At 37.9% G+C, this 72,089-nt stretch overlaps 1 protein-coding gene and 3 non-coding genes across 4 annotated transcripts; 2 read left to right on the top strand and 2 right to left on the bottom strand.

Annotated features, from left to right (window-relative positions):
• The first annotated feature begins 15,102 nt into the window (after positions 1-15,102).
• On the top strand, positions 15,103-16,038 carry LOC148571909 (uncharacterized). The gene is made up of 2 exons (XM_088507343.1): positions 15,103-15,221; positions 15,336-16,038. Exons 1-2 carry the CDS (start codon positions 15,103-15,105, stop codon positions 16,036-16,038), a joined length of 822 nt encoding a protein of 273 aa, XP_088363469.1.
• Positions 16,039-36,629: 20,591 nt separating this feature from the next.
• On the bottom strand, positions 36,630-36,737 carry LOC148571908 (small nucleolar RNA R71). The gene has a single exon (XR_015908942.1). It is a non-coding gene; the product is annotated as a small nucleolar RNA R71 (small nucleolar RNA).
• Positions 36,738-44,868: 8,131 nt separating this feature from the next.
• On the bottom strand, positions 44,869-44,976 carry LOC148571907 (small nucleolar RNA R71). Its single transcript, XR_015880288.1, has one exon. It is a non-coding gene; the product is annotated as a small nucleolar RNA R71 (small nucleolar RNA).
• Positions 44,977-63,048: 18,072 nt separating this feature from the next.
• LOC148571906 (small nucleolar RNA R71) lies at positions 63,049-63,155 on the top strand. Its single transcript, XR_015908310.1, has one exon. It is a non-coding gene; the product is annotated as a small nucleolar RNA R71 (small nucleolar RNA).
• Positions 63,156-72,089: the final 8,934 nt, after the last annotated feature.

Genomic DNA, 72,089 nt, shown 5'->3' with positions numbered 1-72,089 from the left:
ACATAGTCAACTGCCACCAGAATATAAGTGTTTGAATATGATGGTGGAAAAGGTCCCATGAAGTCAATTCCCCATACGTCAAACAACTCAATTTCCAAGATTTCTTGTTGAGGCATGGCGTAACCATGAGGCAGATTACCAGCTCTTTGGCAACTGTCACAATTACGTACAAACTCTCGGGAATCTTTATAGAGTGTGGGCCAATAGAAGCCACATTGGAGGACCTTGGTGGCTGTTCGCTCACCTCCGAAATGGCCTCCATATTGAGATCCGTGGCAATGCCATAGGATTCTCTGTGCTTCCTCTCTGGGGACACACCTACGGATAATTCCGTCTGCACATCTCTTAAAGAGATAGGGTTCATCCCACAAGTAGTACTTTGCATCAGTAACTAATTTCTTCTTTTGTATTCTATTGTACTCCTTGGGTATGAACCTTGCGGCTTTATAGTTTGCAATATCGGCAAACCATGGTGCTTCCTGAATGGCAAATAGATGCTCATCAGGGAACGTCTCAGAGATCTCAAGAAAGGGGAGGGACGTCCCTTCCACTGGCTCTATCCGGGACAGATGATCAGCTACTTGGTTCTCTGTCCCTTTTCTGTCTCTTATTTCTATATCAAACTCTTGCAGAAGCAATACCCATCTGATGAGCCTGGGTTTTGAATCCTGCTTTGTGAGTAGATACTTAAGAGCAGCATGGTCAGTGTACACAATCACCTTTGATCCTACTAAGTAGGATCTGAACTTGTCAATGGCGTAAACCACTGCAAGTAATTCCTTTTCTGTGGTTGTGTAATTTTTCTGGGCATCATTTAAAATGCGACTAGCATAATGAATGACATGCAGAAGCTTGTCATGCCTCTGTCCCAATACTGCACCAATGGCATGATCACTGGCATCACACATTAGCTCAAATGGTAATGTCCAGTCTGGTGCAGAAATAACTGGTGCTGTGACCAGCTTAGCTTTCAGTGTTTCAAACGCCTGCAGGCATGCTGTGTCAAATACAAATGGCGTGTCAGCAGCTAGCAGATTGCTTAGAGGTTTTGCGATTTTTGAAAAATCCTTTATAAACCTCCTATAGAATCCTGCATGTCCTAGAAAGCTTCTGATTGCCTTAACATTGGCAGGTGGTGGTAATTTTTCAATTACCTCTATTTTTGCTTGATCCACCTCTATTCCCTTGTTTGAGATTTTATGCCCAAGAACAATTCCTTCAGTCACCATGAAGTGACACTTTTCCCAGTTTAAAACTAGGTTGGTCTCTTGGCATCTTTTTAGAACAAGTTTCAAGTGATCAAGACAGGAGCTGAATGAGTCTCCATATACTAAGAAGTCATCCATGAAGACTTCCAGAAATTTTTCCACCATGTCAGAGAAAATAGAGAGCATGCATCTCTGGAAGGTTGCAGGCGCATTACATAGCCCAAATGGCATCCTTCTATAAGCAAACACTCCAGATGGACATGTGAATGCTGTTTTATCTTGATCCTGGGGATCCACTGCAATCTGGTTGTAGCCTGAGTAGCCATCCAGAAAGCAGTAATAATCATGACCTGCTAGTCTTTCTAGCATCTGGTCTATGAATGGTAAAGGAAAATGATCCTTTCTGGTGGCTGTATTGAGCCTTCTGTAGTCAATACACATGCGCCACCCTGTAACTGTTCTTGTAGGAACCAGTTCATTTTTTTCATTATGAATCACTGTCATGCCTCCCTTTTTTGGGACGACTTGAACAGGGCTCACCCAGGGGCTATCAGAAATAGGATAAATAATCCCAGCCTCTAGTAACTTGGTGACCTCTTTCTGCACCACTTCCTTCATGGCTGGATTTAGCCGCCTCTGTGGTTGAACCACTGGTTTGGCATTGTCCTCCAATAGGATTTTGTGCATGCATCTAGCTGGGCTTATGCCCTTAAGGTCACCTATGGACCACCCAAGAGCTGTCTTGTGTGTCCTTAGCACTTGAATAAGTGCTTCCTCTTCCTGTGAATTTAAAGCAGAGCTTATGATCACTGGAAAAGTGTCATCTTCTCCCAGAAATGCATATTTCAAGGATGGTGGTAGTGGCTTGAGCTCGGGTTTAGGAGGTTTTTCCTCTTTCAGAAGAAAGTTCAGAGGCTCTTTCATGTCCTCTGAATCCTCCAAATCAGGCTGAACATCTTTAAAGATGTCTTCCAACTCTGATTCGAGACTCTCAGCCATGTTGATCTCTTCTACCAAAGAGTCAATGAGATCAACTTTCATGCAGTCTGTTGATGTGTCTGGATGCTGCATGGCTTTGACAGCGTTCAACTTAAACTCATCATCATTGACTCTCAGGGTTATTTCCCCCTGTTGGACGTCAATGAGGGATCGTCCAGTTGCTAGGAAGGGTCTTCCTAGAATGAGAGTAGCACTCTTGTGCTCCTCCATTTCCAGCACAACAAAGTCAGTGGGAAAGGCGAATGGCCCAACTCTGACAATCATGTCCTCAATCACGCCTGATGGGTATTTAGTGGAACCATCAGCAAGTTGGAGACATATCCGGGTTGGTTTAACTTCTTCAGTTAAGCCAAGCTTCCTGATAGTGGATGCAGGTATCAGGTTGATGCTTGCCCCAAGATCGCATAAAGCTGTCTTGGTGCAATCACCTTCTAATATGCATGGTATCAGAAAACTCCCAGGGTCTTTAAGCTTTTCAGGAAAGCTTTTCAGAATGACTGCACTGCATTCTTCAGTGAGGAGAACTCTTTCTGTTTCTCTCCACTCCTTTTTATGACTCAAGATCTCTTTCATGAACTTGGCATAAGAAGGTATTTGCTCAAGTGCCTCTGCAAATGGGATCTTTATTTCAAGAGTCCTTAGATAATATGCAAAGCGAGCAAATTGCTTATCCTGCTCCTCTTTCCGGAGTTTTTGAGGATAAGGTATCTTGGCTTTATATTCCTCAACCTTAGTGGTTAAAGAAGCCTTTTTAGAGAGGTTGTTATCAGCACTTGTGTGTGTCTGATCCCTCACTGGCAATTGAGTGCCAGAGTCAGAAGCTGGAGTGACGTTAGACGCCAGCTCACTGTCTGTTCCTGGCGCCTGAACGCCAGAAATGTGCCCATTTTGGGCGTTCAACGCTGGATTCTGCCCCATTTGGGCGTTCAATGCCAGATTCTTGCCCATTTCTGGCGTTGAACGCCAATTCTGCCTTGTTTCTGGCGCTGAACGCCAGTTTTGGGCATGGTCTGGGCGTTCAGCACCAGCCTTCCACCCATTTTCTGGCGTTTTAGTGCCAGAATTATTTTTCCCTGGGCTCTTACTGTCCTCAGGTGAATCTTTGGTGGGTCGCTCATTTCTTGAATTTTTGATGCCTTGAGGTGGGGTATTTAATGTTTTCCCACTTCTTAATTGAACTGCTTGGCATTCTTCTGCTATTTGCCTTGATAGCTGCTGCTTTGTTTGCTTAAACTGTTCTTCCATATGTATATTAGCCATCCTTGTCTCTTGTAATCTATCTTTGAATTCAGCTAGCTGCTTTGTTAGAAAATCCAATTGCTGATTGAATTCAGCAGCGTGTTTTACAGTACTGAATTCAGCAGTTACTGTTTTAACCTCTTCATTCATGGAAGGGTTGCTGCTTAGATACAGATGCTGATTCCTGGCAACTGTATCAATGAGCTCTTGAGCCTCTTCAATTGTCTTTCTCATATGGATAGATCCACCAGCTGAGTAATCTAGAGACATCTGAGCTCCTTCTACAAGCCCATAGTAGAAGATGTCTAACTGAACCCACTCTGAAAACATTTCAGAGGGGCATTTTCGTAGCATCTCTCTGTATCTCTCCCAGGCATCATAAAGAGATTCATTATCTCCTTGTTTAAAGCCTTGGATGTCCAGCCTTAGCTGTGTCATCCTTTTTGGAGGAAAATACTGATTCAGGAATTTTTCTGTCAGCTGTTTCCATGTTCTTATGCTGGCCTTAGGTTGGTTATTTAACCACCTCTTAGCTTGATCTTTTACAGCAAATGGAAACAGTAATAGTCTGTAGACATCCTGATCTATTTCCTTATCATGTACTGTGTCAGCAATTTGTAGAAATTGTGCCAGAAACTCTATAGGTTCTTCCTGTGGAAGACCGGAATACTGGCAACTTTGCTGCACCATGATAATGAGTTGAGGATTCAACTCAAAGCTACTAACTCCAATGGAGGGTATGCATATGCTACTCCCATATGAAGCAGTAGAGGGGTTAGAATATGACCCCAGAGTCCTCCTGGACTGTTCATTTTCACTTATGTCCATGATGGACAAAGGGATATAACTTGGATTGATTTACCTTTTTAATTATTTTATTTTATGGAATGAGGACAACTTAACCAAAAATAAAAATAACAAAAATGATGATTTTCAAAAAAGTGAGGAGAGAAAAAGTGGTTCGAAGGTTTTGAAAAAGATATGATTTGGAAAAGATTTTAAAATTTTTTTTTTTATAAAAAATAAAAATAATTAGTTAATAAAAAAGAAATTTTTGAAAAAGAGGGAAGATATTTTCGAAAATTAGAGAGAGAGAGAGTTAGTTAGGTAGTTTTGAAAAAGTTAAGAAACAAACAAAGAGTTAGTTAGTTAGTTGAAACAAATTTTGAAAAGATAAGAAGTTAGGAAGTTAGAAGAGATATTTTTAAAAGATATTTTTGAATTTAGTGAGGAGAGAGAAAAACAATAAGATAGTACAAGATTTAAAATTTTTAGATCTAATGCTCCTTGTTTTTGAAAATTTTGGAGGGAAAACACCAAGGAACACCAAACTTAAAAATTTTAAGATCAAGACACAAGGAAAAACTCAAGAACACTTTGAAGACTCACAAGAACACAAGAACATGAAGAAAGAACACCAAACTTAAAATTTTTAGAAAACCAAACCAAAATTTTCGAAAACCAAAGGGAAATCAACAAGAAAACACCAAACTTAAAGTTTGGCACAGGATTTAATAGAAAAATTATTTTTGAAAAAGGTTTTAAAAATATGATAGCCAATTACCATGAACATAAACACCACGTTCTAAATAACAGAGCTATAAGTTTAAAGTGTTTTAACAAGGGATAAATAATAAAAGACTCTAAACCAAAAAAAAAAAGAGAAATTTTTCCTAATCTAAGCAACAAAATAAACCGTTAGTTGTCCAAACACGAACAATCCCCGGCAACGGCGCCAAAAACTTGGTGCACGAATTGTGAATCACACTTTTCACAACGCGTACCACTAACCAGCAAGTGCACTGGGTCGTCCAAGTAATACCTTACGTGAGTAAGGGTCGAATCCCACGGAGATTGTTGGTTTGAAGCAATCTATAGTTATCTTGTAATTCTTAGTCAGGAAGTCAATTATGTTTATCAGTTGAATTGTGAATAACCGAGAGAGCATAAATTAAAGATTACTTGTTATGCAGTAATGGAGAATATGTTGGAGTTTTGGAGATGCTTTGTCTTCTGAATCTCTGCTTTCCTCTGTCTTTTGACTCACGCACACACGTCCTCCTATGGCAAGCTGTGTGTTGGTGGATCACCGTTGTCAATGGCTACCTTCCATCCTTCCAGTGAAAACTACGCTCACGCGCTCTGTCACAGCACGGCTAATCACCGGTTGGTTCTCGATCCGGTTGGAATAGGATTTACTATCCTTTTGCATCTGTCACTAACGCCCAGCCTTCAGGAGTTTGAAGCTCGTCACAGTCACTCAATCCTTGAATCCTACTCGGAATACCACAGACAAGGTTTAGACTTTCCGGATTCTCATGAATGCCGCCATCAGTTCTAGCTTATACCACGGAGATTCTGATTAAGAGATCTCAGAGATACTCATTCAATCGGATATAGAACGGAGGTGGTTGTCAGGCACACGTTCATGGTTTGAGGAAGGTGATGAATGTCACTGATCATCACCTTTATCACAGTTAAGCGCGAATGAACATCTTAGATAGGAACAAGCGTATTTGAATAGAAAACAGAAATACTTGCATTAATTCATCGAGACACAGCAGAGCTCCTCACCCCCAACAATGGGGTTTAGAGACTCATTCCGTCAGAGAATACAAAGTTTAGATCTGAAATGTCATGAGATACAAAATAAGTCTCTAAAAGTTGTTTAAATACTAAACTAGTAGCCTAGGGTTACAAAATATGAGTGGATTATGATGGATGATGCAGAGATCCACTTCTGGGGCCCACTTGGTGTGTGCTGGGGCTGAGATTTAAGTGAGTCACGTGCAGAGGCCATTTGTGGAGTTGAACGCCAGTTTTTGTGCCAGTTTGGGCGTTCAACTCCAGCTTTTGATCCTTTTCTGGCGCTGGACGCCAGAATTGGGCAGAGAACTGGCGTTGAACGCCAGTTTACGTCATCTTTCCTTGAGCAAAGTATAAACTATTATATATTTCTGGAAAGCCCTGGATGTCTACTTTTCAACGCAATTGAAAGCATGCCATTTCGAGTTCTGTAGCTCCAGAAAATCCACTTTGAGTGCAGGGAGGTCAGAATCCAACAGCATCAGCAGTCCTTTTTCAGCCTGAATCAGATTTTTGCTCAGCTCCTTCAATTTCAGCCAGAAAAATACCTGAAATTACAGAAAAACACATAACTCATAGTAAAGTCCAGAAATATGAATTTTTCCTAAAAACTAATGGAAATAAACTAAAAACTAACTAGAACATACTCAAAACCATATGAAATTAACCCCAAAAAGCGTATAAAATATCCGCTCATCAATCTCCTTGTCTATTTATTTATTTTTCTGTTTTTTGTTTACTATGCTTTATGTTTATTTATGTTTGTGTCTTTACTACATGATCATTAGTATCTAGTGTCTATGTCTTAAAGCTATGAATTTCCTATGAATCCATCACCTTTCTTAAATGAAAAATGTTTTAATTACAAAAGAACAAGAAGTACATGAATTTCGAATTCATCCTTGAAATTGGTTTAATTATTTTGATGTGGTGACAATACTTTTTGTTTTCTGAATGAATGCTTGAACAGTGCATATGTCTTTTGAATTTGTTGTTTATGAATGTTAAAATTGTTGGCTCTTAAAAGAATGATGAAAAAGGAGAAATGTTATTGATAATCTGAAAAATAAAAAAATTAATTCTTGAAGCAAGAAAAAGCAGTGAAAAACAAGGCTTGCGAAAAAAATGGCGAAAATAAAATAAAAAAAGAAAAAAGGAATAAAACCAAAAGGCAAGAGCAAAAAGCCAGTAACCCTTTAAACTAAAAGGCAAGGGTAAAAAGGATCCAAGGCTTTGAGCATTAATGGATAGGAGGGCCCAAAGGAATAAAACCCTGGCCTAAGCGGCTAAACCAAGCTGTCCCTAACTATGTGCTTGTGGCGTGAAGGTGTCAAGTGAAAAGCTTGAGACTGAGCAGTTAAAGTCGTGATCCAAAGCAAAAAGAGTGTGCTTAAGAACCCTGGACACCTCTAATTGGGGACTCTAGCAAAGCCGAGTCACAATCTGAAAAGGTTCACCCAGTTATGTGTCTGTGGCATTTATGTATCTGGTGGTAATACTGGAAAACAAAGTGCTTAGGGCCACGGCCAAGACTCATAAAGTAGCTGTGTTCAAGAATCAACATACTGAACTAGGAGAATCAATAACAATATCTGAATTCTGAGTTCCTATAGATGCCAATCATTCTGAACTTCAAAGGATAAAGTGAGATGCCAAAACTATTCAGAGGCAAAAAGCTACTAGTCCCGCTCATCTAATTGGAGCTAAGTCTCACTAATAATTTGGAATTTATAGTATACTAGTGGCTCAACAGGCACTACGTGCCTGTTCAGCCGCTTTTCTATTATTTTTAAGAAATTAATTTTATTTTATTTGTTAATATATTATTCCCTCTTTAAATTTATTAGATAAGTATTTTTTTATTTTAATATTCACGTGATCTTATGTATATCATATTTTATTAAATTAATATTACTATAAAAAATCTTTAAAATATTAAATTATAAAAGCTCGCAATAGAGAAATATATATATTATCAGAAAAAATATAATTTAAAAAATGATAATAACATTATCCTAATTCAAAAAGAGTATACATAAATTAAAATATATGTTAGTTATTTACAAAAAATAATTTTTACTTAAATGTCATGAATATTCATATTTGTCTTCATATATTTTAAGTGGTAGGTCAAAATATGAATCTGAATATGAAGAGGCCTTCATTTTTTTTATAAATTGTGAAAGATAGAAGAAATGTGAATGCTTATTTTTTTCGTTTTAAATATCAAACTGTAAGAATAATTAATAAAAAAATAGGAGAGTATAAAAACTGTGTATTTAGAAAAAATCATTCATAATTCATCATACATCTCCTTATCAATAACTTTTTGAGTTTTGAAAAACTGTTAGATTTATTGACCATAAAAATAATTATATAAACGCTTCAATATTATTCAATTAAAAATTATGTGTAACAAAATCAAAATATAAATTTAAAAATATTATTTACAAATTTAATATTTATAAACGTTATTAAGTTTAATTATTTATTTTTAATAGTATTTAATTTGAGACCGAGATAAAAATTTATATTCAAAAGACTCTTTATCTTCGTGCATAATTCCAATTGTTAAAAAATATTTTATTTTTTTAATTTTATATTTAATTTTTAATTTTTTTTAATCTCATTATTTTTTTAAAATTTTTAATTTATATTTTTATTATATCCCCTTACTATATTAAACACTATTCTTTCTCTTACTATCTTTCTCTAAACACATACTTGTCATTGTCTTATCGCCATTATTATATTTCCTTGTTTTCTTTTCTCATTTTTTCCTTCTCCTTCTACCTTCTCTTCACCCGACCGTAATTAATTATTACCAAGTATTATTATCGCAACTTTTAATCTTGTCTATCACTTCGATTTATAACCATCTATTATATATTAACTTTTATGAGTTGTTGAAGTTTCGTTAAAAAAAGTAAGACATAAAGCATTTAAAATTTTTATCCAAATTATCAAATTAACTTTTAGAACGTATAAAATTTATAAATTTAAATTAAATAAGATATTAAACAAATTTAGTATGTTGTTATTATAGGTAACAAAATCAAAATAAAAATTTAAAAGCATTATTTACAAATTAACTATTTATAAACGTTATTAAGTTTAATTATTTATTTTTAATAGTATTTAATTTGAAGTCGAAATAAAAATTTATATTTAAAATACTATTTATCTTCATGCATAATTCTAATTGATAAAAAATATTTTAATTTTCTTTTTAATTTTATATTTAATTTTTTTAAATTATCTTTAATTTTGTTATTTTTTTAAAATTATTAATTTATATTTTTATTATATCCCTTTACTATATCAAACACTTTTTTTCTTATTATTATTCTTTATACACATACTTGTCATGGTCTCATCGCCATTATTATATTACCTTGTTCTCCTTTCTCATTTTTTTTCTTCTCCTTTCAGCTTCTCTTCACCCGACTGTAATTAATTATCACCAAGTATTATTATTGCAACTTTCAATCTTGTCTATCACTTTGATTTATAACTATCTATTCTGTTAACTTTTATGAGTTGTTGAAGTTTTGTTAAAAGAAGTAAGACATAAAGTATTTAATTTTTTTTTTCAAATTATCAAAATTTGATGTCAATAATCCTAAAAATAATATCAAAATATATTACTTTTAACTAAAATAATAAAAAAATACATAATTGTAAGTTTTTAAACTAATAATTATAAATTTAAGTCGCAATTTAATATAGTACATTGGGACAAAAGGCAACCATTACTATTCATATTTGACTACTACTATCTAAGTTTTACATTTATTTTATTATGCACATTAATTTAAGTGTACTTTATTATTTTATTTTACATGTTTTGAAATAATTCCATTGTATTATAAGGATGAGATTAACTTTCATAATCTAATGCGAATCTTTTTATTATTTTGTTTGTTATTTGAATACTATCTATTTAAAATAGTTACTTAAAGTAAAACACTATATAAAAGAGATAGAAAACTTTTAGATTTATCGTTCTGGTTTGCTTCTTATTAATCCTCACTTAATATACTCAAATTTAATGGCTTTGATGGTGGTGAATTTTTGTAATTAGTTAAAAAATTTTAACTTTTTCTTTCTCTCTCTACGATTTTGAACAAACTCAATTTTATTATTAAATAGTTTTTTAAGTTCAGAATATTTTTAACCTTTTGTATAAAAATTAGACTTAATAAATTACCAAAATTTAAACCTATTCTCTTGAACTACTTTTTGATCGTATAATTGGAATTGTTTAAACGGAAGATCATTAGATCCCTAAAGTTTTTAAAGTAAAAGAAAAATACAATAAAATAAATTAATTAAAAAATCTATTAAAATAAAATAGTTTAAAAAATAGAATATATATATAGAAAAAATAATAAATTAAAACTTACATGGCTGATGAGTTAGAAAAATAAAGAGAAGAAAATAATTATAAAGGTTGAAACAATAAAAAATGTATAACATATTTTTTATTTTGACACATTTAAACGGTATATGTAAATCTAATAATTAATAAAAAATAATATTATCTAATGTAAAATAGATTAAAAATAAAAAAGAGATTAACAAAATCAATTAACAAAATTCTTATCTTAAGTCACCAGATCATTTAAAAAATCAATTAACAAAGTTCTTATATTGCTACATTTGTTGTGTTATATGTCGAACTAATAATTAATAAAAATAATATTATCCAATGTAAAATAAATTACAAATAAAAAAAGAAGTTAACAAAATATGTGTGAGAATTTTTCATTCTATTGATAGGTGTAGGCTTTTTTTTTATCTTTTATATGTTAATTATGTGACAAATAAATAATATAAAATTAACTAATTTTTTTGCAATACAATTTAGAAAATTAATAAATGTCAACCATAGTACTCTATATAATTAAATATCAAATCCAGTACTCTATATAATTAATAGCTTAGATAGTTTAGGAAATTAACATATTAATGTTTTTAACGAATCTTTGATGGGTAAGAATTTTCTTGCGTCCTATATATATGCAAATCAAATAACTTAGCCAATATGCAAAATAAATAATATTGTGATAGATAAAATTAATAATTTAATTTATTTTCAAAGTAAATATTTATGTATTCAAATTTTGAACATAATACTCTACATAATCAATATTTTAAAAAATTAAGAAAAATATTATTACAAAGTAATTTAAAAAAAATAAGTTAACAAAATATTTATGGAACTCTTTCATTCAATTAGTGATAGGTAAGGACAAATAAAAAATATAAAACACATATCAAATAAAAAAAAATTGTTTTCTTTCTGTATCAAATTGATAAGACAAAAAAAATTTTCTTTCTACATTAAATTGATAAAAAAAAAGATATAGTAGTATTTTCATACGAATAAATTAAAAAGGCATAGGAATGAATGAAAATATAGATTAGATAAGTAAACTAAAGAGAAGAAAAGACATAAGTGGATGTTATATGTGAAAGTAGTAACTGCTGTAAATCTGAATGAAATTAACAACTGCAGATGAAGGCAATGGAAGAAGACGAAGGGGAGAGTGTTGAAGAAAGGAGAATAACAGAACAGCAAGAAAAATACAGAAAAGTAAAAACTAAACTACTGAAAGGATAACGTACTCAAAACAAAAGGATATAAATTAAAATTAATATAAAATTAAACAAAATATGAACATGATAAAGAATGCGAAGACATTGATAGAACAAACGATATAAACTAAAACTAACATAGAATTAAACAAAGCATGAATATATTGATAGAACAAACGATATAAACTAAAACTAACATATAATTAAATAAAGCATGAAGATGATGAAGAATGTGAAGATATTGATATTCAAACCAGTCCATTTTCTTTTTATTTATTAGCAATTTGCAGACTGTCTTACATTTTTTAAAATTGTCATTTTAGTGGGAAGTTATTGTATTTTTCAAAACAAATTTTATGTCTATTTTGTTCTTATAATTTAGTTTCCAAAATAGTTTATTGTAGGATTAATATAGTCCAAAAAATTGGACACCAAAATCATAGTCAACTCTCTGTATTGGCTCTATATATTGTTATTAGATGTATAATATATATAATACATATATATATATATATATATATATATATATATATATATATATATATATATATAAGAAAAATAATAAATTAAAACTTACATGGCTCATGAGATAGAAAAATAAAGAGAAGAAAATAATCATAAAGGTTGAAATAATAAAAAATGTATAACATAATTCTTATCTTGCCACATTTAAATGTTATATGTCAATCTAATAATTAATAAAAAATAATATTATCTAATGTAAAATAGATTAAAAATAAAAAAGAAATTAATAAAATCAATTAACAAAATTCTTATCTTAGGTTGCCAAATTATTTGAAAAATCAATTAACAAAGTTCTTATATTGCTACATTTATTGTGTTATCTGTCGAACTAATAATCAATAAAAAATAATATTGTGGTAGACAAAATTAATAATTTAATTTAGTTTCAAAGTAAATATTTATGTATTCAAATTTCGAACATAATACTCTACATAATCAATATTTTAGAAAATTAAAAAAAAATTATTGCAAAGCATTTAAAAAAATTAATAAAATATTTATGAAACTTTTCATTCAATGATTTCAATCATTGATAGTCAAAGACATATAAAAAAATAAAAACAGATATCAAATAAAAAGAAACTATTTTCTTTCTGCATCAAATTGATAAGACAAAAAAAATTATTACTGTTTTCATACGTCAAAAGTTGGGAATAAATTAAAAAAGCAGAGAAATGATTGAAAATATAGATTAGATAAGTAAACTAAAGAGAAGAAGAGATATAAGTGAATGTTATGCGTAAAAGTAGTAACTGAATGAAATTTGCAACTGCAGTGGATGAATGCAATGGAAGAGGATGGAGGAGAGAGTGTTGAAGAAAGGAGAAGAACAGAACAGCAAGAAAAATATAGAAAAGTAAAATCCAAACTGCAGTGGATGAAGGCAATGGAAGATGTGTTGTTATAGTTATAGAAGTAACAAAACTGTTTTCATTTTAGTGGGAAGTTAATAGAACTAACAAAACTGTTTTCATTTTAGTGGGAAGTTATTATATTTTTCAAAACAAATTTTATGTCTATTTTGTCCTTATAATTTGCTTTATTAAATAGTTTATTGTAGGGTTAATATAGTCCAAAAAAATTGGACACCAAAGTCATGGTCAACTCATTGTATTGGCTTTATATATTGTTATAGATTCTATTCTTTTTATCCTATTTGATTTTCAGTTGCTTAGGGATAAGCAACAATTTAAGTTTGGTGTTGTGATGAGCGGATAATTTATACGCTTTTTGGCATTATTTTTAGGTAGTTTTTAGTATAATTTAGTTAGTTTTTACTATGTTTTTATTAGTTTTCAAGAAAAATTCATATTTCTGGACTTTACTATGAGTTTCTATGTTTTTCTGTGATTTCAGGCATTTTCTGGCTGAAATTGAGGGACCTGAGCATAAATCTGATTCAGAGGCTGAAAAAGGACTGCAGAAGCTGTTGGATTCTGACCTCCCTGCACTCGAAGTGGATTTTCTGGAGCTACAGAAACCCAATTGGTGCGCTCTCAATTGCGTTGAAAATTAGACATCTAGGGATTTCCAGCAATATATAATAGTTCATACTTTGCCCGGGTTTTGACGACGCAAACTGGCATTCAAACGCCAACTTCCTGCCCTATTCTGAAGTTAAACGCCAGAAACAGGTTATAAACCAGAGTTAAACGCCACAAACAGGCTGCAACCTGGCGTTTAACTCCAAGAGAAGTCTCTACACGTGTAAAGCTCAATGCTCAGCCCAAGCACACACCAAGTGGGCCCGGAAGTGGATTTCTGCATCATTTACTCATTTTCTATAACCCTAGTTACTAGTTTAGTATAAAAACTACTTTTAGTGATTTATTTTACATCTTTGGACGTTTAGTCCTCAGACCTAGGTCTTGGTCATTCTGGTTGCCCCTCTGGGACCGAAGCCAATTAACACTATTATCACTTATGTATTTTCAACGGTGGAGTTTCTACACCCCATAGATTAAGGTGTGGAGCTCTGCTGTTCTTCATGAATTAATACAAAGTACTATTGTTTTTCTATTCAATTAAAGCTTCTTCTTATTCTAAGATATTCATTCGCACCCAAAAACATGATGAATGTGATGATTATATGACACTCATCACCATTCTCACCCATGAACGCGTGCCTGACAACCACTTCCATTCTACATGAAAACAAGCTTGAATATGTATCTCTTAGCCTCCATTCCGAAAGATCGGAGTCTTCATGGTATAGGCTAGAATTAATGGCGGCCATTCCTGAGATCCAGAAAGTCTAATCCTTGTCTGTGGTATTCCGAGTAGGATCTGGGTAGGGATGACTGTGACGAGCGTCAAACTCGCGAGTGTTGGGCGTAGTGATAGACGCAAAAGGATCAATGGATCCTATTCCAACATGATCGAGAACCGACAGATGATTAACCGTGCGGTGACAGTGCATTTGGACCATTTTCACTGAGAGGACGGACGGTAGCCATTGACAACGGTGATCCCCCAACATACAGCTTGCCATGGAAAGGAGTATGAATGATTGAATGAAGACAGTAGGAAAGCAGAGATTCAGAAGCAACAAGCATCTCCATACGCTTATCTGAAATTCTCACCAATGAATTACATAAGTATCTCGATCTTATTTTATATTTTAATTATATTTTAATTATCAAAACCTCATAACCATTTGAATCCACCTAACTGAGATTTACAAGATGACCATAGCTTGCTTCAAGCCGACAATCTCCGTGGGATCGACCCTTACTCACGTAAGGTTTATTACTTGGACGACCCAGTGCACTTGCTGGTTAGTTGTGCAGAGTTATGACAAAGAGTTCAGATTATATTCGTGCGTACCAAGTTGTTGGCACCATTTTAGAGATCACAGTTTTGTGCACCAAGCCCAACCAACGATAAAAGTGTATTGCAAAGTAAAGAAATTGTAGAAAAATGTGACATTGCCATTACAAAGTAAATGGTTGATGCTTCTGTGCCATTTAATGCAGTTAATTCAGCATATTACCAACCAATGATTGATGTTATTGCAAACATGGGTGCAGGATATAAAGGTCCAAACTTTGGTAGAGTTCGTGGGTATTTGTTGAGTAAGTTGGTGGAGGATGTGAAAAAGATGATTGAACAGTATCGTGAAATTTAGAAGCGAACTGGATGTAGTATCATGGCTGATGGATGTACTGATCATTGTAGGCGCACTTTACTTAACTTCTTGGTTTATTGTCCTAAAGGAACTATCTTCCTAAAGTCTGTTGATGCTTCTCATGCCTCCAAGACTGCTGAATTATTGTTTAAGCTTTTTAAGGATGTTGTCAACTTTGTCGGTCCTGAAAATGTTGTTCATATAGTGACGGACAATGCTACAAATTATGTTGCTGTTGGAAGGTTGTTGGAAGCTAAATTCCCTAAGTTGTATTGGTCTCCTTGTGCTGCGCATTGTATTAATTTGATGTTGCAAGATATTGGAAAGTTGAATGAATTCAGTGAGATAGTTTCACATGCTTCAAAGATTACTAAATACATATATAATCTTTGTCATCCACTGTATCTTATGAGGAAGTTTACCGGTGGACGAGAAATACTTCGTCCAGCTCCAACTCGCTTTGCTACCAATTTCATAGCTTTACAGAGTATTCTGGCTCAAAAAAATGCATTAAGAGCTATGGTAACTTCTAAAGAATGGACAATCTCAGCCTACTCCAAAGAAGCTAAAGCTAAAACATTTGTGGATCAAGTTTTAGACTCTAAGTTTTGGAATCAATGTACAGATGTTGTCAAGCTTACTGAGCCACTTGTTCGTGTGCTTTGTATTGTGAATAGTGAAGATAAAACTGCAATGGGTTTTATTTATCAAGCTTTTAATATGGCTAGAGAAGAGATGGTGAAGAGGTTTTGACGAAGAAAGAAGATTATGGAGCCTTACTTGAAGATTCTGGATACTCGTTGGGATTCACAACTTAAAAAAATCTCCATGCTGCTGGATATTGGTTAAACCCTGCTTTCGATTCAATGCTGTTGAATTTGAAAAAACATAAGCAAACCACTTCTGGCCTACTAGATGTAATTGAGAAATATTCATATGATGATCCAGAATTGAATACTAAGTTAACAAGTGAGAAGAGAATATATTCTAATGCTGAAGATGATTTTAGAAGACAATCTGCACTGCGTAAACGAAGCACAGTGATGCCAGGTAAATATTTTATTTAGTTTTATCTTTCTTTATTCGTTTATTTACTTAAAAAAGCTAATTGTAATTCATTGCCTCTTTTGGTTTTAAGACCAATGGTGGGAATCTTATGGAACTGGAGCACCAAATTTACAAAAGTTAGCCATTCGTGTTTTAAGTCAAACTTGTAATTCTTCTGGTTGTGAGCGAAATTGGAGTATTTTTGAACACATCCACACAAAGAAGAGGAATCGGTTAGAACATCAAAAGCTTAATGATCTTGTTTTCGTTCATTATAACTTGAGGCTACAACAAATGTATCTTCTATAATTATTTATCTAATTTTAAAAAGTATTGTTCATTAAAATTTAATCTTTAGTTTAGTAATTACATAACTTGATAACATAGGAATCTAATGAGAAAGCAAAGCTATGATCCAATTTGTCTTGATACATTTGATGACCATTCAGATTGGATATTGGAAGATTCACTGCCGTTTTTAACTCCTGAAGAGGTTGATGCTCTACGAAATGATTTGGCAAATATGTCCATTCAACCAACTTTGGATGATCTTGGTAAATTCTTCAATTGCTTGAATATTTTAATTGTCAGTTGCTATTACGAATTATTCTTGATATTGATTTGTCAAAAATACACAAATGTAGATCAATTAAATTTGGAAGATGACTAAGATAATGATGGACCAAGTAACAATGCTATGGAAGATATGGATACAAATCAAAATGAGGGAAATGTTGATCAAGCTCCTAATTTTCTCTATGAAGATGTTGATGCCGACTTTGAACTCACCCCTTGGACTTGATTTAATGATTGTGTTATCTTTAACTTGCTCTTGTTGATTTAAATTGAGAACATATTTTATACTAGAAACTAGTTTATTAACTCTTCTTTTAGATTATTAGTTATGTTTAAGACTTGATATTTGATTATTAATGTTTGTAAGACTCGCATTTTAAGTTTTAAGACTTTATTTCAATTTTATTAATATAATTTTATATTTTTTTAGTTATGACCAGGCTAACCGGGTGAATTAGTGACCCACCAGTTGAACCAGTGACCCGATCATATGACCGGGTTAATTACCGGTTCGGTTCTGATAACTATGCTTCTAATTCTCTTTCCTTGCTAAGAGATTTCTTAGTTATTAATTTATTTTCTTGCCATTTTACTTTCTTGTTCCTTATTTCAAAAAACCTAAAAATATACTTTCCCATAACCAATAATAAACTACACTTCCCTGCAATTCCTTGAGAGACGACCCGAGGTTTGAATACTTCGGTTAATTTTATTGGGTTTGTATTTGTGACAAACAATTTAAACATTGACCGAGGATAATTTGTTGGTTTAGAACTATACTTGCAACGCGACATTTTTGTGAAAATCTTTACCGAAAATTTCCTCCGTCACCCACGCGTACGCGTGAAGAGGAATTTTGCCAGTGACGCGTATGCGTGACCCAGGCGTACGTGTGACAAGCGGCTTGTGACCTCACTAAAGGCAATACGCTGGGGGCGATTTCTGAGCTCAAGGAGGCCCAAATCCAACTCATCTCTGATGCTTTTGAACCCAAAGATTGCAAGGAAATGTGGGGGAGTAGTCATAGTATAGTTTTTCATCATGTTTTAGATTAGAATTCTAGAGAGAGAAGCTCTCCCTTCTCTCTAGAATTTAGGGTAGTTTAGGTTAAATTTTCTTAGATTCAACTTTTAATTTTTGTTTTATTTTAGTTTTCCTTTACTTTTATTTGTTCTAGCACCTTGGTTTATCTACTTCTCTTGTTAATCTCTTATTTTGCTCTCTTTTATTTTGATGAACCCTCATTAGATTTTAATTCCCTTTTAATGCAATTTTATGTTTCCATGTCTTTTTATGTTTATCTTCATTGCTATTGTTGATTTCTTGTTTGTGTTAGTTATGTGTTCCATTCATTCTTGCAATTTATGATGTTTACTTTTATTGTACTCTAGGTGTTTGATGAAATGCTTTCACTAGGTTTAGAGTAGTTTTCTTTACTCTTGGCTTAGGCTAAGGGAATTGGGTGACTTTGAGTCATTGGGTCTCATTGAATTAGTGATTTGAGAACCCTCAGTGGTCAATTTGATACCCATTAACGCTAGCCTGTTACTAAGTCAATTAGTAGCTAGGTTGGGACTTATAGGTTGATGTTGATCAAGCCTATTTGACATACTTCAAGCATGGAAGTAGACTTGATGGGTTGGTCCCTCATAATTGTCAACACATGGTTTATAGACAAGGATGGTAATCTCAATTTCCATGCCTTAGCCAAGAGTTCTTTTCATTCTCTTTATTAGTTAATTGTCATTTATATTCTTGTTATTTACTTTTCTTGTAATTATCAAATCAAACCCCCTTGCCCCTTTATAGCCAATAATTGAGAACTTCATTGCAATTTCTTGTGAGATGACCCGAGGTTTGAATACTTCGGTTTATTTTATTGGGGTTTGTACTTGTGACAACCAATATTAAAACTTTGATTGAGTGTTGTTTGTTGGTTGGGAACTATACTAGCAACAAAATTATTTTGTGAAAATTCCTAACCAACGATAACCCTCTTTCAAGTTTTTGGCGCCGTTGCCGGGGAATTGCAATGGTGTTATGTTATTGACTATTGTATATATGTGAATATGTTAACCTTTTGCTTGTTTGTTAGTTTTTGTTAGGTTTAGGACTTTGTTGCTTATTTTTGTTAGCCTTTGTTTTTATTTGCCATTATGAATTCTCATCCTTTTGGCTATGAGTATGGTTACAACTTTGTTGTAGGAGATGAAAATTACAATGATAACATGCATCAAGGATGGAACAATCAAAGATGAGAAGAGCTTCAAGGAATTGATCAACCTTTTTGGCAACAACCTTCCCAATTGTGCTATGAGCAAGAGCCATTCCAAGATGCATACCAATCTAATGGCTATGGTGGACCTCCTTGTGATTATCAACAACCACCACCATATGCCTATGAACCCCCTCCTCAATATAGTCCTCAACCACCATACTCACAAGCCCCATACCACCAAACACCTCCATATGAACCACACTTAAAGTCACCATATTTCCAACACCAATACTCCTAAGAACCACCATTTTCTCATACACCACCTCAAGACTTTCACTAATGCAAACCACCTTCCAACTATGACACACTTCCTCCAAACAACGAACCTTCTCTTCCACCACCTCCTTCAATAGATGAAGCTCTCCATGCCTTCATGCTAGAACAACGAAGAGATATTAGCTCTTATATCCAAAGGCAAGAAGAGAGGCAAAAGGAGCTAAAGAAGCTAGAAGTCATGGTTGCCACCATGGCGGAAGCCATTGACAACATGGCCTCCCACCTAAGCCTATTGATAAGTCCATATTTGATGATATATTTTGGTTTGATTTGAGAGGATTTCATCACTTAAACCCACATTTATTCATCCAAATAGCATACTTTTGTGTTCTCTCCCTTAATTGAGCTTAATTGTGAAAACATGCTATTTTGTGCTTAATTTAATAACTTTTATCCCATTCGATGCCTTGATGGTTTTAATGAGCGATTTCAGGTATAATAGGTTGGAATGGCTTGATAAGAGTGGAAGAAGAGCATGGAATTGGGAGAAAGCATGAAGAAAACAAAGGAGAAGCACACAACAGAGTGTGCATGCACACAACCCCCTATGCGTATGCACAAGAACCACACAGCCATGTGTGCGAGCGCACGACAACCTGTGCGTATGCACAAGAAGGAAATCAGCATGTGTGCGTACGCACACGTCCCAGCACGTGACTCACTCAATGGAAATCGTTGGGGGAAATTTCTGGGCCTCTGATAAACCACTATTTTATGGTTTATATTGTGTTTAATTGTGTGGTTTTATCATGATCCTTACCCACTTATTCATTAAATTAGCATGAAATTATAATCCCTTCCTGAATTTATAACATGTTTGAAAACTGCTTCCTAGAGACTTTAATTATGTATTTTTTTTATTCTCCTTTATTCCATTCGATGCTGTGATCTGTGTGTTGAGTGTTTCAAACTTTATAGGGCATGAATGAGTTGGAGATTGGAAAGAAAACTAGCAAAAATGGAAGGAACACAAGAATTTGAGGAGATAACCAGCGAGAAGTGACGCGGTCGCATGGCTCATGCGACCACGCGAAGGAGAGCTAATCGCAATGACGCGGCCGCATGGCTCACGCGGCCGCGCGGATTGGAAAAGCTCAGGCGACGCAGTAGCGTGGACGACGCGAATGCGTGGCAAGGAAAAGCGCGAATGACGCGTCCGCATGGATGACACGATCGCGTGACATGTGCGATCTGCATAATCTGCAGACTTTGCTGGGGGCAATTTTGGACCTTATTTCGACCCAGTTTTCGGCAAGGAACAGCAGACTAGAGCCAGAGAATATGCAGAAACAAACAACAACATGCATTCTACACAGTTGACAGTTTTAGAGCTAGTTTTTCCTCCTCTAGGTTTTTCTCTATAGGTTTTAGAATTTTAATTTTGGGAATTGATCTTAGCATTGGAACATTGAGAAGAGTTATTTTTCCTCATCAAGACCTCGTCATTCTAGTTCGTTCTCTTAACTTGGTTTTATTCTTCCATGTTCTTTGCTTTGTTCAATTTTGTCATTTGAATACTTTCATGATTATTTGATACAAGGATTATTTCTTCCATTTTAATTTATTTCTCCATTCCAATAATCATGTCTTCTTTTAATTCCCTTTCATGTGTTATGGATCTATTATTTGCAATGAGTGAGTAGTTCCCTCACTTGATGGGGAGTTGATTGAAAGGAACTCTTGAGTTGGAAGGATTGAAAGAAAAATTGTAATTAGGTTAACTGTTGAATTGTTATCTAATCACTAACACCAATCCCTTTGAACTAAGTGGGTTGCAACTCGTGAATAGATCTAGCATTCCAACTTGTTTGACTTTCCCTTACCTAGTAAAGGATAACTAAACAGAACAACCATTAATTACAAATTAACCTTGAGATCATTCCATCAATAATAGAGATTCCAACTAATCAACTCCCAGTCAAGGCTTTTATTCATATTATTTAAATTTCCCCTTTTTAATTTTCCCTCTACTTAACTCAGCTTCTTGGAACATCTAATTAATAAAATAACACACTTTTCTGCAACTCGTTGGGAGACGACCTGGGACTTAAACTCCCAGTAATTTTTAATTTAAACTCTCTGACATATTTCTAAATTGATAGGCAGATTTTTGGTGAGTTAAGAACTATACTTGCAACGTAACTATTTTAATAATTTTTAATTCACCAACTTCTGCCCCTCATCAATTTTTGGCGCCGTTGCCGGGGAGTTGCAATAGAGTGCTAAAGTTATTAATTAGAATTTATTTATTTGCATTTTATTTTATTTTGCTACTATGAGCTGCATGTTTCTTCCGTCAAATGACGCGTTCACTTCCTGATCCGCACTTGCTAATATTCGATCATGAAATTGAAAGGACTATTTCACGAATAAGGCGAGAACAGCGTCGGTTAGTCCACTCTGAGGGCGGATCTGAAAGTGAACTTGAGGAAGAAACCAGCCCCCGTTCTACTGATTCGGTTGTTTTACGTGCAGAAGACATGGCAGCTAGGAGAGTTACCATCCAGGAGGAAGGAGCCCTTGATTTTACAATGCAACCGTTTCAAGCGCATCATCCAGTGGTGGCTACAAATTTTGAAATAAAGACCACACTGCTAAACTTGATGCCCAAGTTTCATGGCCTACCTGCTCAAGAGCCTATCAAGCACTTGAGAGATTTCCAGGCAGCCTGTTCTACTGTCAGGCGTGATGGTACTGATGAAACTTCAATTTTGCTGAAAGCTTTCCCGTTTTCTCTCGAGGGAAAAGCAAGAGAGTGGTACTACACTCAACCTCTGGCAAATGTATCCAACTGGGATATACTCAGAAAGGAGTTTTTGGAGAAATTCTTTCCATCTGAAGTTACTGATAAACTGAGGAAGGATATTTCCACAAGTGTTCAGGATGACAATGAAACTCTCTTTGAATACTGAGAGCGCTTCAATAATCTTCTGGAAGCATGCCCCCACCACAGGATTGACAAGATAGTGTTGCTTAGCTATGTCACACAGGGCATGAGGCCCCAAGATAAGACCACATTGGAAAGTGCTAGCAATGGGTCTATGAAGAAGTACAAGACCACTGATGAGGCTTGGCAATTGATCAGTAATTTAGCTGAATCTACTAGGAATCACAAGCAAAAGCAAGGCTGTTCAAAATCCGTTGCAGAAGTATCCTCTAACAGAGAGACTGCTGCTCTAGCTTAGAGTATATGTGAGATGACCAACTTGCTGAAGCAGATGCAATTGAATCAACAACAAGCTCAGCAAGCTCAACCTCCTCCGCCACAGCAAAACCAACAACTAGTCCCACAAAGAATTTATGGAATCTGTGCTGATTATAGCCATTACACTGATGAATGCCCGCAGCTCCAACAAGAAGACAACATGGTGGCATCCACTCATAACTTCTATGACCGCCCCAACCAAGGGTACAATCAAAGTGGAAATAATAACCATGGATGGCAGGACAATCCTAACCAGAATTGGAGGGACAACAATAACAGAGGAGGCAGAGATAATCAGGAAAATCAGAGGTGGAATAATAACAACAACAGGCAGCAGAATCAACCTTACAAAGCACCTCACCTGAGGCAAAACCAAGGACCACAGAACAATCAACAGCAGACATCTCAATTTACTCATTCTTCTTTATCTCCTAATGAAGAGCTACTACAATCTTTTGAGCGAAGACAACAAACCATGGAAAATAACATGATAGTATTAACGCCAGTCTGAATGGTCTCACCTCTACTTTGCAAGCTCTTATGTCACAGATTGGATCAACGCAAAATTCCAGTAACCAACCTTCAAGCTCCACTGGAATCCCCTCTCAACTATTACCCAATCCAAAGGGAGGCATTAATGCCATCACCCTAAGGTCTGGAACCACACTGCAGGAGAGGAATCAGGAGGAACCAAGCCCATCAGAACACACCTCAGCTGAAGAGGTAGTAGAAATAGAAGATGTTAAAGAGGAAGAGGACATACAGGACATAGCTGAAGAAGAAATAGCTCAACCACAGGAGGAAGCACCAAAAGGCGCAGACACCACAGAGAACACTACTCCAATTCCATTTCCACAACTTGCAAGGAAGCCCAAGAAGCAGCTGGAACCCGACCCCAAAATGGTAGAAATATTCAAAAAGGTTGAGGTAACTGTTCCTCTTTTTGATGTTATTCAGCAGGTACCTAAATATGAAAAGTTTCTAAAAGACTTGTGTATCCATAAAGACAAAATTAATGATTTAGAAACTATTCCTTTAGGTAGTTCTATATCTGCTTTAATGGGAGGATTACCTGAAAAATGTAGTGATCCAGGTCCTTGTATAGTTAGCTGTACTATTGGTGGTGTAGTAATTTATGATTGCATGTGTGATTTAGGAGCATGTGTCAGTATAATGCCTTTATCTATAAATGATATTTTGAGGCTCCCTCCCTTAAAAAGGTCGGCAGCTCGTTTTGTGTTAGCAGATAAAAGCATTATTACAGTGGCTGGAGTTGCTGAAGATGTTTTGGTGAACATTAAAGGACTTACATTTCCCACTGATTTTTATATCTTGGAGATGCCCCATAATGATTCAGATAAGCCATCATCAATCCTACTTGGGAGACCATTCCTAAAGACATCAAAATTCAAATTGGATGCCTTTTCAGGAATATACTCTTTTGAAATAGATGGCCGCATAGTACTCTTCAATCTGAATGGAGTCATTGACAACCCCCCAGAAGATCATTCTATCTTTCAGTGTGATGTCATAGATGAAAGTGTAGCTGAAGTTCACAAGGAAGAGTTTGAAGACAGGCACACTGGACAAGGTCCAAGTGTGGGGACCCTCTTAACTGATAATGAGGGCACTTCGTCATTTTCACAAGCTCCAGATAATCCAAAGCCTGCCCATGATCAAAAGTTAGAATTAAACTCTTCCCTCCACATCTCAAATATGCTTATCTTGAAGATGAGCAGAAGCTTCCAGTTATTATTGCAAGGGAACTTACTTCTCAACAAGAAGAGCAGTTACTTGATGTGCTGAGAAAGCATAAGAAGGCAATTGGGTGGAGCTTAGCAGATATAGTAGGCATCAACCCTCAAGTATGTGAGCACAGAATATTTTTAGAAGAAGGAGCAAGACCTGTCCGTCAACCCCAAAGAAGATTGAATCCCACCATCTTGGAAGTTGTCAAAAAGGAAATGACCAGACTATTGGAAGCCGATATCATATATCCCATTTCAGACAGCGAATGGGTAAGGCCAGTACAAGTGGTGCCCAAGAAGTTTGGAGTCACTACAGTGAAGAATGAGCATGGAAAGCTCATAGCAACTACAGTTCAGAATGCTTGGAGAGTCTGCATTGATTACAGGCGTCTCAACCAAGCTACCCGTAAGGATCACTACCCACTTCCATTCATTGATCAAATGCTGGATCGCCTATCAGGTAAATCACATTATTGCTTTTTAGATGGATACACAGGTTATTTCCAGATTCATATAGCTCCTGAGGATCAGGAAAAGACTACTTTTACATGTCCTTTTGGGACTTATGCTTATAAGAGAATGCCCTTTGGCTTGTGCAATGCACCAGCTACTTTCCAAAGGTTCATGATGAGTCTTTTCTCTGATCTTATTGAGGACTGTATGGAAGTTTTTATGGATGATTTTAGCGTTTATGGTGATTCTTTTAGCCTTTGCTTAGATAGATTATCTAGAGTATTAGATAGATGTGTTAATACAAACCTTGTATTAAATTTTGAAAAATGTCACTTTATGGTAAAACAAGAAATTGTATTAGGACATGTGGTATCCAATAATGGCATTTCTGTAGACCCAGCAAAGGTGAATGTTATTTCTAGTTTATCTTACCCCTCTTCTGTGAGGGAAGTCTGTTCGTTCCTTGGCCATGCAGGTTTTTACAGGGGATTTATTAAGGACTATAGTAAGGTCGCACTACCCTTATCCAGATTACTGCAGAAGGATATTGAGTTCGAGTTCAGTGAGGATTGCAAAAAAGCGTTTGATAAGCTGAAGACTGCTCTGACTCAAGCTCCAATTGTGAGAGGACCGGACTGGAGCCAGCCATTTGAAATCATGTGCGATGCTTCCAACCATGCAGTAGGAGCAGCGCTGGCTCAGCGTGAAGGTAAGGATCCTTTCGTTATTGCTTATGCGTCTAAGACTTTAGACACTGCCCAGTCCAATTATACTACTACTGAGAAAGAGCTTCTTGCTATTGTTTTTGCTCTGGATAAATTCCGAGCTTATTTACTTGGTACTAGAGTAGTAGTGTATTCGGACCATGCAGCTTTAAAGTATTTATTAGCTAAAAAGGAATCCAAACCAAGACTCATACGTTGGATACTGCTGTTACAAGAATTTGATTTAGAAATAAAGGATAGGAGTGGTAATCAGAATTTAGTGGCAGACCACTTGAGTCGCCTTGAGCATATTAAGGATGATTCTACTCCTATAGATGATAATTTTCCTTTTGATAACCTGCAAGCAGTATCTGAGGTAGTCCCTTGGTATGCATCTATTGCTAATTATTTAGTTAGCCGCACATTTCCTCCAAATTTTTCTAAGCATCAAAGAGACAAGCTGAAAAGTGAGTCTAAATATTATATATGGGATGACCCATATTTATGGAGGTGTGGCGCTGATCAAGTAATTAGACGTTGTGTGCCTCAATTAGAATTCCAGTCCATTTTAGAGGCCTGTCACTCATCTGAGAGTGGAGGACATTTTGGTCCTCAAAGGATAGCTAGAAAGATCTTAGACTGTGGATTCTGGTGGCCTACCCTTTTTAGAGACGCTGCTGAGTTCTGTAAATCTTGTCTCCCATGCCAGAAATTTGGTAATATATCCAGGAGGGATGAGATGCCTCAACAAATTATGCTTTTCTATGAAATTTTTGATGTTTGGGGCATTGACTTCATGGGTCCATTTCCAAATTCTAATGGATATTTTTATATATTGTTAGCTGTGGATTATGTTTCCAAATGGGTGGAAGCAATTCCTACCCGCACTGATGATGCTAACACTGTTGTTTCCTTTGTGAGAAACCATATTATATGTCGCTTCAGATCGCCACGAGCAATCGTGAGCGATCAAGGCACCCATTTCTGTAACAGGAGATTGACAGGATTAATGAAGAAGCATGGGATAATTCATAAAGTTGCAACATCTTACCATCCCCAAACTAATAGGCAAGCCGAGGTGTCAGACAGAGAAATTAAACGTATCTTGCAAAAGATAGTAAAGCCTCATAGAAAAAACTGGAGCACCAGGCTACAAGATGCACTCTGGGCATACAGAACAGCATACAAGACACCCATTGGGATGAGTCCTTTCCGCTTGGTTTATGGAAAAGCTTGTCATCTTCCAGTTGAAGTAGAACACAGAGCCTTTTGGGCAGTTAAGGAGTGCAACATGGGAATTGAGAAAGCCGGAGCTGAAAGGAAGTTGCAACTGCAGGAACTGGAGAGCCTTCGCCTAGAAGCTTATGAAAATTCCAGAATATACAAGGAAAAAATGAAGGCTATACATGATCAAAACATCAAGAAGAAAGAGTTCCAACTTGGGAATTTAGTCCTCCTTTACAAATCTCGACTAAGGCTCATGCCAGGCAAGTTGAGATCAAGATGGGAAGGTCCATACAGAGTAGAGAAGGCCGAACCGTACGGAGTTTATCACCTAAGCCATCCTTCAAGCTCTAAACTTATTAAGGTTAATGGACAACGCCTGAAGCTATACCATGGCGAGAAGGTACAGAGAAACAAGGAGCTTGAGATCTTCCTCTTGGAAGATCCCCACATAGCAGAAGATTGAGCTAGTGGAGCGTCCAAATTACGGACGTTAAAGCAAAGTGCTAGGTGGGAGACAACCCACCATGATATGATCGTTCTTTTCTTTATTTTTAGTTTTTCCTATTCAATAACTTTTCTCTTTTGTAGTACTTTCGTGCATCTGCATTTACATGTTTAAAAAAAAAAAATTTGCTATGCGACGCGATCGCATCAGCGACGCGTCCGCGTCACAGGGATAGTAAAGAAAACTAAAAATGAACAGAAAGTCACGCTGGAGTGTGGCTGGAGGCGTGCCAATGGCACAAATCCTTCCACGCGACCGCGTTGCCGACGCGTCCGCGTCACATAGGAACTTTGGCCTCCCACGCAACCGCGTGCCCCACGCGGCCGCGTGCCCTGAGTTTTCGACGTAAAAGGGTGCACAATGAAATATTGTGCGAGAGTGATGCTGGATTGGTACTGGAAGCACAACCCTTATCATGCGACCGCGTCACTGACGCGGCCGCGTCATCCATTTTCTGGCGCACACTCACGTGATCGCGTGACCCACGCGATCGCGTCACCCCAATTTTGGCATTTAAATTAATTTGAACAGAGAGTTGTGCTGGAGCGAGGCTGCCCTCGTGCCAGAAGCATAATATGGGTCACGCGACCGTGTGACCGGCGCGATCGCGTCACCTTACTTGAAGCGCATTCACGTGAACGCGTGCCCCACGCCGCCGCGTCGCGTGCGCCGCACAGCTCAACCTAAATTGCCAAATTATCTTATCTTTCTCCCCTCCAAATTCTAGTTTTTCTTTTCCCTCCTTATTTCTTCCTTCCCCCTTCCCCCTTCCCCCTTCTATCTCACCTTTCACTCTCTATCTCTCTCACCTCCATTAACAAGGTTTTATTTTCTTCTTCCCTCTTTCTTTTTCTATCATTATTATTATTTTATATGTTATTTTCTTCTTCTTTTCTTTTTCTTTCCATTCTTCATATCTTTCCTTCTTTTTCTTTTCCCTTTTTACATGGTGTTAGAAATTTTTTGAGTCATTATCCCTCATTATATGCTTGTGGATTGTTGCAAATTGTTTGACAATTATTTTTATTCTAATTAAGGGATTGCTTGCATGTTCACCTTCATATTTTCTATACCTTATTCATCATACATGTTATGTGTTTGTGAAAAAGCTCAATTGGCATTATGCACTTCTCTATGTTGTTATACTATTCAATGCTTGCAGTTCATAATTTTCCTTTACTATTGTATTAATTGAATTTAGTAGTCAATACAAACGTGATGGTTTGTTACAAAGTCTTGCTTGGTCTATGCTACTCATGCCCTTTGCCGGCATGCCAATAAACACCTTGCAGTCACTTGTCTTTATATGCACTAGCTATTTTCCATTGTTGGCTTTTCACATGTACTCGCGAGCATGTGATAATGTCAGTATATCTTAATGTGCATCCATCACCCTCTTTTCCGTTTCCTTCCTGGCTGTATATCTTTTTGAATTTAATTTACTTTCTCTTCCCTTCTTTCAGGATGGCCACCAAGAAAGGAAAAGAGAAAGCTACTTCCAAACCACCAGCAAGAAGAGGAACTAAAAGAGCATTAGTGGCAGAGCCTTCTTCAACTGCAGTCAAGCCCTCAACAAAAAGAGTTAAGAGGATAATAAAGGTTGATGAAAAGGAGAAAGCCTTTCCAGTAAAGGACACTGCGCGATTTCCCAATCGCTACTGTGAGCAGACGTTCCCTATCATGGCGGAAAGAAACTATAACAATGAATACCTTCTTATCCTCCCGTCCAATATTGCTACCTTTGTTGAGCCGCAAATTGAACGAAGACAATGGGGTTTCCTACGGAGACAGCCAAGGCAGGTCAATCTTTCTTGGGTAGTTGAGTTCTACTCTAACCTCTACATGCCAACCCTGCAGTCTGTTTATGTCCGGCAGAAGCAAGTCCCCATCACAGAAGAGGCCATTCAGCATGCTCTGAGTCTCCCCCCTATTCTAGAAGGAATGGACGCCTTCCAAGAAGCCGCACTTAAGCGCCAGAGGTACCAATTTGACTGGAACTCCGTTCTTGGAGTTATCGCATTACCTGGCAGCCGTTGGATCTACGAATACCACCATACCCGCCCTAAGGGAATCTTGGCTTCAGCACTTACCTTGGAGGCTCGCGTCTTGGCACAGATCATGTCCCATTACGTCTTTCCGAGCACTCATAAGTCCTCCTTCACTGCGGACATGGCCGTTCTACTATGGTGCATCCTTACAGACCAATATTTGAATCTCTCAAGACATATCCAGAATGCTATGAGACACGTACAAATTGTGGGTAACTTACCTTTCCCCGCCTTGGTCTTAGATCTTGTCTCAGCAGTCGGAGTCTCCTACAGAGCTGGGGACACCAAGGCCGTGCTTCCACGGGATGATCAGTATGTCCCTAACGGGAAATACCTCAGACTTCCAGCAGCCACTACAAGTCTTCCTACTGTTCCAGTTGAAGATAATCCTTCCTCAACACCACAAGCACCCACAACTGATGAATTACTCCAGCAGATAATCGAAAGGTTGGATCGGCAAGAACACAAAGCTAAGTTGAGAGAGCGCCGTAACGAGCGCCGATTCAAACACCTCAAGGAGCTACTCAAGGGATACTTCAGGGACTCGGATACCCCGGACTCCACTTCTTTTACCAGCACAGGAAGCCATGACGGTCCCGATTGTGGAGATACTGCTACTAGCCCACCCCTGTTCCTGACAGACGGCACCGAGGACGGTGCAAAGCCTTAAGTGTGGGGAGGTCGGTCAGTACCTGACTTCCGGAGGTAATCTCTCTTCTCTAGCACCAATAATTAGGATATTTTAGTTAGATTTTCTTTCTTTTATAGAATAGAATAAATTGCATAGGTTAGGATAGTTGCATGCATGTTCTACTTAATTGAAAAGACAATAAGTTTCTTTTAAAACTCTATCTTTGGAACAAAATTTCAGTAATTTTTCAAAAATTTTATGATAAATTTGCTTGAGTTGTATTTGGAACATGACATTTGAGCTAAAGAACACACAACCTGTGAGAGATTTGAGCCTTTATGTATGGTTACATTATTTAACCATAATTATTTCTTTCTTGTGTGTTAACTTCTCTATGATTGTAATCTATATTTTGTTTTATCTTATATGTCCAATATTTATTATATTTGCATGCTTGCATATGATTGAGGCCATTATTTGTTTAAACTCACTTATCCAAATTAAGCCTACCCTTTCCAATTACCTTTGTTAACCACTTTGAGCCTTTAAATCCCATTTGTTCTATATTTTACCACATTACTAACCTTAAGCTGAAAAATAATTGTATATCCCAAATTGAATCTTTGGTTAGCTTAAGATAAAATTGTGTGTGCTAGTTAAGTATGGGAGATTGTGGGAACAAAAGTTGTTAAGGGAATGTGTCATGAGAATTTAATGGAAATTTGGATACCTACTCATGTGAAACTATAAAAATTAAAAATCTATGTGCATTGATAAACTATAATTATTTTAATGTAAAAAAAAATTTATTTATATAAATAAATAAGGGGACAAAATTACCCCAATGTTAAATTCAGAATTCAAAGATCAATGCACATATGATAAAATCAAACATAAAGTTGATACATGAGTATGAATAGAAAAAGGGAATTCTGGGTAGCTAGGTATGAACTTTAAGATTACATAAAAAAAATATATATATATATATATAGGTTGGGTTGAAGCTTGGGTTAATTAAAGATTCAATTTATTAGCTCACTTGACCAAATGTATACCCCTACCTGTACCTTAGCCCCATTACAACATTGAAAAGACCTCATGATGTTTGCATTGGTATATTAACTGTTGTTGATTGGTTAGGATAAAAACAAAAGTTAGAAAGCATGATTAGAGAAGGATAGAGTGATTACCCTATACACTAGAGATTAGAGCGTACATACATTATCAGTGAGGGTTCAATGCTTGAATTTTCATGTTCCCTGCTTTCATGAGCTATCTTCTTGCACCTTTATCTGTTTTATTGTATAATGATAGAATTAGTGGAATTTGATTTGTAATTGTTTTGAAGAGCTTATTTACTTTTGATCAAGTGGGCAAGAATCATATAGCTGCATTTATTTATATATAGGCTTGCATTGCATTTCATGAGTTTCTACATGTTCATGCTTATTTCCTTATCTCCTTCAATTAAGCATGAGGACATGCTAATGTTTAAGTGTGGGGAGGTTGATAAACCACTATTTTATGGTTTATATTGTGTTTAATTGTGTGGTTTTATCATGATCCTTACCCATTTATTCATTAAATTAGCATGAAATTATAATCCCTTCCTGAATTTATAACATGTTTGAAAACTACTTCCTAGAGACTTTAATTATGTATTTTTTTATTCTCCTTTATTCCATTCGATGCTGTGATCTGTGTGTTGAGTGTTTCAGACTTTATAGGGCATGAATGAGTTGGAGATTGGAAAGGAAGCTAGCAAAAATGGAAGGAACACAAGAATTTGAGGAGATAACCAGCGAGAAGTGACGCGGTCGCATGGCTCACGCAACCGCGCGAAGGAAAGCGAATCACAATGACGCGGCCGCATGGCTCACGCGGCCGCGCGGATTGGAAAAGCTCAGGCGACGCAGTAGCGTGGACGACACGAACGCGTGGCAAGGAAAAGCGCGAATGACGCGTCCGCATTGATGACGCGATCGCGTGACATGTGCGATTTGCATAATCTGCAGACTTCGCTGGGGGCGATTTTGGACCTTATTTCGACCCAGTTTTTGGCCCGAAACAGCAGACTAGAGCCAGAGAATATGCAGAAACAAACAACAACATTCATTCTACACAGTTGACAGTTTTAGAGCTAGTTTTTCCTCCTCTAGGTTTTTCTCTATAGGTTTTAGAATTTTAATTTTGGGAATTGATCTTAGCATTGGAACATTGAGAAGAGTTATTTTTCCTCATCAAGACCTCGTCATTCTAGTTCGTTCTCTTAACTTGGTTTTATTCTTCCATGTTCTTTGCTTTGTTCAATTTTGTCATTTGAATACTTTCATGATTATTTGATACAAGGATTATTTCTTCCATTTTAATTTATTTCTCCATTCCAATAATCATGTCTTCTTTTAATTCCCTTTCATGTGTTATGGATCTATTATTTGCAATGAGTGAGTAGTTCCCTTACTTGATGGGGAGTTGATTAAAAGAAACTCTTGAGTTGGAAGGATTGAAAGAAAAATTGTAATTGGGTTAACTGTTGAATTGTTATCTAATCACTAACACCAATCCCTTTGAACTAAGTGGGTTGCAACTCGTGAATAGATCTAGCATTCCAACTTGTTTGACTTTCCCTTACCTAGTAAAGGATAACTAAATAGAACAACCATTAATTACAAATTAACCTTGAGATCATTCCATCAATAATAGAGATTCCAACTAATCAACTCCCAGTCAAGGCTTTTATTCATATTATTTAAATTTCCCCTTTTTAATTTTCCCTCTACTTAACTCAACTTCTTGGAACATCTGATTAATAAAATATCACACTTTTCTGCAACTCGTTGGGAGACGACTTGGGACTTAAACTCCCAGTAATTTTTAATTTAAACTCTCTGTGACATATTTCTAAATTGATTGGCAGATTTTCGGTGAGTTAAGAACTATACTTGCAACGTAACTATTTTAATAATTTTTAATTCACCAACTTCTGCCCCTCATCAGCCTTCAGAACCCAATTTTGGGACTTTCTGAAGCTGATTCTTCCTATATCAAACAAGACCTCACTCCATGTGAAAGGGGGGAAGAAATTAGGGTTAGTTTAGTATTATATAGGTTGTTTTCTAGAGAGAGAAGCTCTCCCCTCTCTCTAGAATTAGGTTAGGTTTAGTTAATTTCTCTTTAATTTCAGTCTTTAATTCTTGTTTTGTAGTTTCGTCTATGTTTTCAAGCTTTATTGTCTTACTTCTCTTAGTTCTTCTTCTTAATTTCTCTTCTATGTCACTTTTCATTTTATGAACACTCTTGTATTTCTTTAATTTCTATTAATGCAATTTATGTTTCATGTTCATTTTTTGCTTTCTTTAGTTGTCATTTCCATTTTCATGCAATTGGTAGTTATAGATTTATTTTTAATGCATTTTTATATTGTTTTATTTTCATGCACACCAAGTGTTTGATAAAATACTTGGCTTAGATTTTGCTTAGTTTTTCTTCACTCTTGGCTTGGAATTGGGACTTGGGTGATCCTTGAGTCATTGATGTCCATTCTTGTTTGATATATTAGAGTAGTTAGTTGATTTGGTCTCTATTGACTCTAAGTGACCCATTAGTGTTGACTTAGGACTTATGGATTGAAATCAACTATGCTTATTTGACTTATCTTCTATGTAAGGTTGACTAAGTAGGATTAACTCTTCATAATCATCATGTGTTTGTGGTCAATGACTAGGATAGGTAACCTTAGCTCTCAATCACTTGCCAAGAGATTTCTTGCATTTGAAGTTTAATTGCTTTGACTTTTATTGCTTTGACTTTTATTGCTTTGATGTTTAATTTCTTGCATGTTTAGCTTTTCACACTCTTGGTTGAGAAATTGGGTGTTTGGGAGGAATTGAGTTGTGGATGTTCATTCCGCATTGTGTGAGGATTGTTAATTGGTTTGGTTTCCCTTGACTCTAAGTGACCCATAGTGTTGACTAGGACTTAGGGATTGGAATCAATTATGCCCTTTTGACTAATTCTCAAGTAGGATTGACTAATTAGGATTAATTCCACCTAATTACCATGTTTGTGGTCCATAACTAGGATAGGAATCCTTAATTCCCCAATTCTCACCAAGAGCTCTTTTTAGTATTTAATTTCCACTTTCATTGTCTTTACTTGCTTTACATTTCATTACTTGCATGCTCGTTTCCTCCCTTGCTATTTATATTTCTTGCCTCTCTTGCAATCATCCAAACATCCGTTTCCTCTCATAGCTAATAATAGACACTTGATTGCAACTCCTAGGGAAAATGACCCGAGGTTGAATTACTCTTAATCTCGGTTACTTTAATTTGAATTAACATTTGATTGTGAGAATTCATTGTTGGTTTGGACTATGCTACCAACGAATTGATGCTTGTTTTGATTGGTTCCAAACTATACAAGAATTCTCATCTTGTCACCTATACAATCAAGGCACTCCCATTGTTGAATGTGGAGAAGCAACCAAAGAGCATAGTGAGGGAGTGAACTTGAAGCTTCAAGGTGAAGAAGAGGAGTGATAAACCACTATTTTATGGTTTATATTGTGCTTAATTGTATGGTTTTATCAATTCTTTACCCACTTATTCATATGATTGGCATGCATTTATATTTCCTTCCTAAAATTATTACATGATTGAATATTTGCTTCCTAAAGACTTTTAATTATGTATTTTAATTCTCCTTCATTCCATTAGATGCCGTGATCTGTGTGTTAAGTGTTTCAGGCTTTATAGGGCATGAATGACTTCGAGATTGGAAAGGAAGCTTGCCGAAATGGAAGGAACATAAGAAATTGAGGAGATGACCATTGAGAAGTGACGCGGACGCATGGCTCACGCGACCGCGCGGATTGGAACTGCACAAGTGACGCGGAGGTGTAGACGACGTGCACGCGTGGCAAGGCAAAACGCCGAATGACGCGTCTGCATGAATGACGCGATCGCGTGATATGCGCGATCTGCAGAATCTGCAAAATTCGCTGGGGCGATTTTGGGCCCTGTTTTGACCCAATTTTCGGCCCAGAAAAGCAGACTAGAGCCAAGGAACATGGAAAAACGAAAAAACAACAATTCATTACAGACAATTCTTAGTTTTAGATCTAGTTTTACTCCTCCTCTAGGTTTTCTCTCTGCACATTCATAGTTCTTAGGATTTATTTTTATTACTTTTCACATTGGGATATTGAGAAGAGTTATTACCTCCATCAAGACTTCGTCATTCTAGTTTGTTTTCTTTACCTGTCTCTTACTCTTCCACGTCCTTTGTTTACTCAGAAATATTATTGGATTATTTTTAGAATTTATTAATACAAGAACTATTTTTATTTTTAATTGATCCCTTTGATTATTATTTATCACGTCTTTCTATATTTCCCTTTTCTATGTTATGAATTCTACATTTACAATGAGCGAGTAGTTCCATAACATGGATGGGAGTTGATTGAAGGGAAGACCTTAAGTTGGAATGCTTAAAAGAAAAATTGTAATTTGGTTTATTGTTGGATTGCTCTCTAGTCACTGACACCAATCCTTCCAAGTAAGCGGATTGGGACTTGTGAATAGAAATAGCTTTCCAACTTGCTTGACTTTTCCTTACCTTGTAAGGGATAACTAAACAGAACAACCCTCAATTATCAATTAATCTTGAGAGTACTCCAACAAGAATAGGGCTTCCAACTAATCTACTCCCAGCCAAAGCTTTTATTTAAAATTACACAAATTCTCTAATTTGATTTCCTGTTATTCAACTCAAACCATTTTTTGAAAACATCTGATTAATAAAATAGCACACCTTTCTGTAACTCGTTGGGAGACGACCTGGGACTCATACTCCCAGTATTTTAATTTAAATTTTGTGACAACCCTTCTAAATTGATAGCGAATTTCTGGTTAGTTAAGAACTGTACTTGCAACGTATCTCTTCTAATAATTTTTTAACTCGCCAATTTCCGCCACGTTAATTTTTGGCGCCGTTGCCGGGGAGTTGCAATAGAGTGCTAAAGTTATTAATTGGAATTTATTTATTTGTATTTTATTTTATTTTGCTACTATGAGCTTCATGTTTCTTTCGTTAAATGACGCGTTCACTTCCTGATCCAAACTTGCCAGTATTTGATCTTGAGATTGAAAGAACTATTTCACGAATAAGGCAAGCTCGGCGTCGGTTAGTCCTCTCTGAGGGCGGATCTGAAATGTCACTTGAGGAAGAAACATGCTCCCTTTCTGCTGATTCGGTTGATTTACGTGCAGGTGACATGGCAGCACCTAGGAGAATTACTATCCAGGAGGCTGGAGCCCCTGATTTTTCAATGCAACCGTTTCAAGCGCATCACCCAGCGGCTACAGAATTTGAAATAAAAATAGCACTGCTCAATTTGATGCCCAAGTTTCTTGGCTTACCTGCTCAAGAGCCTATCAAGCACCTTAGAGACTTCCAAGTAGCCTGTTCTACTGTCAGGCGTGATAGTGCAGATGAAACTTCAATTTTGTTAAAAGCCTTCCCATTCTCTCTTGAGGGAAAGGCGAGAGAGTGGTACTACACTCAACCCGCAGCAACTGTATCCAACTAGGATACACTTAGAAGAGAATTTTTGGAAAAATTCTTTCCAGCTGAAGTTACTGATAAACTGAGGAAAGATATTTCCATGATTGTTCAGGACGAATCCGAGACTCTCTATGAATACTGGGAGTGCTTCAACAATCTTCTGGAAGCATGCCCCCATCATATGATTAACAAGATAGTGTTGCTTGGTTACGTAACATAGGGCATGAGGCCCCAAGATAAGACTACATTGGAAAGTGCTAGCAATGGGTCTATGAAAAAGTACAAGACCACTGATGAGGCATGGCAATTGATCAGTGACTTAGATGAATCTACAAGGAATCACAGGTAGAAACAAGGCCGGTCAAAAGCTGTTGCAGAGGTATCCTCTAGCAAGGAGACTACTGCTCTGGCTCAGAGTATAAGTGAAATGACCACCTTACTGAAGCAGATGCAGTTGAGTTAACAACAAGCGGATCAAAGCCAACAACTAGTCCCACAGAGAGTGTGCAGAATATGTGCTGATTACAGCCATTATACTGATGAATGCCCGCAGCTCCAACAGGAAGATAACACCGTGGCAGCCACTCATAACTTCTATGACCGCCCCAACCAAGGGTACAATCAAGGTGGTAGTTACAACCATGGATGGCAGGACAATTCCAACCAAGGTTGGAGAGATAATTCTAATCAGAATTGGAGGGACAACAACAACAGAGGAGGCAGAGACAATCAAGAATATCAGAGGTGGAATAATAACAACAATAGGCAGCAGAACCAGAATGATACCAGGGCATCTTGGCCAGTTTCACTGACCCTTTCTTTACTGTTTTTAGGTTAGTTTCATGCATTCTCTTAGGAAATAAGCTAGTTTTGGGTAGATATTCACTTACACCTTGATTCAAGCATACATTGTGCATTTTACATTATTTCATGAGGATTTTGCATGAGTTTAGTGACAAATTATATGCTGCATTGCCCATGACTTGGACTAGAACTTTGATGCGCTCTATTGCTTGATTTCAGGACCAAAGGAAGCAAGGAATGGGAGGTAACTTGCAAAGTTAATGAGAAAAGTGATTGCCAATAACGCTCTCGAAGCCATCATTGACCACGTTAAGAGTCACGTTAACTAAGTTAACGAGAACTCTAACGTGGAGAGGGGAAGTTGAGCCAACGTTAGTGACACTGGCAAATGCTCATAAGTGGCCACGTTAGAGTCCACGTTAACTTAGTTAACGTGGCCTCTAACGTTAGAAGGGGGGAGAAACGCCAACGTTAGTGACATTCAACATTGTCACTAACGTTGGCCTAAGGAGAAACATACCACGTTAACTCCCACGTTAACTTGGTTAATGTGGGAGCTAACGTAAGAAGCAAGAGTGGTCGACAACGTTAGTGACACCCAACATTGTCACTAACGTTGGAAGCAACCACACAACCCCCAAGGAGCCACGTTAACTTCCACGTTAACTTAGTTAACGTGGAAGCTAACGTTGATGAGTGAAAGAAACGCCAACGTTAGTGACATTCAACATTGTCACTAACGTTGGGGAGGGCTAAGCATGGCCACGTTAGAAGCCACGTTAACCTAGTTAACGTGGACTCTAACGTGAGACATAGGGGCACCTTGGAACGTTAGTGACAATGTTGAGTGTCACTAACGTTCTCGAAGGATGGCAAGCCCACGTTAAAGAGCCACGTTAACTAAGTTAACGTGAGCTCTAACGTGGGAACAAAGGGGGCTTTTCAAAGTTATTGGGAATGTTAAGTCTCAATAACGTGTGCGAAGGACTTAGAGGCAACGTTAGTGGCAACGTTTGTGCCACTAACGTTGAAGTTAATGTGGCTTTTACTTAGGAACGTTAGTGAGAAAGTTGATTGTCACTAACGTTCTCGAACTCATATTTTCACTAAACGTTAACACCCCTAACGTCCTGAGCTAAAGTCTCTGCCCACTTCACACTTTCTCTCAGCAAGTAAAACCAAGCCCAAATGAAGAAGAGAACTGCTTCAAACTCAAGATCCAAAGGCCCAAGACTTGAAGAGCCAACTAGAAGCTGAGAAAAGTAGTATATATAGGAGTAGCTTTGAATTGTTTAGGAGTTCTAAAAAGTTGGAAAAAGAGAACTACTCTCTGTATTTTACCTTCTCTGCATTTTCTAGTTTTATGATGTATTCTCCATCTTTGTTTTCATTTTCTAGAGCTATGAACAACTAAACCCCTTTCATTGGGTTAGGGAGCTCTGTTGTAATTTGATGGATCAATACTAATTTTCATTATTCTTCTTCTATCTTTTCTCTTGATTTTACTTGAAAGCTTTCGATCTTCATCCAATTGGGTAGTTATCTTGGAAAAGAAGCTATTCAAACTTGGATCTCTTCTGAACCTTGAAAGAGGAATGAAGAGATCAAGCTAGAAATGCTTTCTCATGCTGGACCAAATTGGGTTTGGATGGGTATGTGACTATAACCCTCTCAATACTTGATTTGGGAAATGCATGTGGTATAATCAGTGACCATACTTCATCTCTTCTCATGAGCAATTGATAAAGGAATTGGCTATTGATCAAGATTTGAGAGATTGAATTTGTAATTCAATCAATTAAGATTGCCAAGGAGATCAATGAGTGCATTGATTGAGGAAGAGATGAAAATGAACTTGATCCGGAGGATTGCAATATCTCCTAAGCCCAACGAACTCCCCATCTCTGATCTTACCCATTCTCTTTAATTTCTGCCATTTAATTTTATGAGCAAATCCCCCATTCCCATTTACAATTCTGCAATTTACTTTCAGTCATTTACTTCCAGTCCTTTAATTCTAGCATTTACTTTTCTGTTATTTACATTCCCGCCATTTTATTTTCTGCAACTCTCAACTCAAATTCTGGATTCGCTCAACTAGAATATTCTTCTAATTAAAGTTGCTTGATCAATCAATCTCTGTGGGATTTGACCTCACTCTATTGTGAGTTTTTACTTGACGACACATTCGGTACACTTGCTGAAGGAAATTTGTTGAGAGACAGTTTCCACCCGCATCACAGAACCAGCCTTACAGAGCACCTCACCTGAGGCAGTCCCAAGGGCCACAGCACAACCAACAACAAGTTCTGCAGATCACTCAATCTAATTCCTTTCCGAGTGAAGAGGCCATTCAATCCATTGCACAAGGACAAAAGAACATGGAAAGTTCACTCAATGGCTTAGCATCCGCCATACAAGCTCTCATCTCTCAGCTGGCACCACCTAACACTTCAAACACTCAACAGGAAAACTCCAGTGGAATTCCTTCTCAACCCTTGCCCAATCCGACGGGTGGCATCAATGCCATCACCTTAAGGTCCGGAACTACACTGCAAGATAGGAATCAGGAGGAACCAAACCCACTAGAATACGCCTCAGCTGAAGAGGTAGTGGTAGTAGAAGAAGTTGAAGAGGAAGAGGACATACAGGACATGGCCGAAGAAGAATAAGCTTAATCACAGGAAGAAGCACCAGAGGACGCTGAAGCTGTGAAAGACGCCATTCCTATTCCATTTCCACAAATTGCAAGGAAAGCCAGGAAGCAGTTGGAACCCGACCCCAAAATGGTAGAGATATTCAAAAAGGTTGAGGTAACTGTTCCCCTTTTTGATGTTATTCAGCAGGTACCTAAGTACGCAAAGTTTCTAAAAGATTTATGTATACATAAAGACAAAATTAATGAATTAGAAACTATTCCTTTAGGTAGTTCTATATCTGCTTTAATGGGAGGTATACCTGAAAAGTGTAGTGATCCAGGTCCATGTATGGTTAATTGTATTATTGGTGGTGTGATATTTTCTGACTGCATGTGTGATTTAGGAGCATGTGTTAGTATAATGCCTTTGTCTATATATGATAATTTGAGGCTCCCTCCCTTAAAAAGGTCGGCAGCTCGTTTTGTGTTAGCAGATAAAAGCATTATTACAGTGGCTGGAGTTGCTGAAGATGTATTAGTGGGCATTAAGGGGCTCACCTTCCCCATTGATTTTTATATCCTGGAGATGCCCCAAAATGACTCAGAGAAGTGATGAGCGGATAATTTATACGCTTTTTGACATTATTTTTAGTATGTTTTTAGTAGGATCTAGTTACTTTTAGGGATGTTTTCATTAGTTTTTATGTTAAATTCACATTTCTGGACTTTACTATGAGTTTGTGTGTTTTTCTGTGATTTCAGGTATTTTCTGGCTGAAATTGAGGGACTTGAGCAGAAATCAGATTCAGAGGTTGAAGAAGGACTACTGATGCTGTTGGATTCTGACCTCCCTGAACTCAAAGTGGATTTTCTGGAGCTATAGAAGTCGAAACGGCGCGCTTCCAATTGAGTTGGAAAGTAGACATCCAGCGCTTTTCACCAATATATAACAGTCTATACTTTGGTCAAGAATAGACGACGTAAACTGGCGTTCAACGCCAGCTTTCTGCCCAAATCTGGCGTCCAGCGCCAGAAAAGGAGCCAAAACCAGAGTTGAACGCCCAAACTGGCACAAAAACTGGTGTTCAACTCCAAGAAGGACCTCTACACGTGAAACACTCAAGCTCAGCCCAAGCACACACCAAGTGGGCCCCGGAAGTGGATTTATGCATCAATTACTTACTCATGTAAACCCTAGTAGCTAGTTTATTATAAATAGGACCTTTCACTATTGTATTAGACGTCTTTTTGACCATCTTTGGACGCCTGGTTCTGAGATCAGAGGGGCTGGCCATTCGGCTATGCCTGGACCTTTCACTTATGTAATTTTAACGGTAGAGTTTCTACACTCCATAGATTAAGGTGTGGAGCTCTGCTGTTCCTCAAAGATTAATGCAAAGTACTACTATTTTCTATTCAATTCATCTTGTTTCGCTTCCAAGATATTCATTCGTACTTCAATCTGAATGAGATGAACGTGACAATCATCATCATTCCCTATGAACGCGTGCCTGACAACCACTTCCGTTCTACCTTCGACTGAATGAGTATCTCTTAGATCTCCTAACTAGAATCTTCGTGGTGTAAGCTAGAATGATGGCGGCATTCAAGAGAATCCGAAAAGTCTAAACCTTGTCTGTGGTATTCCGAGTAGGATTCAATGAATGAATGACTGTGACGAGCTCCTAACTCGCGATTGCAGGGCGTTAGTGACAGACGCAAAAGGATAGTAAATCCTATTCCAGCATGATCGAGAACCGACAGATGAATAGCCGTGCCGTGACAGGGTGCGTTGACCATTTTCACTGAGAGGATAAGATGAAGCCATTAACAAGGGTGATGCCTCCAGACGATTAGCCGTGCCGTGACAGGGCATTGGATCATTTTCCCGAGAGATGACCGAAAGTAGCCATTGACAGTGGTGATGTATCACATAAAGCCAGCCATGGAAAGGAGTAAGACTGATTGGATGAAGATAGCAGGAAAGCAGAGGTTCAGAGGAACGAAAGCATCTCCATTCGCTTATCTGAAATTCTCACCAATGAATTACATAAGTATTTCTATCCCTATTTTATTATATTATTTTCGAAAACTCCATAACCATTTGATATCAGCCTGACTGAGATTTACAAGGTGACCATGGCTTGCTTCATACCGACAATCTCCGTGGGATTCGACCCTTACTCACGTAAGGTATTACTTGGACGACCCAGTGCACTTGCTGGTTAGTTATGCGAAGTTGTGAAGATATGTTTAGACCATGGTCCTGTGCATCCGTTTTTGGTGCCATTGCCAGGGAATCAATTTCGAACAACAATTCACAACCTGAGTAGCAATTTCGCATACCAAGTTTTTGGCGCCGTTGCCGGAGATTGTTTGAGTTTTCGGCAAGCTTTTGGTCCGGTAACATCAGTGCCAAGTTTGGATCCGGCAACAGCACCAAGTTTTTGGCATCGTTGCCGGGGATTGTTCGAGTTTGGACAACTGACGGTTCATCTTGTTGCTCAGATTAGGTAATCTTCTTTTTGTTTTCTTTTCAAAAATTTTTCAAAAATATTTCAAAATTTTCTCACCTGTTTTCGAAAAAAAAAATTTTTAGATTCAAAATTTTTAAGAATGAATTCTAGTGTTTCATGAAGCATGTGAAGCCTGGCTGGCTATAAAGCTATGTCTAAATTCTTTTGGACTGAGGCTTCCAAACCATCAGCTGTTATACGACTGTAGGGTATGTCAGGCATGTCATGTCTGAATTACATGCTGAAGCTTGGCTGGCCATTGGCCATGTCTAGTGTTTTGGACTGGAGCTTTCTTTGAAAGCTTGGCTGGCTAGTGAGCCATGTCTAATTCTTGGACCGAAGCTTTAGACTAAAGAATGCAAGATTCCTGGAATTCATATTAAAAATTTTGAAATCCTTATTTTTTTTAATTAATTTTTCGAAAAAAAAATCCAAAAAAATTAGAAAATCATTAAAATCAAAAATATTTCTCTGTTTCTTGTTTGAGTCTTGAGTCATGTTATAAGTTTGGTGTCAATTGCATGTGCATCTTGCATTTTTCGAAAATTTCATGCATTCATAGTGTTCTTCATGATCTTCAAGTTGTTCTTGGTAAGTCTTCTTGTTTGATCTTGATGATTTTTTTGTTTTGTGTTGTATGTTGTTTTTCATATGCATTCTTGAATTCTTAGTGTCTAAGCATTAAAGAATTCTAAGTTTGGTGTCTTGCATGTTTTCTTTGCATTAAAAATTTTTCAAAAATATGTTCTTGGTGTTCATCTTGACATTCATAGTGTTCTTGGTGTTCATCTTGACATTCATAGCATTCTTGCATGCATTCATTGTTTTGATCTAAAAATTTCATGCATTGCATCATTTTACTTGTTTTTCTCTCCCATTATTAAAAATAAAAAATTTCAAAAAAATATCTTTCCCTTTTTCTCTCATCAAATTCGAAAATTTGAGTTGACTTTTTCAAAAATTTTTAAAATCAAGTTGTTTCTTATGAGTCAAATCAAATTTTCAATTTGAAAATCTTATCTTTTTCAAAATATTTTTCAAAAATCAAATCTTTTTCATTTTTCTTAGTTATTTTCGAAAATTCCAAAAATAATTTTCAAAAATCTTTTTCTTATTTTTATATCAAATTTTCGAAAATAACATAATCAATTAATGTTTTGATTCAAAAATTTCAAGTTTGTTACTTACTTGTTAAGAAAGATTCAAACTTTAAGTTCTAGAATCATATCTTGTGATTTCTTGTGAATCAAGTCATTAATTGAGATTTTAAAAATCAAATCTTTTTCAAAAACTAATTTCAATCATATCTTTTCAAAATATCTTCTTATCATATCTTTTTCAAAAATTTGATTCCAAAATATCTTTTCTAACTTCCTAACTTCTTATCATTTCAAAATTTGTTTCAACTAACTAACTAACTTTTTATTTGTTTCCTAACTTTTTCAAAACTACCTAACTAACTCTCTCTCTCTATTTTCGAAAATATCTTCCCCCTTTTTCAAAAATTTCTTTTTAATTAACTAATTATTTTATTTTTATTTTGAATTTTCGAAAAAACTACTAATCTTTTTCAAAAACTATTTTCAAAAATCACTAACTCTTTTTCAAAAATTATTTTTGAAAATTCTCCCTCTCCCATCTTATTCTATTTATTTATTCATCTACTAACATCTCATCTCACATCTATACCCTCCTCACAGTTGTGTCTCTTCCATTACATTACATTCTTTGTCTCCCTCTTTTCTCCCACTAACACAAGGATCCCTATACTGTGGTATAAAGGATCTCTATTATTATTATTTTTCTGTGCCCTCTTCTTTGTCATATGAGCAGGAGCAAGGACAAGAACATTCTTGTTGAAGCAGATCCAGAACCTGAAAGGACTTTGAAGAGAAAATTAAGAGAAGCTAAATTACAACAATCCAGAGATAACCTTTCAGAAATTTTTGAACAGGAAGAGGAGATGGCAGCCGAAAATAATAATAATGCAAGGAGGATGCTTGGTGACTTTACTGCACCTAATTCTAATTTACATGGAAGAAGCATCTCCATTCCTGCCATTGGAGCAAACAAATTTGAGCTGAAACCTCAATTAGTTTCTCTGATGCAGCAGAACTGCAAGTTTCATGGACTTCCATCTGAAGATCCTTTTCAGTTCTTAACTGAATTCTTGCAGATATGTGATACTGTTAAGACTAATGGAGTCGATCCTGAAGTCTACAGGCTCATGCTTTTCCCTTTTTGCTGTAAGAGACAGAGCTAGAATATGGTTGGACTCTCAACCTAAAGATAGCCTGAACTCTTGGGATAAGCTGGTCACGGCTTTCTTAGCCAAGTTCTTTCCTCCTCAAAAGCTGAGCAAGCTTAGAGTGGATGTTCAAACTTTCAAACAGAAAGAAGGTGAATCCCTCTATGAAGCTTGGGAAAGATACAAACAGTTGACCAAAAAGTGTCCTTCTGATATGCTTTCAGAATGGACCATCCTGGATATATTCTATGATGGTTTATCTGAGTTATCAAAGATGTCATTGGATACTTCTGCAGGTGGATCCATTCACCTAAAGAAAACGCCTGCAGAAGCTCAAGAACTCATTGACATGGTTGCTAATAACCAGTTCATGTACACTTCTGAAAGGAATCCTGTGAATAATGGGACGCCTATGAAGAAGGGAGTTCTTGAGATTGACACTCTGAATGCCATATTGGCTCAGAATAAAATATTGACTCAGCAAGTCAATATGATTTCTCAGAGTCTGAATGGAATGCAAGCTGCATCCAACAGTACTCAAGAGGCTTCTTATGCAGAAGAAGCTTATGATCCTGAAAACCCTGCAATAGCAGAGGTGAATTATTTAGGTGAACCTTATGGAAACACCTATAACTCATCATGGAGAAATCACCCAAATTTCTTATGGAAGGATCAAAAGCCTCAACAAGGCTTTAATAATGGTGGAAGAAACAGGTTTAACAATAATAAACCTTTTCCATCATCCACTCAGCAACAGACAGAGAACTCTGAACAAAATACTTCTAATTTAGCAAACTTAGTCTCTGATCTGTCTAAGGCCACTGTGAGTTTCATGAATGAAACAAGGTCTTCCATTAGAAATTTGGAAGCACAAGTGGGCTAGCTGAGTAAAAGAATCACTGAAATCCCTCCTAGTACTCTCCCAAGCAATACAGAAGAGAATCCAAAAGGAGAGTGCAAGGCCATTGACATAAGCACCATGGCCGAACCTGTAAGGGAAGGAGAGGATGTGAATCCCAAGGAGGAAGACCTCCTGGGACGTCCAGTGACCAATAAGGAGCTTCCCTCTGAGGAACCAAAGGAATCTGAGACTCATCTAGAGACCATAGAGATTCCATTGAACCTCCTTATGCCCTTCATGAGCTCTGATGAGTATTCCTCTTCTGAAGAGAATGAGGATGTTACTGAAGAGCAAACTGCCAAGTTCCTTGGTGCAATCATGAAGCTAAATGCCAAATTATTTGGCATTGATACTTGGGAAGTTGAACCTCCCTTGTTCATCAATGAACTAAGTGACCTGGATCAACTGACATTGCCTCAGAAGAGACAGGATCCTGGGAAGTTCATAATACCTTGTACCATAGGCACCATGATCTTCAAGGCTCTGTGTGACATTGGTTCAGGAATAAACCTCATGCCCCTCTCTGTAATAGAGAAACTGGGAATCTATGGGGTGCAAGCTGCTAAAATCTCATTAGAGATGGCAGACAATTCAAGAAAATAGGCATATGGACAAGTAGAGGACGTATTAGTAAAGGTTGAAGGCCTTTACATCCCTGCTGATTTCATAGTCCTGGATACTGGAAAGGAAGAGGATGAATCCATCATCCTAGGAAGACCTTTCCTGGCCACAACAAGAGCTGTGATTGATGTTGACAGAGGTGAAATAGTCCTTCAATGGAATGAGGACTCCCTTGTGTTTAAAACTCAAGGATCTCCCTCTGCAACCATGGAGAGGAAGCATGAAAAGCTTCTCTCAAAGCAGAGTCAAACAAAGCCCCCATAGTCAAACTCTAAGTTTGGTGTTGGGAGGCCACAACCAAACTCTAAGTTTGGTGTTGAACTCCCATATCCAAACTCTAAGTTTGGTGTTGGAGAGTTTCAACAATGCTCTGAACATCTGTGAGGCTCCATGAGAGCCCACTGTCAAGCTATTGACATTAAAGAAGCGCTTGTTGGGAGGCAACCCAATTTTTATTTATCTAACTATATTTTTCTTAGTTATATGTCTTTATAGGTTCATGATCATGAGGAGTCACAAAATAAATATAAAAATTGAAAACGGAATCAAAAACAGCAGAAGAAAAATCACACCCTGGAGGAGCATCTGCCTGGCGTTCAACGCCAGAACAGAGTATGGTTCTGGCGCTGAACGCCCAAAATGGGCAGCATTCTGGCGCTGAACGCCCAGAACAAGCATGGTTCTGGCGTTCAACGCCAGAAATGGCTAGTAAATGGGCGTTGAACGCCCAAAATGGGCACCAACCTGGCGCTGAACGCCCAGAGTTGTGTGCAAAGGCATTTTACATGCCTAATTGGTGCAGGGATGCAAATCCTTGACACTCCAGGATCTGTGGACCCCACAGGATCATCCCAGGATCTGTGGACCCCACAGGATCACCTCAGGATCTGTGGACCCCACAGGATCCCCACCTACCTCCACTCACTTTTTCTCACCACTCTCTTTCACACAACCCCATAAACACTCTTCCCCAAAAACCCTTCACCAATCACCTCAATCTCTCTTCCCCATCACCTCTTCACCACTCATATCCATCCACTCTTCCCCATAAACCTACCTCATAAACTCTACCTACCTTCAAAATTCAAAACCAATTTCCCACCCAAACCCACCAATATGGCCGAAACCTTTCCCCCCTCCCTTCCCTATATAAAGCCCTCCATTCTTCATCAAATTCACACAACACACCCCTCTACACCCTTCTTGGCCGAAACACTTCCCACTCTCCCTCTCCTCCATTTCTTCTTCTTCTTCATCTATTCTTTCTTTTATTGCTCGAGGACGAGCAAAATTCTAAGTTTGGTGTGGTAAAAGCATAAGCTTTTTGTTTTTCCATTACCATTAATGGCACCTAAGACCGGAGAATCCTCTAGAAAGAGGAAAGGGAAGACAAAAGCTTCCACATCCGAGTCATGGGAGATGGAAAGGTTCATCTCCAAAGCCCATCAAGACACTTCTATGATGTTGTGGCCAAGAAGAAGGTGATCCCTGAGGTCCCTTTCAAACTCAAAAGAAATGACTATCCGGAGATCCGACATGAAATTCAAAGAAGAGGTTGGGAAGTTCTAACAAATCCCATCCAACAAGTCGGCATCCTAATGATTCAAGAGTTCTATGCTAATGCATGGATCACCAAGAACCATGATCAAAGTAAGAACCCGGATCCAAAGAACTATGTTACAATGGTTCGGGGGAAATACTTGGATTTTAGTCCGGAAAATGTAAGGTTGGCATTCAACTTGCCAAACATGGAAGAGAACGCACGCCCCTACACAAGGAGAGTCAACTTTGATCAAAGGTTGGACCAAGTCCTTATGGACATATGTGTAGAAGGAGCTCAATGGAAGATTGACTCCAAAGGCAAGCCGGTTCAACTAAGAAGATTGGACCTCAAGCCTGTAGCTAGAGGATGGTTGGAGTTCATTCAATGCTCAATCATTCCCACTAGCAACCGGTCTGAAGTTACTATAGACCGGGCCATCATGATCCATAGCATCATGATTAGAGAAGAGGTGGAAGTTCATGAGATTATACCTCAAGAACTCTACAAGGTGGCTGACAAGTCCTCCACTATGGCAAGGTTAGCCTTTCCTCACCTCATTTACTACCTATGCAATTCAGCTGGGATTGACATAGAGGGAGATATCCTCATTAAAGAGGACAAGCCCATCACTAAGAAAAAGATGGAGCAAGCAAGAGAGCCCATTCATGGAGCTCAAGAGGCGTATGAAGATCATCACCATGAGATCCCGGAGATGCCTCAAATGCACTTTCCTCCACAAAACTATTGGGAGCAAATCAATACCTCCCTAGGAGAATTGAGTTCCAATATGGGACAACTAAGGGTGGAACATCAAGAGCACTCCATCATGCTTCATGAAATAAGAGAAGATCAAAAAGCAATGAGGGAGGAGCAACAAAGACAAGGAAGAGACATAGAAGAGCTCAAGGACATCATTGGTTCCTCAATAAGGAAATGCCACCAACACTAAGGTGGATTCATTCCTTGTTCTTATTTCTTCTGTTTTTCGTTTTCTATGTTATGTGCCTATCTATGTTTGTGTCTTCATTACATGATCATTAATAGTTAGTAACTTTGTCTTAAAGTTATGAATGTCCTATGAATCCATCACCTCTCTTAAATGAAAAATGTTTTAATTCAAAAGAACAAGAAGTACATGAGTTTCGAATTTATCCTTGAACTTAGTTTAATTATATTGATGTGGTGACAATGCTTCTTATTTTCTGAATGAATGCTTGAACAGTGCATATGTCTTTTGAAGTTGTTGTTTAAGAATGTTAAATATGTTGGCTCTTGAAAGAATGATAACTAGGAGACATGTTATTTGATAATCTGAAAAATCATAAAAATGATTCTTGAAGCAAGAAAAAGTAGCAAAGAACAAAGCTTGCAGAAAAAAAATAGGCGAAAAAAAAAATAGAAAGAAAAAGCAAGCAGAAAAAGCCAAAAGCTCTTAAAACCAAGAGGCAAGAGCAAAAAGCCAATAACCCTTAAAACCAAAAGGCAAGGGTAATAAAAAGGATCCCAAGGCTTTGAGCATCAGTGGATAGGAGGGCCTAAAGGAATAAAATCCTGGTCTAAGTGGCTAAACCAAGCTGTCCCTAACCATGTGCTTGTGGCGTGTAGGTGTCAAGTGAAAACTTGACACTGAGCGGTTAAAGTCAAGGTCCAAAGCAAAAAAGGGTGTGCTTAAGAACCCTGGACACCTCTAATTGGGGACTTTAGCAAAGCTAAGTCACAATCTGAAAATGTTCACCCAATTATGTGTCTATGGCATTTATGTATCCGGTGGTAATAATGGAAAACAAAGTGCTTAGAGCCACGGCCAAGACTCATAAAGAAGCTGTGTTCAAGAATCATCATACTGAACTAGGAGAATCAATAACACTATCTGAACCCTGAGTTCCTATAGATGCCAATCATTCTGAACCTCAATGAATAGAGTGAGATGCCAAAACTATTCAAGAGGCAAAAAGCTATAAGTCCCGCTCATATGATTGAAGCTATGTTTCATTGATAGTTTGGAATTTATAGTATATTCTCTTCTTTTTATCCTAATTGATTTTCAGTTGCTTGGGGACAAGCAATAATTTAAGTTTGGTGTTGTGATGAGCGGATAATTTATACGCTTTTTGACATTGTTTTTAGTATGTTTTTAGTAGGATCTAGTTACTTTTAGGGATGTTTTCATTAGTTTTTATGTTAAATTCACATTTCTGGACTTTACTATGAGTTTGTGTGTTTTTCTGTGATTTCAGGTATTTTTTGGCTGAAATTGAGGGACTTGAGCAGAAATCAGATTCAGAGGTTGAAGAAGGACTGCTGATGCTGTTGGATTCTGACCTCTCTGCACTCAAAGTGGATTTTCTGGAGCTACAGAACTCGAAATGGCGCGCTTCCAATTGCGTTGGAAAGTAGACATCCAGGGATTTCCAGCAATATATAATAGTTCATACTTTAGCCAAGAATAGATGACGTAAACTGGCGTTCAACGCCAGCTTTCTGCCCAAATCTGGCGTCCAGCGCAAGAAAAGAAACCAAAACCAGAGTTGAACGCCCAAACTGGCACAAAAACTGGCGTTCAACTCCAAGAAGGACCTCTACACGTGCAACACTCAAGCTCAGCCCAAGCACACACCAAGTGGGCCCCGAAAGTGGATTTATGCATCAATTACTTACTCATGTAAACCCTAGTAGCTAGTTTATTATAAATAGGACCTTTCACTATTGTATTAGACGTCTTTTTGACCATCTTTGGACGCCTGGTTCTGAGATCAGAGGGGCTGGCCATTCGGCCATGCCTGGACCTTTCACTTATGTAATTTTAACGGTAGAGTTTCTACACTCCATAGATTAAGGTGTGGAGCTCTGCTGTTCCTCAAAGATTAATGCAAAGTACTACTGTTTTCTATTCAATTCATCTTGTTTCACTTCCAAGATATTCATTCGTACTTCAATCTGAATGAGATGAACGTGACAATCATCATCATTCCCTATGAACGCATGCCTGACAACCACTTCCGTTCTACCTTCGACTGAATGAGTATCTCTTAGATCTCCTAACTAGAATCTTCGTGGTGTAAGCTAGAATGATGGCGGCATTCAAGAGAATCCGGAAACTCTAAACTTTGTCTGTGGTATTCTGAGTAGGATTCAATGAATGAATGACTGTGACGAGCTCCTAACTCGCGATTGCAGGGCGTTAGTGACAGACGCAAAAGGATAGTAAATCCTATTCCAACATGATCGAGAACCGACAGATGAATAGCCGTGCCGTGACAGGGTGCGTTGACCATTTTCACTGAGAGGATAAGATGAAGCCATTGACAAGGGTGATGCCTCCAGACGATTAGCTGTGCCGTGACAGGGCATTGGATCATTTTCCCGAGAGATGACCGAAAGTAGCCATTGACAGTGGTGATGTATCACATAAAGCCAGCCATGGAAAGGAGTAAGACTGATTGGATGAAGATAGCAGGAAAGCAGAGGTTCAGAGGAACGAAAGCATCTCCATTCGCTTATCTGAAATTCTCACCAATGAATTACATAAGTATTTCTATCCCTATTTTATTATATTATTTTCGAAAACTCCATAACCATTTGATATCCGCCTGACTGAGATTTACAAGGTGACCATGGCTTGCTTCATACCGACGATCTCCGTGGGATTCGACCCTTACTCACGTAAGGTATTACTTGGACGACCCAGTGCACTTGCTGGTTAGTTATGCGAAGTTGTGAAGATATGTTTAGACCATGGTCCTGTGCATCCGTTTTTGGTGCCATTGCCAGGGAATCAATTTCGAACAACAATTCACAACCTGAGTAGCAATTTTGCATACCAAGAAGCCATCATCAATCCTGCTCGGAAGACCATTCCTGAAGACCTCAAAGTTCAAATTAGATGCTTTTTCAGGAACATACTCTTTTGAAATAGATGGCCGAGTAGTAATCTTCAATCTGAATGGAGCTATGAAGCATCCTCTAGAGGATCATTCTATCCTCTAGTGTGACATCATAGATGAATCCGAGTGTGGGGACACTTTCTGAGGACAATGATAGTGCTTTACCATTGTTACCAGCTCCAGACAACCCAGAGCCTGACCATGAGCAGAAGTTAGAATTGAAACCCCTCCCTCCACACCTCAAATATGCTTACCTTGAGGACAAGCAGAAGTTTCCAGTTATCATTGCAAGGGAACTCACTTCTCAACAAGAAGAGCAGCTACTTAGTGTGCTGAGGAGGCATAAGAAGGCACTTGGTTGGAGTTTGGCAGACATAGTAGGCATCAACCCTCGAGTTTGTGAGCACAGAATATTCTTAGAAGAGGGAGCAAAGCCTGCCCGTCAACCCCAGAGAAGACTGAACCCCACTATCTTAGAGGTTATCAAGAAGGAAGTGACCAGATTACTGGAGGCAGATATCATCTACCTCATCTCAGACAGTGAATGGGTAAGCCCAGTACAAGTGGTGCCCAAGAAGTCTGGAGTCACTACAATGAAGAATGAGCATGGAGAGCTCATGGCAACCAGAGTTCAGAACGCCTGGAGGGTCTGCATTAATTACAGACGCCTCAACCAGGCCACTCGTAAGGATCACTATCCTCTTCCATTCATTGATCAAATGTTGGATCGCCTGTCAGGTAAATCACATGATTATTTCTTAGATGGTTACACAGGCTATTTCCAAATTCATATAGCTCCTGAAGATCAAGAAAAGACCACTTTTACATGTCCTTTTGGGACTTATGCTTATAAGAGAATACCCTTTGGCTTGTGCAATGCACCAGCTACTTTCCAAAGGTGCATGATGAGTCTTTTCTCTGATCTTATTGAGGACTGTATGGAGGTTTTTAAGGTTGACTTTAGTATATATGGTGATTCCTTCAATCTTTGCTTGGATAGTTTATCTAGAGTGTTAGATAGATGTGTCAGTACAAACCTTGTATTGAATTTTGAAAAATGCCACTTTATGGTTAAACAAGGGATTGTACTAGGACATGTTGTGTCTAATACTGGCATTTCTGTAGATCCAGCAAAGGTGGATGTTATTTCTAGTTTACCTTACCCCTCCTCTGTGAGGGAAGTCCGTTCGTTTCTTGGCCATGCAGGTTTTTACAGGAGATTCATTAAGGACTTTAGTAAGGTAGCACTTCCCTTATCCAGACTACTGCAGAAAGATATTGAGTTCGAGTTCAGTGAGGATTGCAAACAAGCGTTTGATAAGCTGAACACCGCCCTGACTCAAGTTCCAATTATGAGAGGACCAGACTGGAGCCAACCATTTGAAATAATGTGCGATGCTTCCAACCATACAGTAGGTGCAGCACTGGCTCAGCGTGAAGGTAAAGACCCCTTTGTAATTGCTTATGCGTCTAAAACTTTAGATGTCGTTAAGTCCAATTATACTACTACTGAGAAAGAGCTTCTTGCTATTTTTTTTGCTCTGGATAAATTCCGAGCCTATTTACTTGGTACGAAAGTAGTAGTGTACTCAGACCACGCAGCTCTAAAGTATTTATTAGCTAAAAAGGAATCCAAACCAAGGCTTATATGTTGGATACTGCTACTATAAGAATTTGATTTAGAAATTAAGGATAGGAGTGGTAACTAGAATCTAGTGGCAGACCACTTGAGTCACCTTGAGCACATTAAGCATGACTCCATTCTTATAGCTGATAATTTCCCATTTGATAACCTGCAAGCAGTATCTGAGGTAGTCCCTTGGTATGCACCTGTAGCTAATTATCTAGTTAGCCGCACCTTTCCTCCAAACTTTACTAAGCATCAAAGAGACAAGCTGAAAAGTGAGTCTAAATATTATATATGGGATGACCCATATTTATGGAGATGTGGCGCTGACCAAGTAATTAGACGGTGTGTGCCTCAATCAGAATTCCAGTCTATTTTAGAGGCCTGCCACTCATCTGAGAGTGGAGGACACTTTGGCCCACAAAGAACAGCTAGAAAAATCTTAGACTGTGGATTCTGGTGGCCTACTCTTTTTAGAGACGCTGCTGAATTTTGTAAATCTTGTTTCCCATGCCAAAAATTTGGTAATATATCCAAAAAGGATGAGATGCCTCAACAAATTATGCTTTTCTGTGAAGTTTTTGATGTTTGGGGCATTGACTTCTTGGGTCCATTTCCAAATTCTAATGGTCATTTTTATATATTGTTAGCTGTGGATTATGTTTCCAAATGGGTGGAAGCAATTTCTACCCGCACTGATGATGCTAACACTGTTGTTTCCTTTGTTAGAAACCATATTATTTATCGCTTTGGATCCCCACGAGCAATCGTGAGCGATCAAGGCACCCATTTTTGTAACAGAAGACTAACAGGATTAATGAAGAAGCATGGGATAATTCATAAAGTTGCAACCGCCTACTATCCTCAGACTAATGGGCAAGCTGAGGTGTCAAACAGAGCGATAAAGCGTATATTGCAGAAGATAGTCAAACCTCATAGGAGATACTAGAGCACCAGGCTACAAGATGCACTTTGGGCATACAGAACAGCATACAAGACACCCATTGGGATGAGTCCTTTCTGCTTAGTTTATGAAAAAGCCTGCCATCTCCCAGTTAAAGTAGAGCACAAAGCCTTTTGGGCAGTAAAGGAATGCAATATGGGATTTGAAACAGCCGGAGCTGAGAGGAAGTTGCAACTGCAAGAATTAGAAAGCCTTCGCCTGGAAGCTTATGAGAACTCAAGGTTGTACAAGGAGAAGATGAAGGGTGTACATGATAAGCACATCAAGAGGAGAGAGTTCCAACCTGGGGACTTAGTCTTCCTTTATAAATCTCGACTGAGGCTCATGCCAGGCAAGTTGAGATCAAGATAGGAAGGTCCATACAGGGTAGAGAGGAACTTTTGCGTGATCTAGAATTCAGAATAAATTCCCGTTGCAAGTATAGTTTCTAAACCGAGCAATCATCCTTTCTTACAAACGTTTTGGTTGTCACAAGTAACAAACCCCTTTAAAATTGATAACCGAGTATTTAAACCTCGGGTCGTCTTCTCAAGGAATTGCAAGGAAGTATGTTCTTATTATTGGTTATGAGTCTTATAAATTGGGGGTTTTGAAAGTAAGGAACCAATATGTTAAATGATAAGAAAAATAAAATAGAAATAATAAAATAAACTCTTGGCAAGGTATTAGAACTGGAAGTCCTATCCTAGTTATCCTTATCAATTATGATGAGAATTAGATTTTTCTCCCACTTTGTTAACCTCTAACTATGAAGGTAAGTTAAGTGGATGAATTAATTTTGATTCCTCAGGTCCTAGTCTTTCCTTGGGAAAGGCTAAAGTTAGTGGAACTCGAATTAATTCTTGAAGAATTCCAATTTTCAATCAACAATGAGTTTGATAACTCAAGTGTCTCCAATGACTCAACCAAAGCCAAAAGGAAGAAAATATTGATGCACAAAAAACTAGTCTCATAACAAATTTCCTTCGGCAAGTGTACCGAATTTGTCGTCAAGTAAAAACTCACAATAGAGTGAGGTCAAATCCCACAGGGATTGATTGATCAAGCAACTTTAATTAGAGGAATGTTCTAGTTGAGCGAATCCAGAATTTGAGTTGAGAATTGCAGAAAATAAAATGGCGGGAAGGTAAATGACAGAAAAAGTAAAATGCTAGAATTAAAGAACTGAAAATAAATGACTGAAAGTAAATTGCTGAATTGTAAATGGGAATGGGGTATTGCTCATAAATGTAAATGGCAGAAATTAAAGAGAATGGGTAAGATCAGAAATGGGGAGTTCATTGGGCTTAGGAGATGTTGCATTCTCCGGATCAATTTCATTTTCATCTCTTCCTCAATCAATGCACTCATTGATCTCCTTGGCAATCTTAAGTGATTGAATTACAATTTCTTGTAATTCAATCTCTCAAATCTTGATCAATAGCCAATTCCTTGGTCAATTGCTCATGAGAAGAGATGAAGTATGGTCACTGATTATACCACATGCATTTCCCAAATCAAGTGTTGAGAGGATTATAGTCACATATCCATCCAAACCCAATTTGGTCCAGCATGAGAAAGCATTTCTAACATGATCTCTTCATTCCTCTTTCAAGGTTCAGAAGAGATCCAAGTATGAATAGCTTCTTTTCCAAGATAACTACCCAATTGGATGAAGATCGAAAGCTTTCAAGTAAAATCAAGAGAAAAAATAGAAGAAGAATAATGAAAACTAGTTTTGATCCATCAAATTACAACAGAGCTCCCTAACCCAATGAAAGGGTTTTAGTTGTTCATAGCTCTGGAAAATGAAAACAAAGATGGAGAATACATGATGAAACTAGAAGTGCAGAGAAAGTAAAATACAGAGAGTAGTTCTATGCCAAGAGGCTCCCTATAATTTCCAACTCCCCTTTTAATTCAAAGCTACTCCTATATATACTACTCTTCTGTTCTTCTAGTTGGCTCTTCAAGTCTTGGGTATGGGCCTTTGGATCTTGAGTTCAAAGCAGTTCTCTTCTTCATTGGGCTTGGCTTTACTTGCAGAGAGAAAGTGTGAAGTGGGCAGAGACTTTAGCTCAGGACGTTAGTGGTGTTAACGTTCAGTGAAAAGATGGGTTCGAGAACGTTAGTGACAATCACCTTTTTCACTAACGTTCCTCACCCAAGTAAGAGCCACGTTATCTTCAACGTTAGTGGCACAAACGTTGCCACTAACGTTGCCTCTTTGTCCTTCGCATACGTTATTGGGACTTGCCTTTCCCAATAACGTTGAGAAGTCTCCCCCTTCCCTACGTTAGAGTCCTCGTTAACTTAGTTAACGTGGCTCTTTTAACGTAGGCTTGCCAACCTTCGAGAACGTTAGTGACACTTACCATTGTCACTAACGTTCCAATGTGCCCCTATTTCTCACGTTAGAGTCCACGTTAACTAGGTTAACGTGGCTTCTAACGTGGCCATGCTAGCCATCTCCAATGTTAGTGACAAAGTTGAGTGTCACTAACGTTGGCTCATCATTCCCTTATCCACGTTAGCTTCCACGTTAACTAAGTTAACGTGGGAGTTAACGTGGCTCATAGTGGCTTATGTGGGCTAATTCCAACGTTAGTGACAATGTTGGGTGTCACTAACGTTGGCGATCACCTCCCTTCTTCACGTTAACTTCCACGCTAACTAAGTTAACGTGGGAGTTAACGTGGCTTATTGGGGCTTGTGTGGGTTCCTTCCAATGTTAGTGACAATGTTTGGTGTCACTAACGTTGTCGACCACTTTGTCTCCTCACGTTAGCTTCCACGTTAACTAGGTTAACGTGGCTTATTGTGACTTGGCCAACGTTAGTGACAAAGTTGAATGTCACTAATGTTGGCTTCCCCTTTACTTCTTAACGTTAGAGGCCATGTTAACTAAGTTAACATGGCAACTAACGTGGCCATTTATGAGCTTGGTCCAACGTTAGTGATAATGTTAAGTGTCACTAACGTTGGCTCCATTTCCTTTCTTCCACGTTAGAGTTCACGTCAACTTAGTTAATGTAACTCTTAACGTGGGTAATGATGGCTTCGAGAGCGTTATTGGCAATTACTTTTCTCATTAACTTTGCAAGTTACTCCCATTCCACGTTAGTGTTAACATCAGTGTAACTAACGTAGCCACTAAAGTGGTTCTTCTTTGCTTTCTTTGTCCTGAAATCAAGCAATAAAGTGCATCAAAGTTCTAGTCCAAGTCATGGGAAATGAAACATCCAATTTGTCCTTAAATTCATGCAAAATCCTCATGAAATCATGTAAAGTACACAATGTATGCTTGAATCAAGATGTAAGTGAATATCTACCCAAAACTAGCTTATTTCCTAAGGAAATGCATGAAACTACCCTAAAAATAGTAAAGAAAAGGTCAGTGAAACTGGCCAAAATGCCCTGGCATCACAACACCAAACTTAAAGCTTGCTTGTCCCTAAGCAAGTACTGGAACAAGAGAATGATGAATGGAATGCCAAGAGAAATGAGTCATTCTTGTGGAAGCCATGTTCCTGGTTTTATGGTGGTTTCATGCATAGCAACTTAGGTTCATTCCTGGCTTTCAGACCTTTATCATGTCCTAGAATACTCACTGTGATTGCATCCCATGAGACTTTTATTCATTGATCTATTTGTTGTTATTTCAGGGCTTATTTTTGTTCTTAAGCTAAGTGCTCTGTAAAGGGGCAACTCTTTAAAATAAGCTTTCAGCCAACACTCCCAAACCAGTTGGTTCAAGGTTCTAGGTGTTGAAGCACCCCTAAGGACTTACTTGCTCAAGTCTCTCCCCCATACATACACACCACAGGCACATAGTTTATTTGTTTTCTTTTCTTGAGACCTTGGTGTCTAGCACCTCTTTGGGTTACTAAATGCTCTGTATTGAAGGTTACTCTTGATAGTGGACTTTCAGCTGATAATCCCGAGTTAGTTAACCCAAGTTACCAAGTGATAAGGCACCCCTAAGAGCTTATTCATCCAAGTAGATCCCTCACACAGGAGCACCACAGACACATGCCTCAAGATTAAAACCATTGGTGCCTAGCCTTATTGCTTACTCTTTTTCTTTTATTTTTTCAACCTTTATTGTTCTTTCCCTTTTTCTTATTAGGATCTTCTTATTTAGCTAGTCTCATGGGGTGTTCCTCAAGCACAGTATTCATAACAGATAGTTGTCCTCCCACCTTCTGGTTGAACCAACTTAGCTAACTTATGATCACACCATATCCTCATGAACTCACTCCATAGTATGAACTCCTCTCTGGTCTTTAAAAACACTCATTCTCTTTTCATTTGATTTAAAGGGACAAACATACAAGTAAGCAAAGTAAGGATGCAGTGACATAAAGACTAGTAAACATAGACCTCTTCAACACAAAAACTTAAAAGACAAAATTTTAAAAAGGTTCAAACTATTATGGAAGCAAGTTCTATTTCATACAAGATCTTCCTTATTCAAAGCATAGAAAAAGATGGACCAAAGAAGGAACTCCACCACCTTTTACTCATGTGGTTGCCCATGCTCTCCTCCTTGCTTGTCCTCCTTGTGTCCCTCTTGATTGCTCGTACTCCCACTCCCTTTGCTTTTTCCAATCAGCTTCTTCCAGAAACCACCATCTTCCATCTTCTTCTTGAGTGTTTCCTTCTGTTGTTTCACCTTCCTCTCTTCTTGTTCTACAAAATCTTTTTAGACCTCATCATATGTAGGGATGACATAGTGTAGATGATGCATATTACTAGACATGTAGTTCAACTTGGCTTGAGTGTTTACGTTGAACTCCACCCTATGTAGTTGCCATCCTTCATTAAGTACACTGAACTCATTGAATGCTCTCATCTGAGCTAGTTGCCGCTGATTGAGTTCTTGCAAATGCTTATCTTGACGTTCTTGCCTCGCAGTAACTTTGTGGATGGCTTGAGTGAGTTGGGAATATTGTTCCTGTTGCTGCTCCATCTGTTGTTTCTGCCACTCCTCTTGTTGGCTCATCCATTTGGATTGAAGCAGCAGTATTTGTTCTTGTCCTTCCATCTGTCTCAGCCCCAAATCTTCAATGGCCCTTAGAAGGTGATTCATATTCAAGTTGGCTGGGTCATGATATTCTTTTTGTTGATATTCTTCTTGATGAGGCTCCTCTTGGTGAGCTACTCTTTTTTGTTTTGGCTTTCCTATGTGAGGTCTTCTTTGTTGTTGGGCTGGTGTCACATAAGTTAGCCGCTGAAAGGTCATCAGCCTCCCCGGATTTAACCAATCTGCGTTGCTATCCTCGAAGACAACCTTGGCCTTCGTGCACAATCTGAGGATGGTGCTAGGGTACCAAAGCCTGGCACCCGAATCAATCTTCTCAGCTGACTCTTGAATCCCCTCTACTATAAGCTCGTGCACATTTATATTTCCACCTTGTACTAAGCAATGTACCATAGTAGCCCGATTGACATTGACCTCAGAATTGTTGGCTGCTGGTAGGATAGATCTCCTCACAAGTTCAAACCATCCCTTGGCTTCAGGGCTGAGGTCTCCTCTCTTGATGAACCTGGGTCTTCTATCCGCATATCTTTCCCAGTCAGTTCCTATAACACATATGTCGTTCACAATTTGTTCGAGTTCATCATCATCAGGGTTCTTACTTACTCTTGCTTGATAACTAAGCTCATCAAAATGTGGTGATTTTAGGTGAAGAGTTCTTGTTATAGTATTTGGGCTGAAGTCCACCTCCTTTCCTCTTACATAGCTTTTGAAGGTTGGGGCCTTGGTTTTGTCTTCTCTAACCACATTCGCATAGAACTCTTTGATGAGGTTTGCATTGATCTTCCCCTCTGGATTCGTGAGCCCTTGCCACCCTCTTTGTTCAATTTTCTCCCGAATCTGTGGGCACTCGTCTTCATTGATTTAGAAGGTTAATTCGGGCAGTATCTTTTTGAGCTTTATCCGCTCAAACTCTTGTTCATGGAAGGCAGTTTTGAACCTCTTCTCATCAAAAGGAACGCTCACCATTGGTTCCTTCCTCTTTTGCCTCTTGGAGCTTGATGCTGCCATGAATTTGAGTTGCTGTGTGAGGAGATTGGAAGGTACGGATAGATGAAGAATTAGGTTGGTTAGGATGAGGTGTGAAGTGTGAGAGGTAGCACTTTGGGTGTGAGGGGGAGTGCGGACTAGGATTCACTTATATAGGGAGGTGAGGAAGAGATGAAAGGTGTGGATTGATGGGGTTGGTGTATGATGAACGGATGGAGTTTTGTATGGAGTAAGCACGAGGATTACCAACTTTATGATGGAGTTGGTTCAGTTTCCAAGTTTGTTCTTCCTCCAATGTTGCATGGCAACCATTCCCAATGCATTCCCCCTTGAGGCACGTGTGTAGTACCCTCTTCATGAAGTGGCCGAAACTTTCTCATTAAATTGTCTAATCAATTTCCTTCAATGCTCATTTCCTTTCCCTATAAAGATCAAATAAGAAAAGTAATAAATATCATAAAAAAAATCAATTTAAATTTTACGGCTAGAATAATAAAGGGAAGAAAGGATTAGATTGTTTATTCATGAAGTCCAACTAACTAACTAACTGTGTATCCTTATATGCACATTGGTGGCACCATCAGGTGACACCAAACTTAGTTTCGAGCATTGTGATGAAAAGGTTGTTGTTCAAAGCATCAAGACTAGCATGCTCTGGGTTGCATGCATGCTTTCTTGGCATGCTTTGAACACCAAACTTGTTCTTCACTATATACTGCATAATAAGGATTTCACCAAGTGTTTGTCAAGTTTGGGTTGGAGTTCATAAATATTGACTTATTCACTATTTTCTAAAAGCATATAAAACATGGGTTGGCTCCCATGAAGCGCTTCTTTAGTGTCACTAGCTTGACGTTTCTCCCTCATCAGGGTGGTTGGTAATGCTTAAAGTCCTCCCCTCTTGCTTTGGACTTATATCCATTGGTTGTATCAATGATCTCTACATGTTCCAAGGAGAGAACTCTGTTGATAATGAAGACCTTAGGTAACTGAGATGGTACAGTGGGGAGATTAGGGGGGATATCTGGGAAGTAAGCTGAGATCACTTTATCCCCTGGAGAGAAGTCCTCTGTAGGGATCTTCTTGTTCCTCCACCCTCTTGGTACCTTCTTCTTTGTCCCTTTTGATGTTGCCTTGCTCTTGGTGACTTCTTCTTCTAAGGGAATTTTGTTGTTGTCTTCACATGTCTTTGGTGGTTTAGGTTCCTCCAGCTTTTCCTTGAGTTGTGACAACTGCTTATTTCCTTGTTCATCAACCAAGGGCTTATTTCCTTGTTCATCAACCAACCTTTAACAACACATTTTCCACCATCCCTATTGCTTGTTTTTGAGTTTTGTCAGCCAGCCTGATGACTACATCTGTGGGCAATATCTCATTGATCTGCAGCCTCTTCACTAGGGATAAGGGCATTAAGTTGATGCTTGCTCCCAAATCGCAGAGTGCTCTATCAAACATTGTTTCCCCTATGGCACAAGGGACATGAAAACTCCCTGCATCTTTTCTTTTCGTAGGCAACTGTGGTTGAATGAGGGCACTGCACTCCTTGTTCATCACTATAGTTTGGCCTCCCTTGAGTGAGCTTTTCCTGGGAAGCAGCTCCTTCATATACTTGATATATGCGGGCATTTGTTGAATAGTCTTGATGAATGGTATGTTGACATGCAGAGATGCAAACAAATCTAGAAACCTTGAGTATATTCTCTTCTCCACAGCACCATTGAGCAGTTGGGGAAAAGGTGCATAGACTCTCAGTAGCTCCTGTTGTGAGATTTCTGGTTCTTGATGATCTTTTTCCTTCTTCTCTACTGAGGTATCTTTAGGTTGTTCTGACAGCTTGCTTGGCTTGTCCTCAGTCTCCTTATCACTTATAGTGACCATCTTGCAATCTTCCCATCTTACTTTCTTTGTTTCACCTCTTGGATTCTTCTCTGTGTCACTTGGGAATCTATCTGTCGGTTTGGGAATTTGCTCAGAGAGATACCCCACTTGAAATTCCAATCTCTTGATTGTGTCTCCCTGGTTCTTGAAACTGGCTCGCACTTCCTCCTTGAACACCTTGTTGTCTTGAATCTCCTTGCCTATGCCTTCAAGTAGATTCTCAATCCTTGAGAGTCTGTCATCAAATGATTGTAGATCGTAATTAGAGGTGGAAGGATGAGGTAAGTTATTTTGGTTTTGATGTGAATGTGGAGAGGTGTTGTTATTGAGGTGTTGATATGGTCTAGATGTGAAGTGTTGGTGGCTTGCATTGTTGGGATTTGGGCGTCTTTGATCAAGGCTTTGGTTTTGTTGATTTCCCACCCAAAGTTTGGGTGATTCCTCCATCCAGGGTTGTAGGTCTTGGAGTATGGATCATGGTTTTGCCTAGGTGAATTCCCAATGTAGTTGGCTTGCTCCTGACTACCCTCTGTTTCTTCATTCACTCCTTCTTAGTTTGTTGATGAAGTGGAGATTGCTGCTACTTGGTTCCTCTCTATCTTCTTGGTGAGGTCAGCCAGCTGCTGGGTAATGAGCTTGTTTTGGGCCAACAGAGCATCTACATTATTTAGCTCCATTACTCCTCTTGTGTTCCCTCTTTCGGAAGCATAGAAGTAGTCGTTCTCTGCTACAGTTTCAATGACATCTATGGCCTCCTCAATGGTCTTCTTTTTGTTCAAAGATCCTCCGGATGAATGGTCTACGACCTTCTTTGACTCATAAGAGAGCCCTTCATAGAAAATGTGCAGCTGCACCCATTCATTGAACATATCTGGTGGGCACCTCCTTGTTAGGTCCTTAAACCTCTCCCATGCTTCATATAGAGTCTCACCATCTTGTTGCCTGAAAGTTTGGACCTCAGCTCTCAGCCTATTGATTCGTTGAGGAGGGTAAAATCTTGCTAAGAATTTGTTCACCACATCTTCCCAAGTTGTCAAGCTCTCCTTTGGGAAAGACTCCAGCCACTTGGCTGCCTTATCCTTGAGTGAGAATGGAAATAAGAGCAGTCTATAGGCGTCAGGATGAACACCATTAGACTTCACTGTGTCACATATTCTCAGGAAGGTGGTTAGATGTTGATTGGGGTCTTCTTGGACACTTCCTCCGAACGAACAGTTGTTCTAGACAAGGCTGATGAGCTGTGGCTTCAGTTCAAAATTGTTGGCATGGATGGTTGGCTTTTGAATGCTACTTCCACAGTTTCCTGGGTTTGGATTGATGTAAGAGCCTAAAACTCTTCTATTCTCCCCAGCATGATTTGCTCGTCCTCTTCCGCCATGGTTGTGAGCTTCTTCTTCACGATGGTTTTCCATGTTTTCTTCCATGTTTGGTTCAAAGTATTCCTCAAAGTGTTCCTCCTCTTCTTCAGCACCAACTACACATTTTTTTCTTGCCTCCCTCCTTAGTCTAAGGAGGGTTCTCTCAGGTTCAGAATCAAAGGAAGTTGAAGCCCCGCTTCTTCTCCCTGTCATACAACCAACAAGTACAAGCAAAGAGAATAGGTGCAGAAAGCATTTCTATCAGAATTACTGTTAATGTGAGTGATGCAATATATCAAACAGTTAGTGGGTTAGTGAAATGAATTGTAAATAACAAAGAAAAAGTAGGGGGAAGGGAAGAAATTAACTAAAACTGAAAGTAAATTACTCAAACAGAAAATTAAATCAAACAAAACAAAAATGCTCAATCTAGTTATCTTCCAATTTAATCATTGTTGATGCACAATCAATCCCCGGCAATGGCGCCATAAACTTGATGCACGGAAAACTTGTCTCATAACAAATTTCCTTCGGCAAGTGTTGATGGTATTTTTGTGGAAAACTGAATTTCCCAAAACACCTAAAACTCACCGGCAAGTGTACCGGGTCGTATCAAGTAGTAAAACTCACTTAGAGTGAGGTCGATCCCACAGGGATTGATGGATCAAGCAACTTTAGTGGGTGATTAGTTTAGTCAAGCTAACATTGAGTGATTTGAGTGACAATTGAAGCAGCAGAAAGTAAATGACAAGAAATTATAAATTGCAGAAAGTAAATTGGACAGAAACTTAAAGAGCAAGAAATGTAAATTGCAAGAATCTTAAATGACAAGAAATGTAAATTGCATGAAATATAAAGGGGAATGGGTGCTGGAAATGTAAAATTCAACAGGAACGTGTAAATAGCAATCAAACAGAGAAGTAAAAGATGCAAAATCATGCAACAGATCTAACAGAAGAGTAAAATGCCTTGAAGAATTTTAAGACAGAAAAGCAATGCTTAATTTGCAGCAAAGTAAAAGAGGTTGAAGATCTCAAGAGTGGAAGAGACTAGAAAACAAGTCTAGATCTCAAATCCTTCCTTGATCCAACAAGAACAATTGAAGAATAAAGACAAATGGAAGCAGTAAGAGAACTTTGATTCAAATTGCAATTCACTGAAATTATGCAGCAAGGCAAACAATGGGAAATCTCAGAGGGAGAATAAAACAGAACTCCTTCAATTCTCCACCCAAGATTCAAAAACAAAGAAAAGAAAACTAAAGAGAGAGAGCTCTCTAATGCTAATGCTCCCTAGTGGAGCCAACCTCCTTTCTAATGGAGCTCCCCTTTGAAAATGGGAATGATGCCTTTATATAGGCTTTTACAAAAATAAAATGAAATTGAAATGAAAAACAAATTAAATGAAAATCCTAATTCTAGCTTGTTCTTGTGCCTTTGAGTGATGATGTGGGCTTTGCTTGCTTTGGATTTGAGGAGAAATGGGTTTGGTTGGCCTTGATTCAATTTGGAGAGGAATTGAATTTAAATGAAATTTTAGTTGAATTTTTGGCCCATGTGAAAGTTGCTCCCAGGAGAAAGCTCAGTTGGAAAATCCAACTTAGCTTTCAAGTGTGCTGCCATCCGTGTCAAAATTGGTGCGCGTCCAGCCTTGGTTGTGTGCCAAAATTGTGCGCCAAAGTTCCTTGGTGCCTTGGGTCCGTGTCAATTTGTGGGGGAGAAGGGGGGAGGTAGTGCTCAGTTGGAAAAACCAACTTAGCTTTCCTTGGTGGTGCCTTGCTTTCGGCCTCAAGGTCTCAGGTTCAACACTTGGTGGAGGCACTTTTGTGAGCTTTTTTTCTTGCATTTTCATGAGTGGGAGCCCGATAAAGCTCAGTTGGGAAAGTGAACTGAGCTTTATTTTGCTTTCCTTGTTTTCCTTGTGTCTCCCCCTTCGAGCCTTGGTGGAAGCATTGGCTGATTTTTTTGCTTATTTTTAGCCCTTAAAGATGCATTTCACTTGTGCCTCAATTTCGTGCCAAATATGGACTATGATATATCGTTGGAAAGCTCTGAATGTCAGCTTTCCAACGCAACTAGAAGCACATCAATTGGACGTCTGTAGCTCAAGTTATTGCCCTTTGAAGGAGGCATGGTCATGCTGTAAACGCCCAGATTTTAAATTAGCGAATTTTCTTGCCTCCAAGCACATTTTTCTTGTACGGCAAAGCTAAGTTCACTTAGTGAACTGAGCTTTGTGTGCTGATTGTTCATACTTCCTTGATTTGGTCATGGGCCACGCTTTTAAAAGCGTGGCCTAAGGCTCCAAAGTGTGCTCCAACTTCAAAGTGTGCCCCAAAGCTCTTTTTTTCTCCTTTTTAGCTTATTTTGTGCTTCTTTGCTTCTTTTTCTTCTTATTTCCTACCAAATTTATAAAATTAAAAGATCAAGGAAATATACCATTTAAGCATAAAAGAATGCAATATTTAAGCACTAATTATCAATTTCTTGTATGAAAAAGCATAGAAAAACATGACATGATGACATGTCATCAAGTGTACCGAATTTGTCGTCAAGTAAAAACTCATAATAGAGTGAGGTCGAATCCCACAGAGATTGATTGATCAAGCAACTTTAATTAGAGGAATGTTCTAGTTGAGCGAATCCAGAATTTGAGTTGAGAATTGCAGAAAATAAAATGGCGAGAAGGTAAATGACAGAAAAAGTAAAATGCTAGAATTAAAGAACTGAAAATAAATGACTGAAACTAAATTGCTGAATTGTAAATGGGAATGGGGTATTGCTCATAAATGTAAATGGCAGAAATTAAAGAGAATGGGTAAGATCAGAAATGGGGAGTTCATTGGGCTTAGGAGATTTTGCATTCTCCGGATCAATTTTATTTTCATCTCTTCCTCAATCAATGCACTCATTCATCTCCTTGGCAATCTTAAGTGATTGAATTACAATTTCTTGTAATTCAATCTCTCAAATCTTGATCAATAGCCAATTCCTTGGTCAATTGCTCATGAGAAGAGATGAAGTATGGTCACTGATTATACCACATGCATTTCCCAAATCAAGTGTTGAGAGGATTATAGTCACATATCCATCCAAACCCAATTTGGTCCAGCATGAGAAAGCATTTCTAACATGATCTCTTCATTCCTCTTTCAAGGTTCAGAAGAGATCCAAGTATGAATAGCTTCTTTTCCAAGATAACTACCCAATTGAATGAAGATCGAAAGCTTTCAAATAAAATCAAGAGAAAAGATAAAAGAAGAATAATGAAAACTATTTTTGATCCATCAAATTACAACAGAGCTCCCTAACCCAATGAAAGGGTTTTAGTTGTTCATAGCTCTGGAAAATGAAAACAAAGATGGAGAATACATGATGAAACTAGAAGTGCAGAGAAAGCAAAATACAAAGAGTAGTTCTATGCCAAGAGGCTCCCTATAATTTCCAACTCCCCTTTTAATTCAAAGCTACTCCTATATATACTACTCTTCTGTTCTTCTAGTTGGCTCTTCAAGTCTTGGGTATGGGCCTTTGGAACTTGAGTTTGAAGCAGTTCTCTTCTTCATTGGGCTTGGCTTTACTTGCAGAGAGAAAGTGTGAAGTGGGCAGAGACTTTAGCTCAGGACGTTAGTGGTGTTAACGTTCAGTGAAAATATGGGTTCGAGAACGTTAGTGACAATCACCATTTTCACTAACGTTCCTCACCCAAGTAAGAGCCACGTTATCTTCAACGTTAGTGGCACAAACGTTGCCACTAACGTTGCCTCTTTGTCCTTCGCACACGTTATTGGGACTTGCCTTTCCCAATAACGTTGAGAAGTCTCCCCCTTCCCTACGTTAGGGTCCACGTTAACTTAGTTAATGTGGCTCTTTTAACGTAGGCTTGCCAACCTTCGGGAATGTTAGTGACACTTACCATTGTCACTAACGTTCCAATTTGCCCCTATTTCTCACGATAGAGTCCACGTTAACTGTAACAACTCTAGTTTTTGAAAATCAAATAAAATAGTTATTTGTGATTTATTTTATTTGTTGATAATTTTATTTTAAGAAAATTATTTTACTAAAGGTAATTAAATGGAGTTTCATGATAATTGAAGTTTAAATTAATTAGAATTTTTATATATTCTTTATTAGATATTTGGTATAATTGAAATTATAATTTTGATAATTGAAAAATAAGAAGAATTGTATAATTTAATTTAAATAAATTCTATTTTGAATGAATTATGTTATTATTTGAACTCCTAGAAAATGATTTTATTAAAAATGATTAGATTGATATTTATAAATACTTTAAGTTTAAGTCAATTAATTATTTTCAGAGATAGAAAAATAATAGAGATTTGTATGATTTAATCTAGAAAATTGATATTTGAATTTAAATTGTATTTTATAAAATATAATTAACTTGTTCATTTTATAATGTAAATTAGAAATAATTGATTGAACTTAGCCATATGTTGATAAATAATGTTCCTAAATATTTTTGATAAAGTATATTTTTTTTTGGTGACTCTTGATAAAGTATATTTGATTATAAAATTACTCTACTATTCAATTTTATCAAAATATCTATTCATATCTATCTATATTACTTTATAAAATCCCTAATTTCTAACCCTAATTTTCAAATTGAATCAGAAACCCTAATTTCCCAAATTGGAAATCCTAACCCTAGAGACCCCATCCCTCACCCACGGAAACCTCACAGCAAGAAAAAGGGGGAAAATGGAAATAGGGGAAGATGGGAATCAGAGAGGAAGGGATGGCGCTGGCTGGGGGGCCTCGCCGCCGTCGCCGTCGAGCTGAGGGAAAGAGAGGGAGCTTCACCGCGCCGTCATCCAACCGGTCGAGTCTGCTGCTTCACCGCCGCCTCCTCCATCGCGCGCTACTGCCGGCCTGGAACCGCTACCACCGCGCCTTGCTGTCACGATCTAACCACGTCGCCGCCGACCCGTGACGCTGCCTCCAGAACCGCGCGAAGGACAGAGGGAGGAGAGAGAGAGAGTTCGCGCTGGAGGAGAGAAGGAGCTCGTGCCTCACCGCGGTCACCCATGGAGCCACGAGCTGCGCCGATCGCCGCCGCGTCGCGTCGGAGAGGAAGCCCGAGACTGAGTGCCGCTGGGAGAGAGGAAGACGCAAGCTGGAGGAGCTACATCCAGTCGCCGCTGACGCGCCACTGACCACCGCCGTTTCGCCGTCGCCGAGCCGCTACATCGCCGGACATCATCGCTGGAGGACCGAATGGAGAAGCTCGCCAGTTCTGCTTCTGCTTCTAGTTTCTGGAATCTGAGAAGAAGCCACTGCCACTGCTGGAACTGTTGGTTTTGTTGCTCTGCCCTTGCTCTAGATCCATTCTGATCCGTTACCATCGCCGTTTGGCTGACACTGAAGCTTCCCACTGCCACTGGAGCTGCCCGGAAACCCTGTTGTTGCTGCTCCGATAATTTATTGTAAGCTATCTGTAGTTTCAATTTTATTGAACTCATTTCCATTTCCGACTCCATTGCATTTGAACTCTATTTTGTTGCCACCGTGGTTACTACTGCGAGAGTGAAGAATGAATCGGAAATAATGCTGCTGCCGTTGATCGGAGATGCCAAACTGTTGCTGCTACTACTTTAAGATGATATGGCTGCTATTAAGGTTGTTGTTCATGAGTGCAACATTCCCAATTTCTATGGATTTCGACACTTTGAGGTAGGGGATTTAACGTTTTTAATTTAGAATGCTTACAAAGTTATTTGGATAAGTGCAAATGGTTAACAACGGTTAAGAATCTCTTAGTTGACATGAATGGCTTGAAATGGGTTTGAAGTTAGTTAATTGTTGTGATGATTTTGAGCTGTGATTGAATTTAGATGCTGCTGTGTTTAATGATTAATTTAGTATAATTTATTAAATTGAAATATGCCGAGTTAAATATTGAAAAGCTGTGGTATGGATAACTGATGAATTGAGTTTTGATTATTGCTGTGAATGTAATTAGTTTTGTTGTTATGAGAGACTAATTGATAGAAATAAGCTTGGTTTGAGGTTGTGAAATTTGGAGTAAGTTTGATGATGTTTTAGTGCTTCAATTGGATTATTGAATTCAGGTTAAGGCTGCGAATGTCTTTGGGCTTTGTTGTGAGTGTTTGAAGTTGTAATTGATATTGTTTTCTCTGATATGGATGGAATTGAGTTGAATTATAACTGTAATTGGTGATTGATTTGATGATTGTGCGTACTGAATGTTGTAAGGGATAGAATAAATGGTGTTACTTTTGTTGCTGAGCTTGCTGGTGTGAATTGATGAGTTATTATGTGTTTGAATGATGATGAGTGTATATGGAAAATTATGCTTGGCATAGTGTAGAAAAGAAAAGGTTTGATGATGCTTAAGTACTTGACATCGTGGGAATTATTGATTTTGGGTTCTTGGGCTGTGTTGGCAATGAAGACAATTTTGAATAACTGAAAAGAGGTTAAACGTGTGATTTTGGAAGGGTTATAAGTTCAAATGTGGTTTTTGATAAGTAAGGTTGTTGAAAATGCTTAAGGCAGAATTTCTACATGCATGACAGTAGAAAGAATCAATTTCTGGGAGCATCCCAGCTCATATACTTGAATGAAACTATTTTTGCATGAAACTTTACTGTGTTTTGAGCATCTCATAAAAAATTCAGAATTTATTGATGAGTATTTTGGGAGAAATGAATTTTTGAAGATTGATGGTTTCTGCAGAAAATTCTGTTTCTTTACTGCAGAAGCACCAACTTCCAACTCACTTAACTTTCAATTCTGGTAAGTATTTGAGCTGAAACCAACGGCATTTTCAAGCTTCCTGTGTCCATAATCTTCATTTTAAATTTCATGTCAATATCCTATTTAACCAAGTAGATATGTTGAAAAGAGTATGGATAAGGATAACTCACTGGATTTTGGAAACCGAATTCTAAAAGGCCTGGCTGTGTTTGTCACTTCATAACTTTTTCATATGACATGGTATTAATCTGGAATTTGATTCAATAAAAAGCTAAAAGAGTCTTGTTTGAGGTCGTGAATTTTGAAAGGCATTGGGTGGAAACTGGATTTTTAAGGAATTTATCAAACTTACTACCTGCTGCTGTTTTTCTGCATTTTCTTAGGAAACAATAACAGAATTTTAAGAGAGATGGTACAAGTTTTTATTGTGACCAAATTACCTCAACACCAAGTTTCTTGGAATACTAGTTTATTGAGTTTAATTTTGAAATCCTATGATAAGAGTAAGTTAGTTACGAATTGATGAGGTGAAAGTTGAATTGATGGGTTATGTAGGAATTGTGGGTTATGACCGAACTGTTGGCTATTGTAAATTGTGAATTTTCTGATTGATTTGAGAACCTCTTATTTGGTAGTTGTTGAGGAAAGGGGGACACTTGTTGAGAAAGAGGGAACCCGTAAGGGTGGTTAAGTCCGAGTTTTAGGGGAGATGCTGCCGAATTTTCATAAAAATCCAGATTCTGTTTTAAAATGTGATTTAGAAAAAGATTTGGACTTGAGAGGTTCTACGAATTGGTTCTTGATTTATTAAGAAATTGGTGTTTTGAGTTAAACTGTTTAATAAAAGTTCATGTTACCTGATTGATTTAAATATGAAGGGGCGTATGTTTTGAAGTTTGGTTAAAGAAGTACCTTTGGGAGAGTTTCTGATTTAAGAATGAAAAGAAATTGGGTTTTTTTTTTTTTTTGGACTTAAATAATTTTGGTTTTGAAACTGGTTCAGAACTCTTGGCTTACATGCTTTGGTTTTGATTTTAAATCTTTACTTTAATTTATCTCAACTTAAGCAACTATGATTCCGAGAATTTCTGAAGAGTTTAAGAAATGAGACAGGTTATTCTTCCCTAAAGTCTTGAGTCCTTGCCAAGGTTGTTGATTAATAACTCTTGATTTCAAAGTGATGAAGCGAATGATTTGAAAATGAGTGATTATGAGTCTTTCAGAAGAGATTTTGAATCTGACTTGGTTATGAAGTTGTTTGAAAGTTTTGAAAAGAAAATTTACTTAAGAAAAGTGGTTCTTGGCAAGATGTGAACTGAATACATTTGTAATTTGAAAGTGGGCCAAGAATGATTTTTTTGAAATAAGATTTTGAGTCTGATTGACTGTGGATATTATTGAGAATATGATGAGGCCTGGCAAGGATGGTGGTATAGTCCCGCTTGCTCAGTGCGTAAACTGTTATGCAGGGATGGTGGTTTTGTCCCGCCTGCAGTGAGGATGGTGGTTTTGTCCCGCTCACATATTGATAAATTATTTGGCAAGGACGGTGGTTTAAATCCCGCTTGCGTGTTCCGGGAAAGGATGGTGGTTTAGTCCCGCTTGCTTGTGGAACCTACGGATAAGGATGGTGGTTGAATCCCGCTTATCCGAGTCGGGTCTGGCAACATAACCGACGCATGAGCTCATGGCCAGTAGGACAGGCATGCATCATATGCATTTATATGACATTGTTTGGGTGTGCATATTATAATTGGTTTCCCTATGTGAATAGTTATGTTTAATTGCTAATTGCTTT

The sequence above is a fragment of the Arachis ipaensis genome, chromosome B3, assembly GCF_059453495.1.
Source record: "Arachis ipaensis isolate K30076 ecotype BB chromosome B3, ASM5945349v1, whole genome shotgun sequence".
NCBI classification, from domain to species: Eukaryota; Viridiplantae; Streptophyta; class Magnoliopsida; order Fabales; family Fabaceae; genus Arachis; species Arachis ipaensis.
The sequence above is the reverse complement of the archived record's forward strand: the minus strand, read 5'-3'. Positions and strand labels throughout refer to the sequence as shown.

What these genes read in the sequence shown, in the direction of transcription:
- LOC148571909 (XM_088507343.1), top strand. Translation starts at nt 15,103, where the DNA reads ATGGTTGATGCTTCTGTGCCATTTAATGCAGTTAATTCAGCATATTAC. An exon ending in AACTTTGGTAGAGTTCGTGG is followed by an intron (nt 15,222 to 15,335) that starts GTATTTGTTGAG and finishes TGATCATTGTAG; the next exon opens with GCGCACTTTACTTAACTTCT.